This window comes from Talpa europaea, assembly GCF_964194135.1.
Source record: "Talpa europaea genome assembly, chromosome: 15".
Taxonomy (NCBI): Eukaryota; Metazoa; Chordata; class Mammalia; order Eulipotyphla; family Talpidae; genus Talpa; species Talpa europaea.
The window spans coordinates 63,723,523-63,795,611 of NC_140083.1; the positions used below are offsets into that span (position 1 = coordinate 63,723,523).

At 35.4% G+C, this 72,089-nt stretch overlaps 1 protein-coding gene across 1 annotated transcript; it reads left to right on the top strand.

Moving 5' to 3' along the window:
* Positions 1-2,186: 2,186 nt before the first annotated feature.
* LOC311185415 (killer cell lectin-like receptor 5) lies at positions 2,187-44,298 on the top strand (the record flags this gene model as incomplete). The annotated part of the gene is made up of 7 exons (XM_084256041.1): positions 2,187-2,304; positions 4,031-4,120; positions 5,007-5,246; positions 7,177-7,304; positions 8,830-8,936; positions 12,398-12,550; positions 44,220-44,298. 7 exons carry the CDS (start codon positions 2,187-2,189, stop codon positions 44,296-44,298), a joined length of 915 nt encoding a protein of 304 aa, XP_084112167.1.
* Between the last annotated feature and the right edge of the window lie 27,791 nt (positions 44,299-72,089).

Below are 72,089 nucleotides of genomic sequence, written 5' to 3' on the forward strand. Positions count from 1 at the left end.
CATTTGTTTTTACTGGTAGTTTCTTTAAAGTATACTAGTTTTTTTCATTTTCAAACTCATTTTTCCCTTTATTCTAAGTATAATTTGTTCTTTAACTTTTATATTTAGACTATACTATTTTTTTTTTGAGGTAATGATGGTTTACAAAGTGGTATAGGTTCACACCTCTTCGGATATATGTTATCACACTACACCCACTCCCAAAACACCACTACTCCTCCATCAGGGTCTCTTGGGTGCCCTCCCTCATGGCTTCTCTGCTGTCGTAACAATCTGGTGGCCCAATTCTGCAGTCAGATTTCTGGGGTTTATTTTTATCTATCTATCTATCTATCTATCTATCTATCTATCTATCTATCTATCTATCTATCTATCTATTTATTATGTTCCTTTGTTTTGTATCTCTACATTCCACGTGAGTGAAATCATCTGGTATTTGTCGTTATTCTTCTGATTTTATTAAGTATGCTATTTTTTTGTGAAAAATTAGTTCTTGTTTTCCCCAAGTCTTTTCAGTTCTCAAAAAATGGATTTGAACACTTATTTTGAAAGAGCACCAAGTGATTGGTTACTGGAAATGGAAGAAGATAGAGCATGTGATTATCAGTCTTTATTGTGCAATTTCCTTTTATCACTTTGGTCAAGAGGAGGGGCAGAAAATTTTGAGTTGTAGTTCCTTTGAGAGACAGTTTATTTCTGCCTTCCATCTTACAGACCGTCATACACCCAAGGGATCCAGGATTGAAAGGTCAAATTCTTCCACCTAATTTTTGGGTCAACCTGCATCACTGCATGACACAGATACAGGTAATATCTGCTTTTTTCCATCAGGTCTTGGCACCTGAGTATTTTATTGGTCCTAATTACAAAGATTCTAGGAAAGAAGGATGGCAAGAAGATGGCATTTTATTACAAATGACATGAATAATGGATTGATAGGAAAGCCTTCTATATTGATTTCATTGCAGTTGCATTAACTCAGAGAGATGTGAAAGCAAGAACAGCATTCACAGAAGGCTATTTCCTTCTATTCAGTGTGCTACCATTTTCACTTTGTAGTCTCAAAATAAGAGAGATTTGGGTAATAAAAATTACTTTTTATTTGTGTCTAGTATTTACATACTGTTTTATCAATCTTGAAGGATTTTGTAATAGCAAAGATTACTTTTCCTTAGGAAATTAGGGAAAGTGTGAATAAGTTTGGAAAAATTTATAAATTAAAAAAAAACTAAAAGAGTTTAGTTATATGTGCAATTGTTTTTCATACTCCCTGTTTCTGGGATATCATGTTTTCATACTGATAATTATAAGAAGCAAGATACATTTTAAATATTTTATGATTTCTCTTTATATTGATATCCATTAATAGGTTGAATCATTTATGGATATTAACTAACAACAATCTATTGACAACATTTTATTTTCACATAGGCTTCTATTGGCAATATTATACTCTAGATTATTTTTAAACTTTTAATAATTATGGGATCATTTGAGATTAAAAATAACAAGTTTCTGGGCTTGAACATAAGAGATTTTTACTAAGCACCTCTTACACTTCTTGGAATCCCGAATGTTAACCAATATGCAATGCTAGCCCTCAGTTCTTTTGCAGGTGGTGTATGGGGTATGCTTTAGGAAACATTGTGGTAGAATTGTGTTATAATTGAAAAGAATGCAAGGAGTTTAAATATTTGCTGTAGGTAATTTTTTAAAACCACGATGTATGTATTTTCATAAGTTTAGAATCAATATTTGGTTTTTGAATACTTTTAAAAGTATCACAGTGTTTGAGTTAGTATCACTTTTACTTCACATTTGTTTACGTATTTTAAGCATTTTGAGCTAAATTGAGCCTTTTGAGCTAAATGAATAGGATCCAGCCTCTCCAATCATAGATTTCATTCTTTCCATATTTTCCTGTAATCATGGCTATGATTACTTGGAGTATAAATGATTTTTGCAGAAATATTGAAAATTTTTCCATTTTGCATATAGATCAGACTCAGAATACATGCTTTAGACACTTAGAGGAGTTAATAGAAACAAATTCACATACTTGTAAAGATACACACTCATCTCTTAATCCTGCTGTGTACTTATAGGCTGCCATTTAGATTTTCTTTTGGACATAAATTATCCTGTTGCTGGATTTTAATGCAAAATATATTTCTCTTACTCTAGCAATGAGTGATCAGGAAGTGATTTATTCAACTGTGAGAGTACTTCAGTCTCCGTCAGGATCACAAAATCACAGGTTAAGTCCTGATGGTGCTCAGAGGCCTGGGAAAGCTGGTGACAAAGGTATTTATTTTAAGTAGGTTCACCTGTTCTCATATGGCTTGTCAGCACTTGATGTTTGAAATAAAAGTTCACATTTTGCATATAGATCAACTCATGCTTTAGACACTTAGAGGAGTTAACAGAAACAAATTCACATACTCGTAAAGATATACACTCATCTCTTAATCCTGCTGTGTACTTATAGGCTGCCATTTAGATTTTCTTTTGGACATAAATTATCCTGTTGCTGGATTTTAATGCAAAATATATTTCTCTTACTCTAGAAATGAATGATCAGGAAATGATTTATTCAACTGTGAGAGTACTTCAGTCTCCGTCAGGATCACAGAGTCACAGGCTAAGTCCTGAGGGTGCTCAGAGGCCTGGGAAAGCTGGTGACAAAGGTATTTATTTTAAGTAGGTTCACCTGTCTTGTATGGCTTGTCAGCACTTGATGTTTGAAATAAAAGTTCACATTTGTACTTCAGGTTATCAGGTGGTAATCTGATACCAGGGTGGGGCAGAATATTAGAACAAGCCCATTTTTTGAAGTTTGTGAGAATGGAGAAGAGAATAAATTCTTATAAATTTGAGAAGCTGGGCATCCCTGGTGGTGCAAGGGGTTAAGTTTCAGCACTATCAGCCTACTGGCAGCCACGGCAGAATGAGTTCAATCCCTGGCCAGAGAGGTAACCCACATGGAACAGCAGACCTCTCCTGTCTCTCCTGCTGCTCCCCTCAGCAGTGTATTTCAGTACATCTGCCTATTCTGCTACCCACACTGTCTCTGGTGAATCACCTCACCCCCTGCACCTCTGGTCTTCACCCCGTTCTTGTATGTGTAAATAAATAAATCTTTAAATTTTAAAAGCTATTACAATATTTTCATTCAGATTTGGTTAAAAGGAGCTCATGGAGCCTTTAAAAGGAAAGGACCACCTGTAATCTCAAGAAAAAATACATTTATTACAGAATTCAATTTTAGAGAATATTTAAGAAATGAAAAATCTATGTTAAAAACAATGTTTTTATTCAGACAAAAGATTTTTTTTAGATGTCTCAAGCATTTGCCAGTATTTAATGGCAGCGAGGTAGCAAAGTTATTCAAATCAAAGGGACATTCTAATTTTTTCCTGTTCTTTTTCCATCTTCAAATATTGTCAAAAACTCTAAATTGAGAATAACATACTGTTTTAATTTAGTGATAATCGGAGATGCAACTTACAGTGTTAAGGACTATAAAAGTAGGAGGATAGATACAGCTTTGTCCAGAGAAAAACAGAATTAATGAAAAGGGAAGAAAAGTTGATTTCTAGAAAATACATTAAGGAGTGATCTTAATCACATTTGTAGCTTCAGAATATCCACTATTGGCTACCAGTTTCTCACCAATATTGACTGCTTTTTCCTTCCTCTTCATGATTAGTAGCGATCACAGCAAGATGTTCATGTCAGTATGGATTTCCATAAATATGTGTTGTGTCTATTGCCATCTGTGCTTTTGTAGGAGAGATACTTTTAAATCCTATAGAGCTATTCTTTGTGTAGGATTTTAAAAATAGATGTATTTCAGTCAGAAATCTGAAACTTTCAGAGAGTAATCACTGGATTACAAATTTAAATCTATTACTATAATATATTTTCATAAAAATTTTAGAGATTATTCCTTTGTTTCACATGTTGTCCTAGGTTGGTAGTAGGCCAGGGTCTACGCTGGATGCTTATTTTCTTCCTTCTTTATTTAAAGAGTGTTCAGTGTCCTGGCATCTTACTGCAGTAACTCTTGGGATCCTTTGTTTACTTCTGTTGATGACAGTCATGGTGCTGGGGACCAAGGGTAAGTAATTGAAATACATCCTAAGCAATGACCAGTAATTTTGCAGATATTAACCATGGTTCCCTGGAGATGCTCAGGAAGTGTCCCAGGTGACTTGGTGATTTTGCCCCTGATATTGTCATTTTCATTTTACTTACCTCTGTGGTTATGACCAGCACCATTGTGTGTAATTCATGGTAGCAATCCTTCTGACATGGAACTAAAATTTTCTACCTTCTGAGTTTAGATAATTTGTGAATCTCAGAGGTAAACATTCTTTGAGAAACAGCATTTCAAAAGAAATATGTCTTTTCTTTGATTTTTTAAAAAAAGTATGTAATGATGAAATGGTTTAATAGAAAAGAGGGATTCTATACATGGATATTAGATGATTTTGAATTCAACCTTTATTTTTATTTGAATTCTTTGACATCTGTAATATATTACACTCCGATAAAATTATATATTTGGATCATCCTGTCTTTTTTCCTGTGGGTATTCCATTTACTGCACTAATAATTGTGCTGTTTCTTCATATTTCTTAGTGTAGATTTGACTCAGAAAATGTGTTGCTAAATGTTGACTAACTGATATTTACAAATAGATATTTGTAAATGCCGTGCTGTTAAAAAGAAAAAAAAAACATACCAAATGGTAAGGGTTTTCTATAATAATTTTATTCAGATATCTTATTTTGTATATCCTAAATTAATTTGCTAATGATGAGAAATTTAGTGTTTCCATTTCTATGATTAATCTGTTAAGGTGTTACTTTCTAAATGTCAAATTACTAATTGAAGTAATGAAATGGGTTGGTTGTCAAAGTGAAGCTTTTTCTTGCCTTCAACATGAACATTTTAGTAATATGAATACATTTTTGGCATTATATCTATGTTATCAATTTTAGTTTTTCAGTATATTCAAGAAAAACATCAATGGGAAGAAATTCGACGAAACCTAAGTCTAAAGTATGACCTTATGAAAAATGACAGCTACTTAAAGGAGCAACATTTGATAAATAAGACTTTAGAATATGAAATTCTGAAAAATGAAACCCTTCATCAGAAAAAGAAATTGGAATTATGCTTTATAGAAAATAAGCTATGTCATGGAAAAAGGAATCTTTCAGAGTCTTTGCAAAATACAGGTATGAAGGAAATTTTGAATCAACGGTTACATGATTTTTCATTATTTCTTCCTTCTTTAGAATCTTTGAAGCCTAATATTGGCTTATAATATATGCTAGTGATCTTGGCTACAGGACAACTTTTAATATGTGCCTCTTTGATGTGACATGGATATTTGGGTTTGCTTGTTTAACATGTGAGACTGAGACCCTGGGGTCATGTGTGCATTAGTGGAGTTCTATTTTTTCCCCCCAAATCAGTGGTAGTTCTTGCATTCTTACTATTCCCATAAGGTGAATTAATGTCAGCTTCCTTGAAAATATGGGTCATTTTGGATCAGGGCAAATTAGACACTTGCACTCTGGTACTGGCATGAAATATTTAGGTGATCAGTAAAAATATACATAGACTAGCATGGGCACTGCCCTTTTGCATGGACGCTGGTCTAAAGATCATTGTATCTATGTGTGTGAGACTTTTTCTCTGGTCTTAAATTTCAACTTTTAAGCTTTATGAGTACTTTTTAAAGTGGTATATCTATGCTGTTTCCATTCTGTTTTGATGTAAGATACTTGTCTGTTGTGATCACTATAGACTCGCTGCAGTACATCTGCAAGGTCTACTGTGATGATACCAATTAAAATATCCAAGAGATAAGAATACTAAATCTCATACAATAAAATCTGTTATCATGTATAACAATGGAATAACTTACCAGGTTCATTAACAACTACTAAGTGTTTTCTTAGGATTCAGAGTTTACAAATATTTTTTTGCATATTCAGTATCATTTAGGTATGGGTATACATTTCTATTTTTTTCTATTATTAAAAAACATGGCATACTTGGGCCTCCCTGGTGGCACAAAGGGTTAAGACACAACCTATGAAGCTGTCCGCAACCTCTGCAGCACAAGCAGACCTTTCCTGACTCACCCGCAGCTCCCCTCAGCAGTGTACTTCGGTCAATGTGCCTGTCTGCCTGTCTGCCTGTTCAGTTCCCCACTTTGTCTCTGGTGAATCCTTTCACCCCCTGCACCTCTGCCTGTACCCCTGCTCTTATATGCATAAATAAATGAATCTTTAAAAAAAAAAAGGCATACCATAAAAGATATCAGGAAAAAAAACTTCCAAAGGAGAATTTTTTTTTTATTCAGACTATATTCTGGAATTAAAAAAATATTATCTTAAAAGCTACTTTATTGTAGTATTAATATGAAAAAGCAACACATTTATTGTATACAATTTGATATTTGGACATAAGCATATATCCATAAAACCATCCATAGTTAGGCTAACAGACATAACCATCACCTGCAAAAGTTTCCTCAAGTCCTATTTTTGTTGTGGTAATTACACTTGACATGAGATCTACCCTTTCAATAAGTTTCTAAAGTGCACAATTCAATATCATTAGCTATATAGCCTCTGTGTTATACTGCAGATCTCTAGAACATAATAATATGGTGTCACGTAATCTGTATAGCATTTGGACAACTGAATCCCTTCCCCTGGCAACCCTGGTAACCACCATTCTACTTTCTGTTTCATTGAGTGTGACTATTTTTCATATCTCATGTATGTGGAATCCTGCTGTATTAATCCTTCTGTGACTGGTTTATTTAACTAAACGTACTGTCTTCAAGGTTTATCTATGTCATGGTAGATGGCAGATTTCCTTCTTTTTAAAACTGAATAATACCCCATTATATATATCTATCACATCTTCTCTATTAGTTCATCTGTTGATAGATACTTGAGTTGTTTCAATATCTTGGCTTTTGTGAATAATGTTACAGTGAAGATGGGGGTGCAGGTATCGCTTAACATTCTAGATTCTTGATGTGAACCTTGTGTTATCATTATTGGTAGCTGTTAAGATTTTACTTAGCTATTCTGTTTAACAGGGTACCAGATGAGAAGTTGAATGTTTTGCCTTTTTATGTTGTAGGGCGCTGGTCTTGTTGTGGAATTAGCTGTTACTATTTTACCAATGAGAGTAAAACCTGGAGAAAGTGTAAAGAGACTTGTCAAAATTATGGATCATCTCTTTTGAAGATAGATGATGGTGATGAACTGGTATCATGACTATTATGTTCATTTTTATTCTATTAAACTCTCTACCATCTTTGGATTCAAGGTATTGAGGATCGAGGTGGGGGTGGAGGAGTCCAGAAAGAGGGACATTTAATTATTTTTTGTATCATGTCTGTTGAGTGAACAAGACTTTTATAGTTAAGAGTCTCCCAGGAGATTCCTGCCTGTTAGTAGGAATATAATCTTGCTACTTCCTGACCATTCAATACCTACTTATTTATCATGATGATCATTATTAGTTCAAAATGGAAATCTCCTTGAAGATACAGTTTGGTTCTTGTAATCATCTCCCTTTCTACGAAGTCTGTAGGAAAACCACTCACAGAGAAATATGACTTTCTTTTGGAAATACTTAATGCTTTGGTAAATTGCAGCCTGAAACCAGCATTCCTTCCTAGGGTGGCATCTCAGGACCTTGAGGCAACATAGTTTAGTAAATACTGTTAGGAATCTAGGAATCAGACTGCCTGGGATCAAACCAGTTTTGCCACTTATTAGCTGTGTGAACATGGATAAGTTATTTCTCTTTCTAGGCCTCAGTTTCCTCATATGAAAAATGGAAATAATAATGGAAAATAAAATCAATAACAGTTTTACCAACTGGCTAAATGGTGATTTCCATTGCATCTGTAGGTAACAATACATCATCAAAAATTTTATATGCTATATTAAGATACTACCTATCTTTTAAAACGAACTTTAAAAACTGAAAATACAGTGACAACATCAAAATTATTTTTATTACTTAAAAAAATACACACACACACACGCAAACACAATGTGTTTTTACATGGAAATGGTTGCAAAACTCAGCCTGAAACATCTATTTATCAGTTAGGAAAACAACACAAAATTTATATGCAAATCTAATAGATGTTTTATATCACAACATAAAAGAATTTACGTTGTTTTAATAAAACAGCTAAATCTAAACCTGTATTTTAAAATGCATTCCATCGTTTAATCAAACATTATGTAAAATGTCCTTTGACCTATTACATTTTAGACATAGTAAGTATTTCCAAGTGCTACTACTTTTCTCTTCATCCCTTTCAGCTGCTGAACTGCAGCAAGACTTTCTCTAATGGGTGAAAACTCTATAGACTGTATACCTCCCTTTGTTATTTAAATTTGTTTTGAAGACTCCTTTTTTCACTTAAGAATATGTAATGATAATTTTTCTATGAGTTTAAATATTTTTCTGGAACATGACTTTGAATGGTTTCCTAAAGTGTCAAATTATTTCACAGATCTATTGTTAGATACTTTAAAATTTTTTCATGTTTTAAATAATCTATATGGCAGGCAGTCATTTTTAACATGAATAAATGATCAAGGAGAATGCAGATGCAGGGGTTGAGGGGAAAAGGGTTTATAGGACAGGGGGATGAAGGAAGATGTGGAGAGTAGAAGAGGCTGGTCATAGAAACTGCTGGCCCCTTCCCCTGTCCTCTTCATTCATTTAACAGATGGGTATTTAGTCACGTATGCTTTGTTTCCTTTGTAGGTCTTTATTCGATCCCAGATTTCTCCAGATACTTACTGGATTGGATTATCATATAATTCCCAGGAATGTAAATGGAAATGGACTGACAATGACACATCTTCTGGATAGTAAGTCTCTGGAGTATTTTCAAACACTCACATTGGTGTTGGGGTTGGAAAGATTGTATCTGAAAAGCCTCTTATTTAAAATAGCTTAACTCATTTTGAAACATCTATTTATAGTTAGGAAAACAATACAAAATTTATATGCAAATCTAGTGTTTTATATCACAACATAAAAGAATTTATGTTATTGTAATAAAACAGTTAAACTGATATTTTAAAATACATTCCATTGTTTAATCAAACATTAGGAAGCACTATAATTAAGAAGGAAAAGAAGTATTATACAAAGTTGATAATATAAAATTGTGATGCTTAACCCATGCTCAGAAGTATGTTTTATGAAGTTCATAAAATGAAACAAAAATCATGATATGAAGCAATTGGCTCATCTTGACTTTACTCTAGTAAACCACAAATGAGAATTTTGAACATTCCAAAAATTACTTTGCATAGTATATAATATTTTAAAGTATAAATACATGTGAGCCCACACACATGTACACACATATCTTCCTTCACTTTCGTCCTATTTTGAAGCATAGTATTTTGTAAACTCTTGGCTTACATTTATTATAATATGCTGTTAAACTATTTAATGACTATTTAAAAATCTTAACCATTATATTTCTATGAATTTTGTTTTGTATTTTCAAATATCTTTCTAGTTAATCATATTTTGAGATGTCTTTTATTTCTATAAAACATTTTGTAATTGATATCTGATAATTTTATTATTTGAAGTTTTGTGGGTTTAATCTATTGTTTCTGCTGGCTTTTGTTCATGATGCCATTTCCTTTATGGTGTTTAGTGATAGTTTTTTCTTTTTGATCTGGTCTTGAAATTGAGGACTGATGAGGGTGACTTCCTCCAGAATCTGCTTTTGCTGGATTCCTTAGGACACTTTATTTATTTATTTTTTAAAGATTTATTCATTTATGCATACAAGAGCTGGAGTACAGGCCAGAGATGCAGGGGATGAGAGGATCCACAGAGACAGAGTGGGGAACAGAACAGGCAGACTGACTGAAATACACTGCTGAGGGGAGCAGCGGGCGAGCCAGGAGTGGTCTGCTGCACCATGTGGGTTGCTCCCTGACTGGCCAGGGGATCGAACTTATGCTGCAGAGGCTGCAGATTGCTCTATAGTGTGGTGCTTAACCCCGTGTGCCACTGGGGAGGCCCGCCTTAGGACACTTTAAATTCTAAATTTGGTCCTTCAAGTTCTGGGCTGTAAACTTCTACAAGTTGTCATGCAGGAAATGACCTTGATATAATTGTAGCCTACAAGTGTACCATAGGCGGATTATCCCAGATGTCATAGGATGGCTTGCAGGCTAAATTTAGATACTCAAATTGCATTGCTAATTAAATCAGTTTTAAACACATAGCACTATGCAAGAAGAAAGAAAAAAGGTAGCTCATCACACTTGGATAGGTTGGGGTAAATTGTTACACTTGGGGTAAGGTAAAGTGGGTAAAGGGTCACTTGAATCTTGGATTACTAAATCTTCATATGGCCTGGTCTGCTGCATAACCCTTTCCTGACGATGAGTTAGTTCTTGGGACCAAACTTGAGTAAATGGACCCAAAAGACAGAGGTTCATATGTCTGTATGCACATTTTCTCTATTTGGGAAATGCAGGAACATTTACACCTGGTCACAATGAGCAGCTGTGGATCTGACTGGTGTTTCTTGGGCAGAGACCTCCAGAATGTTGAGTGCACACATCATGTATATTTTGAGTATGGCATTTAGTGCCTCTCGGTTCTTTTTTCCTTTCCTGTGTTCAGCACATATATGCTCTCCTTAACTGCATCTTTACCTAACACCTCTCCTAGGTTACACACATAAATTTTCTGCCAAAGGCTTACAAGCTATTTAGTTTAATATATTTCCCTTATTTGTTTATTTCTTTTTTCTCCTAGTAGATTTAAATATTCCTAAATATTCTGCAAATGCAAATTACTTGAGGGATGATTTGTATTTTTGTATTCTTCAGTGGGATTATTCTTTTTCTCTCTTGCTTAACCTCAAAGTTCAAGACACTTCTGGTGGGTCCTACTGAAGATGCATCCCTTTGCCCTCAACCTTGTGTCTCTTGGCTCCTATTTAGAATCCCAGTCTTGGGTAGAATTCCTTACTCAGCCAATGATGGCAATTAAGAAAGAAACTGACATTTGTGCTTCACTTAATCTTCTAGGTTGCCCTTTTCCTTAACCCTCTCTATGAATAAGATCTGCTTCTTGTCATTTTGCAAATTTATTCAGGAAGATTTGAAATCTTTTTAAAACCAGCATTAAATTTGTTTTCTATGGGGCCTCCCTGGTGTAACAGGGCTTAAAATCTCAGTGCTATCAAGCTATATTGCCAGCCAGTGAGGCATGAGTTTGATCCCCAGCCAGGAAGTTAACCCACATAGCACATCAAACCTCTCCTGTCTCACCTACTGCTCGTCTCAGCAGTGTATTTCAGTATTTTTCTCTGTTCTGTTCCCCACTCTGTCTCTAGTGAATCCTCTTAGCCCCCACACCTCTGGCCTATACTCTACTTTGTCTGCACAAAAATAAATAAAAAATAAATCTAAATAAATAAAAAATAAATCTTAGAAAAAAAATTGTTTTCTGGGGCCTTCCTGTGGGTACAAGGGGTTAAGTGTCAGCACTATGAAGCTATCAGCAGCCACTGCAGCACGAGTTCGATCCCTGGCCAGGGAGTTAACCCACATGGTGTACAGACCTCTCTTGTCTCGCCCACTGCTCCCCTCAGCAGTGTATTTCAATCAGTCTGCCTATTCTGCTCTCCAATCTGTCTTTGGTGAATCCTCTCATCCCCTGTATCTCTGGCCTGTACCCCAGCTCTTGTATGCATAAATAAATAAATCTTTAAAAAATTGTTTTCTTTAGGAAATAATTCTGGCACCTAATCTACTACTTTGATGAAATGGAAGTACTGCTTATAGATATTTTTTAATGGATTGTTTTATTTTAGTTAATAGCTACTATTTTTGGGTGGGGAAGGAAAGGAAACAAAATAAAAGTATCAATTAGGCAACCTCACTTTAGACTATATTACAATTATGCTTTTTTCTGTTAAGGTATATGCATACAAACTAGTTCTCTGCCATAGACATATAGTTTCTTTTCCTTTTTAAATCTCTCACTTTTTGTGAAAAAAAATACAAGAAAACACTTACCTGTATCATGATCTCATAGCAATACTAAAATTAATTTTGCCTTTGACCAAAATTCCCAATGTGGAATAAAAGAGGTGAAAGTGAATTTGATCAAAAGGTTATAATTCTATTTAATGGACTAAGCACAAAAGAAAATCTTTATATTAATGTTATTAATATTAACATTTCCATATTCCAGACTGTTAGGCAACAGACTTAAAAAATTAATTACAATTATAATGTAAGCTTCAGAATTAAACAGTTGACCATGTATGTTTTCTATTCTACAGTCATTTTACAAAATTGACTTCATCTTCTGGGGGAAGAAAATGTGCATTTTTGACTTCAACAAGAATAGAAGCTATTGAGTGCTCTAACACCTACAGTTGTGTCTGTGAGAAGATGATGATTTCTCTGCTTCAAGAAAGTACCACGAGAAAAAGGTGAAAATGGAATTTTGTCACTTTTTTGTTTCCCTGGTCTAGCTTGTGGTCACGTACCAGTGAATGTTTTTCACTGCAGGACTAAGTCCATTGTAGAAACAGATGGGCTGGAAGAGTAAGGAAATGCTCTTTGAAACTGTGATTTAAGAGATTAGATATTACCTGTCTTCTTGGGAAGAAGAAGATTTTGTCTTTGGAGAGCAGTCACCCTTCTCTTTCCCTGAACCATCCCCAACGCAATAACACTGAAAAATAGCTTAGGTCTTTTTCTTATCGGTAGGATAAATTATGTTAATATCTTCTGACTCTTAGAACTAAAAAAAAATAACAGTTATATTCCCCTTTTCCCATTTAAGTGTTTACCTCTCATCTTTAAAATCATGATTTTGCATGATATTAAACTTACTGAGTAGTTGATACAACAGTTCAAGGAACGTTCTCTCATGTCATCTTTACCTACACTTGCAGTTTGTTTATATTTTGCTGTATACTATCCTTCTTGCTGATCCATTCGATAATAAATTGGGACCATTATGTCCCTTTGTGTAAATAATTTACAAGAAGTAGATCTTTGTCTTGCTTAAACAAGGTACAGCGATCAAAATGAAGACATTTAGGTTTTATCTGGTGCTGTGATATCACATACAGTCCACATTCAAATTTTGTTAGCTGTCACATGATGTCTTATAGGTGTTTTCTCCACTTTTAGGATCATGCACTGCATTTATTTGTGATACCTGTTTATAGTCTCCTTTAATTTGATCATAACATTTTAAAATTTGCCTTTATTGAATTATGCTTTGCATGCAATAAAATGCATCTTTTTAAAAGATAAACACATGCAATTTGCAGCAACATGGATGGCGCTGGAAGGGATCATGCTCAGCGAAATAAGCCAGAAAGAAAAAGAAAAATACTGGATGGTCTCACTCATAGCAGGAATCTAGAAAACTTAAATAAGGGACCAGGAAAATGAATAACTATAAGAAATTGAAAATCAAAATCAACAAAAAACTATGAACCAGAGACACTTTTAGGGGGGCGGGGGCGGGAGGGGAGGGATTGGGATCAGAATGGGGGGGGCTGCAATTGTATGGGGAATATAAAAATAAAATTTATTATTTAAAAAAATAAAATGCATCTTTTTAAGTCATGAAGTCGATTGTTTTTTTTTTTAAGATTTATTTATACAAGCACTGGGTACAGTCAGAAGCGCAGGAGGGTGAGAGAATTCACCAGAGCCAGAGTGGGGAGCAGCGGGAGGCAAGAGAGGTCTGCACGCCATGTGGGACCCTCCTCTGGTGGTCAGGGAGCAGCTGGGGATCGAACTGGCGCTGCAGAGGCCGCAGGCAGCTTCACAACCCAGCGCTCAACCGATACGCCACTGGGGAGGCCCTGAAGTCGATTGGTTTTTAACAAATGTATTCACCTCTTAAACATCAGCACATAAAGGCTTAGGCCGTTTCGAAAACTTCCTTTCTGTCCTTCTCCACCCACCTGGACCCAGACAGCCAGTGATATTTTTTCTGTCCCTTTGAATGAGTTTTACCCATTACAGGGTTTTATACCTCTTATGCTTTTTGTTTCAGCTTCATTTTCTCAGCATAGTTTTGAAATTAATTCATGGTTTTTCATATCTCACTAATTCATTCTTTTTGTTATTGAATAGTATTCCGTTGCTCAGGTATATTATGATTTGTCCATTCACCTTTAGATATTTGATATGTTTCCAGTTTTTGGCTGTTATAATAAACCTGCCATAAACATTTGTGTACACATATCTGTGTGGATGTGTGTTTTCATTTCTTTTTATTAAAAAGCTAAGAGCTTGATTGCTGACATCTATGGTAAGTGCCAATTTAATTTTATGAGAAACTTTTAGATTGTTTTCCAATCTGTTTGATCATTTTACTTTCCCAGTAAGAGCATATGAGTTTCAGTTGCTGCACCTTATTATTATTATTTTTTTAAAGATTTATTTATTTGTTTGTTTGTTTGTTTGTTTGTTTATTTATTTATTTATTTATTTATTTATTTATGTATACAAGCCACTGGGTACAGTCAGAAGCGTGGGAGGGTCAGAGAATTCACCAGAGCCAGAGCAGGGAACAGAACAGGCAGACTGACGAAATATACTGCTGAGGGGAACAGCGGGTGGCAGGAGAGGTCTGCGCACCATGTGGAACCCTCGCCGGCAGCCAGGGATTGAACTGGCGCTGCAGAGGCTGCAGGCTCAACCGCTCAACCACTGCGCCACCAGGGGAGGCCCAGCTGCACCTTATTGTCGGTACTTAATTTTGTCAATCTTTTTAATTTTAGCCATTTTATTGACTGTGTCGTATTATCTCATTTTAAATTTGCATTTCCCTGAAGACTTGTGACATTGAGTATCTTTTCATTTGTTTTTTGAGCCATTTGTATATTTTCTTTCATGAAATGTCTGTTTAATCTTTTGCCTACTAATCTTTTGGGTTTTTCTATTTTCTTATGGAGTTGAAATAGTTCTTTATATAACTTTGATATGAATATTTTGTTGTTAATACATACATAAATACACACACACACACACACCCCTCAAATATTGTCTTCCAGTCTCTTTTGTGCCTTTTCATTTTTTTTGTATTTTCATTTTCTTAGTAGTGTCTTTCAAAAAGCAAAATTTAGAATTTGCATGAAGCCAAATTTATCTTTTCTTTGGTGCTTTGCTTTTTATGGTATATATGGTATATCTAAGAAATCGTTGCTTACATTAAAACTACAGAGATTTTCCCCTCTGTGCTAGAAGTTATTATAATTTAAATTATGTGTTCAGCATATAACCATTTCAAGTTAATTTTTATGTATAATTTAAGAGTTGAGGCTCACTGTTATTCTGTAGATATCTAGTTGTTTTTGAACTATTTGTTGAAGAGATTTTCCTTTCTTTCACTGGATCACTTTGATGTCTTTGTAAAAGAAAATTCATTGGCCATATCTGTTTTTGGATTCTCTGTTTTAACTCTGTATTGTGTCTATTGTTTATTCTTGGAGTAATTCCATATCGTCTCAGTTACTGTAATCCTTGGAATTTGGGAAAATTCCTGTCTTAACGATATTGAGATTTTGAATTCATGCACATGATTTATGTCTCTAGTTAGTTAGATCTTTAATTTCTCCCAACAATCTGATACATTTCATGATATAGGTCCTAGCCATATTTTGATAAATTTATGTTTTTATGCTATTATAAATGCCATTAAAGATTTTTCAAATTATTTGTTTATAGATGTGAAATTGAATTTGTAAATTGACCTCATATTCTATCACCTTGTTCAGTTTACTTATTTCCAGTAGGTTTTTTAGTATTTGTAGATTCCTTAGGATTGTTCCTTTTTATATATATAGTCATGTCCTGTGAGAATAGAGAAAGTCTTCTTTCTTTCTGTCATTTTTCCTCTGCCTTTGTGGTACCGGCTAGGCCCAGTGATACAACGTTGAGAAAAGTGATGATATCAAGCATCCCTGTCTTGTTTCCCGATCTTACAAAGAAATGTGTTTTACATGTAAGGTCAGCCGTAGGTTATTTTTGTAGATCCTGTTTATCATGCTGAGGAAATTTCCTTCTCCTCTTGTCTATTGAGAGTTTTATCATGATTGAGAGTTTGATTATGTTATATAATTTTTTTTGTAGCTGTTGAGATCATTATATAGATTTCTTTTAGTGACTAATGTGGTGAATTGTGTTAATTGGCTTTTGAATGTTGAACAAAACTTTCATGTTACTTTGTCAATAATGGATAAATAGTTTAATTTGAGGGGGGCAAACCATAGATGTGAAATCAAAATATTATCATTTTGAAGAGGCCTTCCTCCTGTGTTCAGAAGAAAATGAAAATAACATGATAATGCATAAAAGCATAGCTGTCAGGAAAAAGGCAAGCTGAGAAGCTGTGGCTTTGATGGGGAGATGTAGACCTCTTTCTTGTTTTGAGCCTTAAACCATCTTATTTCAGAGCATAACACACCCTCCTCTGGATTCTGTAGCGCCAGATTTGAAGAACAGAATTTATAGCTACACGATTTGAACTTTTATGTAGAGGTCCTCCCTCCCTTTTCCCCATCTTTTATCAATGTTCCTCTACTTTGCAGAAATGACTAAGGATATATACACAGAGGTGAAAGCTCATGACAATAGGAAGAGAATACAATCCAGAATTTCTGACAGGAAATAGGATTATGGTAAGCATCTATTTTTGCAGATCAGAAAAACCTTAGTTTTGAACAGGATCTTCTATGTCCGACAAGCCAATGAATTTATAAATTTCTCTTTGTGCTTCCCTCTCAAGTGATTCTCTACCATGCTTGAACATGACCTGGAAAATGTGATTCTTTCCCCCAACTCCTTCACCCGCGAGGTAGTCAATCACATACTAACTACTTTAGAATATTTCTCTTTATTCTGAATAAAGATATTTTCTTTGCTTCTCATATGCACAAACACTATTTATACCTTTTTAATGATGAAAAAGATTAATTCTGAGGACATGCTAATGACTTCTGAGACTGGGTCCAACTACTGAGAGCAGCAGGTTGTCATCTCTGCCTATATCTGTGAGATAATTACAGTGCAGAAGATACAGGAAGAGCATCTTGTTTTATTTGACATAGTGTCAATGTAGGTTTCCTATTGTAGCGTCTTCGTTATTTTTGGAGCTAAATATTTACGTCAGGATATTGTGTGTCAGCATTACCCAGTAATGTTTTGGCCCAAACCTGCCATTTTAGTGATTGTCTTTCTGATTATTGATTCTCAATAATCCTTGCTGGGCATTGTTTCCTCCATCAACAGCTGGCCAGACAAGTGGAAGAGCTATAAGAAATAATTTGGTTTTAATGACTTTTGGAGAGCCACTGGAAACTCTTTGTATGTAAAAAGTCTGATTTGTATTTATTTGTGCTCTTTTAGTTAGAGCAACTATTAAAATAAAAGAAAATAAAAGCACATGCTGATATTTGTTGACGAAGACCTGGAAGTGGGGCTTAGAATGATCATGAACCATGTTATTCCACGGTAATGATTTATCAGATGGTGAGTTTGCACCCAACTATTCTCAGATATTGTAGGAAATAATTTTTTATTGATACATATTTACATATGTAAAAATTAAGTTCAGACATGTCATTGAAGTAGCTTGAGGCAGATACTGCAGTATGCTTACCACATCTAGCACATGAAGGGATTTTATTAAACTTTTTTTTTGGGCAGTGCTCCACAGCACACTTCAGCCATATCCAATAGTGTGTGTGTGTGTGTGTGTGTGTGTGTGTGTGTTTCTGTGTGTTTACCCACATCTTTTCTACTTGCCTGGGTAGAAAAGTAATCTCCATAGATCAAAAAACAAAATAATTTAGCGAATAGTTTATCAAAATTGATTTTTAATCAGAGTTTGTCACCTGGTTGCTTTTCACACTAATTCAACTTAAGTGTATACACACACACATACACATATATACATATGTCTGTATGTACATATATCATTTGTTTCATCTGGATTGTCACCCCAGTATGCTCTTTAATTTAATAGCAAATTGTTTACTGTGGTTAACCATGTTCCAGGTACTGTGCTAGGTGCTAATGATACCAAGAAGATAAGGTGCTTTTGTTGTTTATTACAGTGGTTCTTTTGTTAGACTTAAAAATAGGAATCATGACCAAATGTCTATTGTGGTGCCTTTGATATCTGGAAGGAGGTCAGTGTGGGAGGAGGTTATAGGTAGAGCGTTGGGTGACAGGAAATGAAGATGGAGAAGTGGTCAGAAGCCTGAGAAGGAGGTAATTTCATCTCAGTTTCAAAGGGAAGTCTAAAAGCTTTTAGTGGAGGAAAGAACCAGGCTTCTGGAATTCAGCTGACTTTCTATCTTAAGAAGGGAAAAATTAAGATTGTACGAGGAATATCTTTTATCATCAAATAAGGAGGCATTTAAGAGAAACAACACAGTAGTCAGCTTGAAGGAGCTTTTTTTTGGGCACAGTGTGACACTTTGAGTATTAATAATAATAAAATAAATTTACAAGGCCATCTGTTCACAATAATATTTAAAAGAAAAAAAATTATCGACATAGGTATTTGTAATTTGAAAGGAGGAATATAATCAATTATATTTTTAAAATATATTTCAGTAAGTTATTAGTTTTGTTAAGTGTGTTAATGTGTCTAAATGATTGCTTCCTCCTTTAAAATATATGTGTGTTTCTAAGTACACGGAAGTATTTGTTTTAATTGTGTAAGAAAGTAAAATATTTGTAAATCAAATAATTTAGAAAAAGCAGAACCAGAGCCAGGAGGATCATATATAATAAGAAAGTAGGAAAGGGAAAAGAGTTCAGTACCATGGTTTAAAAATGATGATTTAGTCAAATGCCGTAAAGGAAGCTCATAGCACAACTTTTTGAGTATAGAGAATTTTTAAATGGTCCTAATTATTTAATCATCCTAAATAATACTATAAAAATAAAGAATAGTACTAATGATAATATCAGTGTAGAATGATTGGATAACAATGGAATGTTGGCTAAGCAAGGCTTAAAATGTTTGTCATTTGTAGTGGAGATTTTAGGTTATAAAAATCAAAAACTCATGTGAAAGGGGAGAATTTAAAATGTCCCGTTTTTCAAGAAACAAAAAATGTGGAGGACGTAGAGAAAGGACACCCTCATATCCTATTGGTGGAATGTAAACTTGTGCAGCCATTATGGGAAACAGTATGGAAATTCCTCAAAATAATTAAAAGTAGAACTGCTATATGATCCAGTTATTCTACTTCTGGGCATTTATTTGAAGAATATGAAAAAACTAATTTGAAGAGATACATTCATAGTCATGTTCATCACAGCATTACTCACAGTTTGCCAAGAGCTGGAAACACATACCTATGTTAAGGGAGATGTGGTATATGTACACAAAGGAATTGTACCTAGCTATAAAGAAGACGAAATCCTGTCACTTAAAATGACATGGATGGACCTTGGAGGGTGAAATAAGTGAGACTTGGAACTGTATGATTTTACGTAAAATGGAAGATGAAACAAATGAAAAACAAAAATAAAACCAAAATAAACTTATGCTATAAAAATATAGTGGTTATCAGAAGGGAAGGGGTAAATCAGGTAAAAAGGCCTAATTGGATGGTGATGGATGAAAATTAGATTTTTGGTGGTAAACACAATGTCATCTACACAGATGTTGATTTATAAGACTTCACATGAAACCTATTTAAAAGTTAAAAAAATTACTTCAAAAAATCTATAAGAAATGAAGTTTAACTCTATATCAAGTTAATGGTCTGCAATTTGAATTCAATTAGTATGAAAAACAAATGACAAACTTTGACTACAAGTCAATTTTGATAAGCCATTTCCTTAATTATTTTGCCTTTTGATCTAGGGAGATCATCACAAAGCCAGGAAAGTGGCAAAAGATGTGGCAATGTGACTACTGGAAGTACAAGAATAATTACATGTTTAGAGATGTACGGGTTTAGGTGTAAGAATAGCAATAGTTCTTTTAATTATTTTATTCGTTAAATTGAGGTGTTGAAAAGAGTTAGCTAAACTGACTTCACTTATAGTTTAAATTTTATATAAACTTAATTTGAATAAGTTGAAAGGAATCAGTATTCATATGTTTAAATAGGTTTAGTGTTCTCTATTTGCGATTCATTATTTCTGTGTAATAACGTGCTATGCATATGATTTTTGAGAATTTTTTTGAAATACAAGTAGAATAATTTTTGAAAACATATGATACTAGTGATATTTGCTGCTACTTCGTGAATTTAATTTAGTTAGGGCAGTTTGTAAGGGGTCTTTTTCATTGGATTTTGTAACATTGCACTATTGCCACCAGATGGCACCACCACACAAACCAAGTTCTTAAACGAAGGCTCTTAAATTTGAAGTTTCACTTCTAAGAACAAGGGAATAAGTATTTTGTCATAAATCTATTAGGAATGTTATTTAGTAGACTACCACAAGAAAGTAGGCAAAATGTATTTTTGTCTTAAAAATGGTAGTGCTTTTTGATGTAATGATTATACCTTTAGAAATTTACCATAAAATATGTGAACAAAATGCTATAGACTTAGATTTTTACTGTAGCGTTATTTGAATTGCCAGATACTAGGAAAAATCTTGTGTCCAACAATATTGAAAGGCTTAAATATATATGATAGTACCATAATCGAAAACCATGCAAACTTTAAAATTATGGTGTAGGGCCTCCCTGGTGGCACAAGGGGTTAAGAGGCACCCTATGAAGCTCACCATAGCCACTGCAGCATGAGTTTGATCCCTGGACAGGGAGATACCTACATTGCGCAGCAAACCTCTCCTAATTCGCCCACTGCTACCCTCAGCAGTGTGTTTCAGTAGATCTGCCTGTTCTGTTCCCCACTCTGTCTCTGGTGAATCCTCCCACCACCCAGGACTCTGACCCATACCCCAGTTCTTGTATGTATGAATAAATAAATCTTAAAAAAAATTATGGTGTATACACTTTGTGGTATCACTTAAATATGGAATACAAACAAGAAATCAAACTCACATAAACAGAGTGGATAAGTGGTTGCTAAGGATGGGGGCCAAGGGGTGGCAAATAGGGAGAGACTGATAAACTAGTACAAATGTTCAGTAATGAGATGAATAAGTTCTGAGGATCTAAAGTTCAACATAGCAACTGTAGTCACTAACACTGTATTGCATTCTTGAAATTCACTGAGAGTAGAAAAAGTTACCATTAAAATAAATAAATGAGAAAAAAATAAAATTATGGTGCATACAATAGATGACAAAGTCTTCAACATAAATTGAAAAGTGGATATAGGCTTGCAAAAATCAAGATTTTTGAAGCAACCTCTGCTCAATGACAGATGTGTGGTTACAAAAAATGTGGTCTATATGCACAATGGGATATAACCTCGCTATAAAGAAAGATTAAATCTTCCCATTTGTAACAACATAGCTGGAACTTGAACAAATTATGCTAAGTAAAATATGTCAGACAGAGAAAGACAAAATTGTATGATTTCTTTCATTGCAATATAAAGAAACAAGCAAACCAAACCAAACCAAACCTATATACATATATAGAAAACACTGTGGTTACTAGAGAGGAAGGGGTTGGAGGTGTTTGAATAGGGTTAAGTGGTTAGATTCAGTAAAGAACATTGCTACTAAAAAGGCTTAGTATTTGAATTTACCAAAATTTGGATTGTGAGATAAATACATTTTACTGATATGAATTTCTACAAGATTCTTTCCTCTTCCCTGGAATTTAGTGTTTTAACACAACATGTGAAGAGATGATGTGTGGGCAGCTCTGTTTGGAGAGTTTCTCTTCAAAATGCTGCCTTGGCATGGTTTTCACTTTTCTTGAAGCAGATGATTAAATTAGTAAGACCAAACCCTAAGCTTAAAGAGTTCTGAGCCCACAGCCAGCTAAGGTGGTGTTAGGACTCTGCACCCGGGCTTACAGTTGTGTTGCAATTAGGAGATCTCCCTTCCTGTGAGTTAACAGAGATGTGCTTACTGGAGGTCTGGTCTAGAGCCCTTGGCCTGCTCAACATTTAGTCTGCAATCCTGAGGTGGAAGAGACATGGAGCAATCATTTTGAAATCTGAAAGCTGAGGGCAAATGCTTTCAATGAGGTCACTTCAATGAACTATCATGAGCCTCATTTCCTTATTGAAGCTGCATATAGTGTTGGAGCTCAGAAACTCCCTCCTCATTCCCCACAGTTCTCTGGAAACCGCCCCCAATCTGCCTTCTGAAACTGTTAACTGACCACTTCTCATTAATTTCCTGTCGTTGTGAACTGATACTGTCTATCTGGAAGGAAAATATCTAACTTGCCCCAGTTTTGTTCCTATCTCATTGTTAAATTGTTGCACAACAATTCCTGAATGTAAAGAAGAAACTGATTTAATGGAAAAGCCATTTTGGGGAAGAATTTGACAAAACAGTTTCTGTTACTAATAATGGAAAGGAGAATGAGAATGGACGCATAATTCACTTTCAGTTTTTATACAGGTATTAAAATAAATTACATAAAATCATTTATGAACATTTATCAATTCAGTGCTCAGTGTGAGTCACCTAACGTTACTAAATCTGAGTTTCTTCTCTGGTAAAATAAGGGTCGCAGCCCTATTATCCAGTTTGTTGAGTATGAGGTGAGTGATATATATGGGAGAGTAATAGTAACAAGGACATTTCTAAATTGAAAAAAACTGTGCACCTTAATGGATTTCCTAAATGTTAACTTGCTTCAACTAGTAAAGAATTAGCCTATGCTTACTCATCTTTAAAGAGAGTCAAAAAATATTAAAAATCAAACAAACAAACAATATTCTGGTTCCAAATGCTGTATTTTCATTCATCAGACATTTTAACACAAAATCAGATTTTCATGTGAAAATGAAAATGTTTCGTATACATAGTGGAAGACTCCATACCCCAGAGGCCAACTTTAAGGTACATCAGGGGTTTAAAGGTAAATAGTGAATCAAAAAAAATTTTAAAAAATTATTTTTAAATTTTTAAAAAATTATCCTTTTCCTCGTTCTAGACTTTGCATGAAAGTGTCTCCAAAGAGCCCTTGAATCAGTCACCCTGTCGCACACAATAAAACATCCTCTGCTCTGGACCCTGTGGTGTACAGTAAGTGAGCTCTTTGAGACTTCTCATGTGGTTTTAGCTCAAATACCTCAGAGAGTGCCAGCTGCTTCTCCTCCTCTGCTGTGCTAGATGTACTGATAACCTGTCAGGGAGTATCTGGTCTAATTTTGTATTTTATTTTCATAGTATGTTTCACAGTGTTATTTATAATGAACTTTCACTTAACCTCACAATGGTGGAGAGTTGAGTTGGCATAGACTAATAGGAGATGATCTAAAACCCAGATTTATATTAATTATATTTAAAATTTTATTATTGATTTGTGCTTTGACAAAGCATTGTCAAATGATGACATTTTAACCAAGTGATGACCAGTGAAGGTGGAGCAAGAACTGTGAGGTGCTTGTAGGGGGGCATGAAAAATGCACATGTATGCCCACTAACAGGGAACCACTGAAATGTGTTGAAGGTGAGTTTAGAGCTGTGTCCCTATCTAGGCTCGTGTAGACCCCCACAGGCACTGTAGCTGCTCTTGGGCCTGGAGATTACCTTTTTAAGGATCAAAAATTGAAATGAAAACAGAAACATGAAGCTTAATTCAGTCAAATATTTTTCTATAAAAATAAAGAGATGCTACATAAATGATTCAGCGTATGCCTATTTTATATATAGATTAATTTTTATAGTCAGGTATACTCTTCCTTGAGAACCATGATCAACTTCTGATTATTTAACTTTAGTTTGTCAGTTTGTATTTATGCCACCCATGGGGTTAGTGTAAGGGACTTTTCACAACTGTGACTCATTTGCTTCCCGTGCTAGTAGCAATGGATTTCAAACTTTAGTTTACATCTGACTCATCTGGAGAGCTTGTTGAAATACAGTTTATTGGGCCCCACCTGAGAATTTCTGATTCAGTGACTGGGGGGAGGCTCACAAATTTGTATTTTTTAGGCTTCAGTTCCCTGGACAATGCTTAAAATACTGCTCTTGATTACTTTTTTCTGAAAATTTATTTTTATTGAAGTCAACATTGGATTATAGCATTACTACTTTAAGTTCACCATTAAATATCCAAGTCTATCTTTCATCATACCATTATCCCAATATTCCCAGTTTCTCTATCCCTCTTACCCCTTCCCTTCTTGTAACACTTATTGGCATTATGTCCAAAAATTTATTTTTATTTAGTTCATCTGTTTGCGTCTCTCTCTGTATATACCACATATGAATGAAATCATATGGTTTTATCTTTCCCTGTTTCATCATCTTCAATAAACATAATTCCTTCTAGATTGAGCCATGTTTTTGCAAATGGCATGATTTCATCTGTTTATTTATTTATTTAAATGTATTTTTTACATCATTATTCATTTTTAAACAACATTTGCTCCCCCCCACCAGGATGTAGTCCCCATAGTATTTCCTTCACCGATGCAGCCGTGCACCATCACCACAACAAATGTTGGCGAGGATGTGGTGAAAAAAGGAACTCCCCTACATTGCTAGTGGGGGTGCAAACTGGTCCAGCCACTATGGAAAGCTGTCTGGAGGTTCCTCAGTCTACTAAAAATGGGGCTACCATATGAGCCAGAAATTCTACTCCTAGGGATCGACCCAAAGAACACAAAAACATTGATTCAAAAGAACACCTGTACACCTATGTTTATTGCAGCACTATTTACAATAGGTAAAACCTGGAAACAACCCAAATGCCCAAAAATAGATGACTGGATCAAGAAGATGTGGTATATATACACAAAGGAATACTATTCAGCAATCAAAAAAGATAAACTCATGCCATTTGCAGCAATGTGGATGGAGCTAGAAGGAATTATGCTCAATGAAATAAGTCAGGAGGAAAAAGAAAAATATCGGATAGTTTCACTTATAGGAGGAATATAGGGGTTCAAATAAGACATCCGGGAAAAAAATAATAACAATACAAAACAACAAAACAAAACAGAAACAGACAGACAATTATAACCCAGAGACATCCTGCAGGGGAGGAGGAGGGAGAGGGAATGGAGGGAGGAGCACAGGGGACTATGGTGATTGTGCACAGGTGCATAGGTGAAGATTTCATCTTTTTAATAGCAGACTCTTATCCCATTGTGTATATATACCACATCTTTTCTGTTCACTGTTAGTGGGTGCTTGGGATTGTTTCCAGTTATTGGCTGTTCTTGGGATGCAGTAAACATAGGGGTGCATATATCTCTTTCAATTTGAATTAATGTTTTTATATTGGCAAATACCCAGAATGTTTTCTTTGAAGTGTGTCTATTTAGATTTTCTGCCCCACCCTTCTTTTTTCAAGTTTTGTGAGCTCTTTTAGATTTGAACATTAACCCCTTGTTGGACATATGATTTGTAAATATCTTCTCCCATTCGGTATGATGTCTTTACATATTTCTATTGCTGTACAGAAACTTTTTTTAGTTTGATAGAGTCACATTAATTTATTTTTGTTTTTGTTTCCCTTTACTGTTAGAATCCAGTCCCCAAACATCCTCTAAGGCTAGTGTTAAGGAACATATTGCTTGTGTTTTATTCTATGTATTTTTTAAAAAAAAAATTATTTATTTATACAAGCACTGGGTACAGTCAGAAGCGCGGGAGGGTGAGAGAATTCACCAGAGCCAGAGCGGGTAACAGAACGGGCAGACTGATGAAATACACTGCTGAGGGGAGCAGTGGGCACAGCAGGAGGCCGGGGATCAAACCAGCACTGCAGAGGCTGCGGACAGCTTCGCAATCCAGCACTCAACCACTGCGCCACCAGGGGAGGCCCTGTATTTTATGATTTTAAGCCTTGTCTTTAATTCATTTTAAAATTAATTTTTATGTTGAGTGTTAGATTATCATCTTCGTTCATTCTTTGTGTGCAGCTCTTAGTTTTCCCAGCCCCATTTATTGAAGAGACATTCTCTGCTCCATTGTAAGCGTTTGACTCATTTGCCATTTGTTAGTTGTCTTTCAAGTGATTTTATTTATGGTCTCAGTTCTGTCCCATTGATCTGTGTATCTGTTTTTATATTCCCCTCCCCCACTTTTTTTTAGTTTTGTGAGTTCTTTTAGATTTTGGACATGAACCCCTTGTTGGACATATGATTTGTAAATATCTTCTCCCCTTCAGTAAGATGGGATTGTTTCCCTGAATCCCTTTCTGCTAGTTATTTAGTGGTATGTAAAAATGCAACGCATTTTTATATATTAATTTTGCAGCATGTCACTTTACTGTATTTGTTTATTTTTTATAATAACTTTTCACTGGAATCTTTGAAATTTCTATGTATATTATGTTACTGCAAATAATACTTTTCCTTTTTCCTTTCCAATGCTCTTGCTAGGACTTCTAACATGACATCTAATAATAGTTGTGAGAGTGGACATTCTTGTCTCATTCCTGATCTTAGAGGAAAAGCTTTCAGTTTTTCATCATTGTGTATGAGGTCACCTGTGGGTTTGTCATATATAGACTTTGTTATGTTGAGGTATGATCCTTCAGTACCTATCTACTGAGTGTTTTATCATAAAAGTATGTTGAATCTTGTCAAATGTTTTTCCTGTGTTAATTGAGGTGATCATATCATTTTTGTTTTTTCTCTAGTGAAATGGTGTCCCCTGATTATTGATTTGCATCTGCTTAACTATCCTTGCATCCTGTAATAAATCCCTCTTAATCATGATGTGTGATTCTGTTAATGTAGTGCCAGATTGAATTTGTGAAGATTTGTTGAGGATATTTGCATCTGTTTATCAGAGACATTGACTTATAGTTTTATTTTTTTTCTGTGATGTCCTTTCCTGGTTTTGGAATCAGGGTGCTACTGGCTTCATAGAATATATTTTGAAATTTTCCCTCTTTGTTAATTTTATGGAGGAATTTGACTGGGATAAGTATGAACTCTCCTTTGAAAGTTTGGTAGGATTGGTTTATGAAGCCATCTGGCTCTGGGATTTGTTTTGGGGGAGCTTTTAATTATTTTCATTTTCTTTACTTATGATGGGTCATTTTTTTTAAAGATTTATTTCTGCATACAAGAACTGGGGTACAGGCCAGAGGTATGGGGCGTGGAGGGAAGTGAGAGGATTCACCAAAGACAGAGTGGGGAGCAGAACAGGCAGAATGACTGAAATACACTGCTGAGGGGAGCAGCAGGTGAGACAAGAGAGGTCTGCTGTACCATGTGGGTAGCTCCCTGGCTGACCAAGATTGAACTCATGCTGCAGTGGCTGTGGACAGCTTCACAGTGCTGAGCTTATTAACCCCTTGTGCCACCAGGGAGGCCCATGATGAGTCTTTTCAGATTTTCTATTTCTTAATGATGCAGTCCTGGAATTTTGTATATTTTAAAGAATTTTCCTATTTTCTCTAGGTTGTCCAAATTATTATCATATATTATTTATAATTCTCTCTTATGATCCTTTACATTTCTGTATTATCTGTTTGTTTTACACCAGCTTATAGCTTGCCCAGCTATGATGTTGGCAGATAATAGAACAGGTTGGAAAGTCCTGGCAGGGGAACAACAAGTTCCTAGTATCAGGAGAGAAGATATAGACAATGGCAACATTTAGAGCTTTTGGGCCCCCTGGTGGGTGTGGATTCCCCCAGGGGAGGGCCCTTGTGTCCCATTGGACAGCTTCAAGCCCCCTGGCATCTCTCAGCAACAGCATCAGTAATATCAGCAATGGCAGTGGCAGCAGCAGTGTGTGGCCCCTGTAGGCTCCAGACAAGGCAGTGAGCGGCCCCCTCCCACAGCCCTCTCCCACAGCCCTATTAACTTTTTTGTATGACTCATTGACAAAGCCAGCACAGGGTCAACTTTATGCCTAGGTTACGGAAGTATTTTATGTGCATGCGGGCTATATATATATTATTTACTGCTTTCCACACATGTAGACTACATTTCAAGGCTACTTGTTATCTACTAGGCCACCTGTGCTAAATCACAGTGAAAAATAGTCTGAGAAACTCTGAGAAAGCTTTGTTTTTTCACGAGCAACTTCTCTTTTGTTTCTGACTTTATTTATTTGTGTTTCCTCTCCCTTCTTTGTGATCTGGCTAAAGTTTTGTCTTTTTTTTTTTTTTTTTTTTTTAAGAATTAGCTGTTGGTTTCAATGATCTTTTGTATATATTTTTAAATCTGTTTTATTAACTTCTGTTCTAAATTTCATTATTTCTTTCATTTATTGATCTTTGGTTTTTCTTTTTCTGCTTCCTTTGTGATTGTCCTTATTTTCTAAGGTAAGTCTGTATTGGTATAAACTTCCCTCTTAGCAAGCTTTCACTGTATTCCATAAGTTCTGATAAGTCATGTCTTCATTTTCACATATTTTTTATTCCCCTTTGATTTCCTCATTCACTCTAGTTGTTCAGTAGTGTCTTGTTTTTTCAGCATCAATTGTGTTTTCCTTTTCCTTCATTTGGTTGATTTCTGTATGTAAGTACCAGTGCTGATGAAGTGGGGAGGTGAAGTGCCGTCTAGAGCAGCTTTTCTGTTGTTTTCCTTACTGGGAACCTGACATGTTTGGGCAATCCATCTCCTCTGTCTGTGTTTCACCTGGATCAGGGGTGTGGATTTCTACATCATTTCTGCTCTCTTGCCTCAGGGCCCCTGGCTAAGCTAGCAGCCTTGCTGTCTTCCACTCCCCCTCCCTGCTGTGGGCCACAGTCTCCAGTCATTTCTCTTTACCCACCTCCAGCCCAATAAAGTCTGAATCTCTTTTCTTTCCTACTGGCATAGTCTGTGCTGGTCTCTGATTTGTGACGCGTGCACAGTCACATCCAAGCTACTACAGACTTCCTTGGTGTAGTGTCCCTCTGGTCAATTGTTAAATTTTCACTTTGGAGCAAAACAAGGGACCACCTCTGTGGCCATCATGGTGTGTCATCCTTCTAATTTTTTTTTTTTTTATTTTTAACATTTAAAAAAATATATATGTATATATGTTTTTTTTTTTACATCATTGTTCATTTTTGTACAATGTATGCTTGTATGCTTTCTCCTTTTAGGTTTATTCCCCATATATTCCCACCACCGATTCACCTGTGAACCATCACCATAATCCCTTGTGCTCCTGTCAGCCCTGTTTTGATGCTTCTCACTCCTCCTCCCTTGCAGAATATCTCTAATTTTTAGTTGCCTGCCTTTTTTTTTTTTTAAAATCATTATTGTTATTTTTTTCCTGATCCCTTATTTGGTTCCCCTACATTCCTCCTTTTTCCTTCTGACTTATTTCACTGAGCATAATCCCTTCCAGCTCCATCCATGTTGCTGTGAATGGCATGAGTTTATCTTTTTTTGATTGCTGAATAGTATTCCATTGTGTATATATAATACAACTTCTTTTTTAATTAATATTTTATTTTTTATAATTCTTACATCAATTTTCATTTTTGCACAATGTATGCATTATCATTTTGGTTATATTCCCCATACAATTGCACCCCCCCTTATTTTGACCCTAGTCCTTCCTCTCCCCTGCTCTCCCCCCCACCCCCCGTGGTGTGTCTTTGGTTTATAGTTGCTTGTTGATTTTGATTTTTACTTTGTATTAATTTTTTTCCTGGTTCCTTATTTAGGTTTTCTAAATTCCTGCTATCAGTGAGACCATTCAGATTTTTATTTTTCTTTCTGACTTATTTTGCTGAGCATGATCCCTTCTAGTTCCATCCCTGTTGCTGCAAACTGCATGTGTTTATCTTTTTTGATTGCTGAGTAATATTCCATTGTAACACAACTTCTTGATCCAGTCATTTATTTTTGGGCATTTGGGTTGTTTCCATACCTTACCTATTGTAAATAATGCTGCAGTAAACATAGGGGTGCATTAATCCTTTTGAATTGATGTTTTGTGTCCTTTGCATAGATTCCTAGGAGTGGCATTGGTGGGTCATATGGTAGCTCCATTTATAGTAGTTTGAGGAAACTACACACAACTTTCCATAGTAGGTGGACCAGTTTGTACTCCCACCATCAGTGTAGGAGAGTTCCTTTTTCTCCACATCCTTGCCAACATTTGTTTTTTCCTGTTTTTTAATATGTGCCTTTCTCATTGGTATAAGGTAGTATCTCATTGTGGTTTTGATTTGCATTTTCCCTAATTATAAGTGATGTTGAACATTTTTTCCTGTTGTCCATTTGCATTTCCTCTTTGAAGAAGTGTCTTTTTAACTCATACCATGCACAAAAGCTAACTCAAAATGCATAAAAGAATTGAACATAAGAACTGAAACCGTAAAATATATCGAAGAAAATATAGGCAAAACACTACATGACATACATCTCAGTAACATCTTTAAAGACACATCCTCCAAAGCAAAGAAAGTGAAGGAAAAGATGAACAACTGGGATTACATCAAACTAAAAAGCTTCTGTACAGCAAAAGAGATACATTAAGCAAAACAAAGAGACACCCTACCTATTGGGAGAGAATTTTTGCACACAATACAACTGATAAGGGACTGATTACAAAGACCTACAAAGAGCTCATAGGATTCAACAAAAATAAACAATCCAGTTAAATAATTGGCAGAAGAGCTAAAAATACACTTTTAATTTTTTATTATACCAATGTGTCTGTTGTACTAAACTTCAGACTCTTCGTTTTCTTTGCAGCTAAGAAAAATGCCAGTAAAGACAATAATACTTTATTTTTCACTTGCTGTACAAGTAAAAAAAAAGAAAAACATATGGTTTGCTATATCTTTGGAATCTCTTATTTGTATTTTAATTTTGATAAACCTGGAAGCTTATTAAGAGGTCTGAAAAACTAAAATTACCAATATATATTTTTTCATTGGTGGTTTGTCCCGAATTTTCAGGACACCAGCTTACATACATATGTTTGTTGATCTGTTAATGTTGAGTAATGATAGACATAAGTCATAGTACAACTTTTAAAAAGAGGAGAGGTAACACATTACTATAAGTACATGTGAATTTGAGAGTCAATTTTCACTTAGTTCCTAACATGTAGAATTATTATTTAATACTCAATTAATAGATTTTGGTCCTAAAGCCTGTTCTCTCAAACAGGCTCCATTTACACAGGAAGTCTCTCCATCCTGCTGACAATGGTGGGACTGCCAAAGTCAATCAGTTCACTCACTTCAGCTTGTGATGAAGACAAGGTATAAACTTCAGTCATCCCTTAACTCTCTCACCACTTGATGACCACACTGTTTTGAGAGTTGAGAAATCACATACAGAGTACATGTTCAGGTCTATTTACTTTTTTTTTTTTTTAAAGATTTATTTATTTATGCACACAAGAGCTGGAGTGTAGGCCAGAGGTAGAGGTAGAGAGATGAGTGGATTCACTAGAGACAGAGAGTGGGGAACAGAACAGGCAGCATCTACTGAGGTGACACTCTTGAGGGCAGCAGCGGGCGAGACAGAAGATGTCTGCTGTGCCATATGTGGGTTAGCTCCCTGACCGGGGATCAAACTTGTGCTGCAATGGCTGCCTATACCTTCATAGTGTTGAGACTTAACGCCTTGCGCCACCAGGGAGGTCCTTTATTTACTTAATTACACTTTAAAAATAAAGTCTATGCTATTTTTTTTTTAAAGATTGATTTATTTATTTATACAAGCACTGGGTACAGTCAGAAGTGCGGGAGAGTGAGTCAGAAGTGCGGGAGGGTGAGAGAATTCACCTGAGCCAGAGCAGGGAACAGAACAGGCAGAGGGGAGCTGCGGGCGCGGCTAGTTTAGCAAATAGTTTATCAAAATTGATTTTTAATCAGAGTTTGTCACCTGGTTGCTTTTCACACTAATTCAACTTAAGTGTACACACACACTCACACAAACACACATATTCATATGTGTGTTATATATACATAATTTATTTCATCTGGTTTGTCACCTCAGTATGCTCTTTAATTGCAAAATGTTTACTGTGGTTAACCATGTTCCAGGTACTGAGGTAGGTGCTGGTGATACCAAGAAGATACTGCGTATTTGTTGTTTATTATAGTGGTTCTTCTATTAGACTTAAAAATAGGAATCATGACCAAACGTCTATTGTGGTGCATTTGATACCTGAAAGGAGGTCAGTGTTGGGGGAGGTTATAGGTAGAGGGTTGGGTGACAGGAAATGAAGATGGAGAAGTGGTCAGAAGCCTGATAAGGAGAAAATTTCATCTCAATTTCAAAGGGAGTCTAAAACCTTTTAGTGGAGGAAAGAACCAGGACTCTTGGGAATTCAGCTGACTTCATATCTTAAGGAGGGAAAAATTAAGACTGGATTAGGAATATCTTTTATCATCAAATAAGGAGGCATTTAAGAGAAAGAACACAGGAGTCAGCCTGAAGGAGCTTTTTTTTTGGGCACATTGTGACACTTTGAGTATTAATAATAATAAAATAAATTTACAAGGCCATCTGTTCACAATAATATTTAAAAGAAAAAGATCAACATAGGTAGTTGTAATTTGAGGAATATGTAGTAGTTGAAAGGAGGAATATCATCAATTATATTTAAAAAATATATTTCAGTAAGTTCATAATTTTATTTAAGTATTTTAATGTATCTAAATTTTGTTTCCTCCTTTAAAATATATGCATGTTTATGAAGTACACAGATATATTTGTTTTAATTATGTAAGAAAAGAAAATGTCAGGAAATGTAAGTCAACTAAACCAGAAAAAGCAGAACCAAAACCAGGAGGATCGTATATAATAAGAAAGTAGAGAGGGCTAAACAGAGTTCAATACCATGGTTTAAAATGATGATTTAGTCAAATTTTGTAAAAGGAAGTTCATTGCACAACTTTTTTTCAGTATAGGGAATTTTTTAAATGGTCCTAATTAATTGTCCAAAATAATACTACAAAACATATATAGAATAGTACTAATGCTATCAGTATACAAGGATGAATAACAATAGATTGTTGGCTAAGCAAGATTTTAAATGTCATTTATAATGAAGATTTTAGGTTATAAAAATCAAAAACTTATGTGAAATGGGAGAATTTAAAATGTCCTATTTTTCAAGAAACAGCAAGCATTGGGAGGACGTAGAAAAAGGACACCCTCATATCCTAGTGGTGGGAAATTCCTCAAAAAAATTAAAAGTAAAACTGCCATATAATCCAGCTATTCTACTTCTGGGCATTTATTTGAAGAATATGAAAAAACTAATTTGAAGAGATGTGTGTGTCACAGCCTTACTCACAATTGCCAAGAATTGGAAACACCCTAGGTTAAGGAAGATGTGGTATATGTTTACAAAAGAATCGTAACCTAGCTATAAAAAGATGAAATCCTGTCATTTACAATAACATGGATGGACTTTAAAAGGTGAAGTAAGTGAGAAGGAAAACCATATGATTTTACTTATATAATGGAAGCTAAAGAAACAAATGAACAAGCAAAATAAAGCAAAAATAAACTTTTAAACTTTAAAAATATAGCGGTTACCAGAAGGGAAGGGGTAAATCAGTTAATAGGCCTTATCGATCCCTTCTCTGCCTTTTGGCTAAGATCAAGTGTAAGAAGGCCTATTCGGATGATGATGGATGAAAACTAGATTTTTGGTGGTGAACACAATGTCATCTACACAGGCATTGATTTATAAGACTTCACCTAAAGCCTATATAATTTTTTAAAACAATTTTACTTCAAAAATAAAATTATTTTTATAAGAAGTGACGTTTAACTCTATAACAGAGTTAATGAATGGTCTGCAACTTGAATTAAGTTAGTGTGAGAAACAAGTGACAAACTCTGACTAAAAGTCAATTTTGATAAGCCTTTTCCTAAATTATTTTGCCTTTGATCTAGGGAGATCATCTTTTGCCAGGAAAGTAGCAAAAGATGTGGTGCTGTGACTACTCGAAAGTACAATTACATGTTTAGAGAAGTAAAGGTTTAGGTATAAGAATAGCAATGGTTCTTCTAATTATTTTATTCATTAAATTGAGGTGTCAAAAAGAGTTAGCTAACCTAACTTCACTAATAGCTTAAATTTTATATAAACTTAATTTGAGTAAGTTGAAATCAATATTCAAATGTTTAAATAAGTTTCAAGTTCTCTTTATTAGCGATTCATTATTCTGTGTAATGAATTGTGCGCTGTGTATGATTTTTGAGAATTTTTAGGGATACAAATAGTAAGAATGATTTTTGAAAACATGCAAACTAGTGATATTTGCTGCCACTTCGTGAATTTAATTTTGCTTACTGTAGTTTGCAAGGGATATTTTTCATTTGATTTTGTAAAATTGCACTATTGCCGCCAGATGGCAGCACCACACAAACCAAGTTCTAAAATGAAAGCTCTTAAATTTGAAAAGAAGTTTCACTTCTAAGAATAAGGGAATAAGTATTTTGTCATAAATTGCTATTAGGAATGTTATTTAATAGACTATCACAGGAAATAAATTAGGTAAAATATATTTTTGTCTTAAAAATGATAGTGCTTTTTGATCTAGTGAGATTACACCTTTAGAAATTTATCTTAAGAAAAGAAAATAATATATATGGGGCCTCTCAGGTGGTGCAGTGGATTGAGCACAGTGCTGTGAAGCTGTCCGCAGCCTCTGCGGCGAGGGTTCAATTCCTGGCCAGCCGGGGGATGCCCACATGGAGCAGCAGACCTTTCCTGTATAGCCCGTTGCTCCCCTCAGCAGTGTTTATGGTTGTCTGCCTGTTCTGCAAACCGCTGTCTCTGGTGGATTCTCTCACCCTCCCGTGCCTCTGTCCTGTTCTCCATTTCTTGTATAAATAAATAAATCTAAAAAAAAAGAAAAAAGAAAATAATGTATGTGAACAAAATACTGTACACTTAGCTTTTTACTGCGGCATTATTTGAATTGCCAGATACAAGGAAAATATTGTGTCCAACAATATTGAAAGGCTTAAATATATATGATATTACCATAAAATCGAAAAGCATGAACACTTTAAAATTATTTTTATGGTGTATTCAGTAGTTGAGAAAGTCTTCAAATTAATTGAAAAGTGGATTTTGGCTTGGAAAAATCAAGATTTTTGAAGCAACCTCAGTGCCCAATGACAGACATGTAGGTGAAGAAAAATGTGATACACGCACACACACACACACTGGAAGATTAAATCTTCCCATTTGTAACAATATGGCTGGGACTTGAACAAATTAATCTAAGTAAAACAAGTCAGATAGAGAAAGACAAAATTGTATGATTTTTTTTCATGTGCACTATAAAGAAACAAGCAAACCAAACCAAACCAAATACATATATAGAAAACACTGTGGTTATTAGAGAGGAAGGGTTTGGAGGTGTTTGATTTGGGTAAAGTGGTTAGATTCAGTAAAGAACATTGCTACTAAAAAGTCTTGCTGTTTGAATTTACCAAAATTTGGATTGTGAGACAGACATGTGTATTAATATGAATTTCCCCAAAAAACCTCCCTCTTCCCTGGAATTTAGTGTTTTAGCACAACAGAATGTCTACGTGTGAAGGAAATCACGTATGGGCAGCTCTCTCTGGAAAATTTCTCTTCAAAATGCTGCCTTTGGGATGGTCTTCATTTTTCTTGAAGCAGATGATTAAATTAGTAAGGCCAAGCCTTACGCTTGAAGAGTTCACAGCCCACAGCCAGCTAAGGTGTTGTTAGGATCCTGCACCAGGGCTTATGGTTGTGTTGCGGAAATAAGGAGATCTCCGTTCCTGTGAGTTGACAGAGAAGTTCTTACTGGAGGCCTGGTCTAGGGCCCTTGGCCTGCTCAACATTTAGTCTGCAATCCTGAGGTGGAAGAGACATGGAACAATCATTTTTAAAGCTGAAAGCTGAGGGCAAATGCTTTCTATTAGGTCATTTCAATGAACAGTCATGAGCCTCATTTCCTTATTGAGGCTGCAAATAGAGTTGGAGCTCAGACACTCCTTCCTCATCTCCCACAGATCTCTGGAAAACCCCCACTCTGCCTTCTGAAACTCTTGTCTTGCCAAATCTCATTCATTTCCTGTCATTGTGAACTGATATTGTCTATCTGGAAGCAAAATATCTAACTTAATCCAGTTTGGGCAGCAAAATATCCCAGCAAAATATCTAATTTGTCCCAAAAGCCATTTGGGGGAAGTACTTGACAAAAGAGTTTCTGTTACTAATAGTGGAAAAGGAGGATGAGATAGACACATAATCATTGTCTTTATAAAGTTATTAAAATAAATTACATAAAATCATTTATGAGCATTTATCAATTAAGTGCCCAATGTGAGTCACCTCATGTTACTGAATCTGAATTTCTTCTCCTATAAAATAAGAGTAACAGCCCTACTATGCAGTTTGTGTAAGATGAGATGAGTGATATGTACGGGAGAGTAATAATAACAAGGAAATTTCTAAATTGAAAGAAACTCTGCATGTCACATGGATTTCCCAAATGTTAACTTGCTTCAGCTAGAAAATTGAAGAGTTAGCCTATGCTTACTCATCTTTAAAGAGGATAAAGAATACTAAGAATCAAACCAAAAAAATCTGGTTCCAAATGCTGTATATTCATTCATCAGACATTTTAACATAAAATCAGATTCTCATGTGAATGTTTGCTTTGTAAACATACTGGGAGACCCGATACCCAAGAGGCCAACTTTAAGGTAAATAAAGGATTTAAAGGTAAATTTTGAATCAATAATATTTAAAAAATTATCTTTGCCTTGTTCTAGACTTTGCATAAAACTGAGGCCAGAGAGGATGGCTTTGAAGTGATCACCCTGTCTCACACAATAAAACATCCTCTGCTTTGGACACTGTGGTGTACAGTAAGTGAGCTCTTTGAGCTTGAGACTTCTCGTGTGGTTTTAGCTCAGTTACCGCAAGGGAGCACCAGCTGCTGCTTCTCAGCTGTGTTAGATGTACTGATAACCTATCAGGAAGTATCTGGTCTAATTTCATATTTTATTTTTATAGCATGTTCCATAGTGTCAATTAAAATGAACTTTCAGTTAATCTCATGATAGTGGAGAGTTGAGTTGTCATAGACAAGTAGGAGATGATCTAAAACCCAGTTTTATATTAATATTTAAAACTTTGTTATTGGTTTGTGATTTGACAAAGCATTGTCAAGTGATGACACTTTAACCAAGTGATGACCAGTGAAGGTGGACCAAGAACTGTGAGGTGCAGGTAGGGGGGGCATGAAAAATGCACGTGTATGCCACTAACAGGGAACCACTGAAATGTGTTAAAAGTGAGTTTAGAGCTATGTCCCTATCTAGGCTCTGTGTAGACCCCCACAGGCACTGTGGCTGCTCTTGGACTTGGAGATTACCTTCTTAAGGATCAAAAATTGGAATGAAAGCAGAAACATGAAGTATAATTCAGTCAAATTCTTATTCTACAAAAATATAATGAGCTGCCACACAAATGATTCATCATATCCCTGTTTTGTATATAGACTAAATTTTATAGTCAGGTACACCCTTCCTTGAGAACCGTGATCAACCTCTGATTATTTAACTTTTTAGTTTGTCACTTTGTATTTATGCCACCCATGGGGTTAGTGTAAGGGACTTTTCACAACTATGACTCATTTGCTTCCTGTAAGGGCAGGAATGGACACAGTGCAGGTTTTCTATGATCCAGCAGACCGGGGTAAAGGAGGAGTCAGAGTCCTCAGAGGTTTTGCAGGTTTTTATTGGGATTACCAGGTACAACGCAGGCAGGGGGCTGGGGGGCCCGGTAGGCTGGCAGGCCTCCCAGCCCCCAGCAGGTCTTCTCTCTGGGCTCTCTGGCCTTCTCTTGGCTTCTGCTTCTCTTGCTTCTCTGAGTTTCTGCTGGTGTCCCCGTGACGCTGCCCTTAAAAGCCCAGTCGAATCCCATCTACCTATGCCCACACCCTACTCCAGGTGCCCGCCATCAGGCATGCATTCAGGACCGCAGTGTTCTGTCATCTATCCTAATGGTGGGAGGGCAGAAAAGCCAGATACCTTTTACCTTACCCTATACTTCCCGTGCTAGTAGCAATGGATTTCAAACTTTAGTTTGCATCTGACTCATCTGGAGAGGTTGTTGAAATACAGTGTGTTGGGCCCCACCTCAGAATTTCTGATTTAGTGGTTGGAGGAGTCACACAAATTTTCATTTTTTAATGCTGCAGGTCCACAGACAATGCTTAGAATACTGCTTTTAATTACTTTTTTCTGAAAATTTATTTTTATGGAGTAACACTGCATTGCAGCATTATATAAATTTCAGGTGTTCATTGTTGAGAATCAACACATGTATAGACTACATTAAGTTCACCACTAAATGCCCAAGTCTATCCTTGATCATACCATTATCCCATTTTTCCCAGTCTGTCTATACCTTTTATCCCTGCCCTTCTGGTAATCACTTACTGGGATTATATTCCAACATTTATTCTTGTTTTATTTAGTTCATCTGTTTGTTTCTCTATATAATATATGTGAATGAGATCATACAGTGTTTTATCTTTCTCTGTTTCATTATTTTCAATAAATGTAATTACGCCTAGGCTGAGCCATGTTTTTGCAAATGGCATGATCTGATCGTTATAATAACAGAATCTTGTCCCATTGTATATCAATACCACACTTTTTTTTCCATTCACCACCAGTGGGCACTTGGGGTTGTTTCCAGTTGTTGGCTGCTCTTGGGCTGCAATAAACATAGGGGTGCATATATGTCTTTGAATTAATGTTTTTGTATTGGCAAATACCCAGAATGTTTTCTTTGAAGAGTGTCTATTTAGATTTTCTGCTCCCTCCCCGCCCCTGCCTTTTTTTTTTTTTTTTTTTTAGCTTTTTGAGTTCTTTCTACATTTAGGACATTATCCCCTTGTTGGACATATGATTTGCAAATGTCTTCTCCCATTCAGTAAGATGTCTTTACATGTTTCTTTTGCTGTACAGATACTTTTTTTAGTTTGATAGTCACATTTATTTTTGTTTTTGTTTCCCTTTACTGTTAGATTCCAGTCCCCAAACATCCTCTAAGGCTAGTGTCAAGGAACATATTTCCTGTGTTTTAGTCTGTGTATTTTATGATTTCAAGCCTTATCTTTAATCTATTTTAAATAAATTTTTATGTAGAGTGTTAGATAATCATCTAGGTTCATTCTTTGTGCATGGTTGTCAGTTTTCCCAGCACCATTTATTGAAGAAACTTTCTCTGCTCCATTGTAAGCTCTTGACTCATTTGGCATTTATTAGTTGTTAGTGATTTTACTCCTGGTCTCAATTTTGTTCCACTGATGTGTGTATCTGTTTTTATTTTGTACAATGCTGATTTAATTGCTATAATTTTATAGAATAGTTTGAGGTCAGAGAGTGTATCTCCATTTTTGTTCTTTATTCTCAGGAATGTTTTTGTTATTTGGAGTCTTTTATTGCAAATAAATATTATTTTTTACCTATTTATGTGAAGAATATTATTGGTATTTTGATAGGGTTTGCATTGAGTCTGTATATTGCATTAGGTAATAGAGGCATTTTAACAATGTTAATTCTTCCAATCCATGAGCACGCAATAACTTTTCATCATTTTGTGTCTTCTTTTTTATTTCAACAATGTTTTATAACTTTGCTTAAGTCTGTCAACTTCTTTGGTTAAATTTATTCCAAGGCATTTAATTCCTTTTGATGTGAATGGTATTGTTTTCCTGATTTCTCTTTCTGCTAGTTCATTATTGGTATGTAAAAATGCAACACATTTTTCTATATTAATTTTTCAGAATGTCACTTTACTGTATTTATTTTTTCTAATAATTTTCACTGGAGTCTTTGTGATTTCTATGTATATTATCATGTTATCTGCAAATAATGAAGCTTTTCCTTTTTCCTTTTCAATTTGGATAGTTTCTATATCCCTTTCTTGTATAATTGCCCTTGATAGAACTTCCAACATAACATCTAATGTTAGTTGTGAGAGTGGACATTCTTGACTTTCTTCTGATCCTGGAGGAAAATCTTTTAATTTTTCACCATTGAAGATATGTCAGATGTGGATTTGTCATATACAGGCTTTGTTGCGGTACAATCCTGTAGTATGTATTCTGTTGAGCCTTTTGTCATATAAGTATTTTATGACAATGCTTTTCCTGTGTCTATTGAAATGATCATATGATTTTTGTTGTTTCTTTAGTTGATATGGTGCTTCCTGATTATTGATTTGCATATATTTTAATTATCTTTTAATATTTTTAAATATATTTGCATATATTTTAATTATCTTTGGAATAAATCCCTCTTTATCATGATTTGTGCTCCTACTATGTAGCGCCAGGTTGAATTTGTGAAGACTTTGCTGAGGATATTTGCATCTGTTTATCAGAGACATTGGCTTGTAGTTTTTCTTTTTTGATGTCCTTGCCTGGTTTTGGAATTAGGGTGCTACTGGCTTCATAGAATGTATTTGCAAGTTTCCCCCTTGTTAATTTTATGGAAGAATTTGCCAAGGGTAAGTATTAATTCTCCTTTGAAAGTTTGGTAGAATTTGTTTATGAAGCCACCTGGTCCTGGGGTTTTGTTTTTTGGGGAGACTTTTAATTACTGTTTCATTTTCCTTACTTCTGGTGGATCTTTTCAGATTTTCTATTTCTTTATGATTCAGTCCTGGAATTTTGCATGTTTTAAAGAATTTTCCCATTTCCTCTAGGTTATCCAAATTATCATATATTCTTTATAATACTCTCTTACGATCCTTTGCATTTCTTTATTATCTGTTTGTTGGACACCAACTCGTAGCTTGCCCAGATTCATGATGTTGGCAAATGAGAGAACAGGTCTCAAAGTCCCATCAGGGGAACAAGTCTTTTTTCTTTTTTTACAAAAAATATTAAAAAAAAATTTTTTTTTATATTCCCCATACAATTGCAACCCCCTTATTTTGACCCCAATCCCTCCCTTCCCCGCCCCCCACCCCCCATAGAGTGTCTCTGGTTCATAGTTGTTTGTTGATTTTGATTTTTACTTTCTTATAGTTATTCTTTTTCCTGGTCCCTTATTTAAGTTTTCTAGATTCCTGTTATGAGTGAGACCATCCGGTATTTTTCTTTTTCTTTCTGACTTATTTCGCTGAGCATGATCCCTTCCAGCACCATCCATGTTGCTGCAAATTGCATGTGTTTATCTTTTTTGAATGCTGAGTAATATTCCATGGTGTATATGTCCCACATCTTCTTGATCCAGTCATCTATTTTTTGGGCATTTGGGTTGTTTCCAAAGCTTAGCTATTGTAAACAGTGCTGCTATAAACATAGGGGTGCAGGTGCTCTTTGGAATTGATGTTTCTGTGTCCTTTGGGTAAATACCTAGGAGTGGAATTGCTGGATCATGTGGAAGCTCTATGTTTAGTAGGTCAAGAAATCTCCACACAGCTCTCCATAGTGGTTGGACCAGTTTGCACTCCCACCAACAGTGCAGGAGAGTTCCTTTTTCTCCACAACCTTGCCAACATTTGTTGTTGCTAGTTTTTTTAATATGTGCCATTCTCACTGGTGTGAGATGGTATCTCATTGTAGTTTTGATTTGTATTTTCCTGATTACAAGTGGTGTTGAACATTTTTTCATATGGCTGTTGGCCATTTGCATTTCCTCTTCAGAGAAGTTTCTTTTTAGCTCTTCTGCCCATTTTTTGACTGGATTATTTTCTTTGTGTTGAGTCTCATCAGCTCTTTGCAGATTTTTGTGATCAGTCCTTTATCATTAGTGTTGTGTGCAAAAATGTTCTCCCAGTCAGTGGGGTTTCTCTTTGTTTTTGTTATTGTCTCTTTTGCTGTGCAGAAGCTCTTTAATTTGATGTAGTCCCAGCTATTTATCTTTGCCTTCACTATCACTGCTTTGGGTGATGTGTCTATAAAGATGTCTTTGATGTGCATGTCATGTAGTGTTTCGCCTATATTTTCCTTCTATGTATTTTATGGTTTCAGGTCTTATGTCTAGTTCTTTAATCCATTTTGAGTTGGTTTTTGTGCATGGTGTGAGGTAGTGGTCAAGCTTCATTCTTTTGCCTGTAGCGACCCAGTTTTCCCAGCACCATTTATTGAACAAACTTTCTTTGCTCCAATGCATATTCTTTGCTCCTTTGTCAAAGATTAGTTGACCATAAATCTGTGGGTTTATTTCTGGATTTTCTATTCGATTCCATTGGTCTGTGTGTCTGTTCTTGTGAACAAGTCTTTATTGAACCATCAGGAGAGAAGATACAGGCAGCAGCAAAATTTAAAGCATTTGCGGCCCCAGGTAGCGGGCAGCTCCTCCCTCCCCCAGGGCCTTCAAGCTCTGTTTGGCAGCCTCAGGTCCCTCTGGCATCTGTAAGCAGCAGTAGCAGCAGCAGCAATAGCAATGGCAGGGGCGGCAGCAGCTGTGGCAGCTCCCCTGGGCTCCAGCCACAGCAGTGGGTGGCCTCCTCCAGGCACCCTGTTAGCTTTTACATGACTCATAGACAAAGCCAGCACAGCATCAACTTTATGCCTAGGACACAGAAATTTGTTTTTACGACTGTGAATTATACATCAAGGTTCTGTTACAGGGCAAACCCCGATATAAAATGGGGTAGCCTGACTGTGGGTCCTCACCCGCGCGATTAGAGGGGACTTATTAATGCTAAACTGCAGACACACACAAAAGGTTGGTAAAAGGTTTATTTACAAGGAAAGGGGAAATGGGAAATGAATAACTCTGGGAGAAAAAGAGGGAGATAAGTTCGTAAATGTGTCCTAACCGTTCTGCTGACCTGGAATCCCAAAGAACAGCAGAGCTGGTGAAAACTTAGCACGCCTGGTGGCCAAGCCCCCCCACCACAAGGCCAGTTAAATACCCAAACCGAGAGCCTAGTTGCTTAACTCCGCCCTCAGGTCTTCTCAATCTTCCCTTTGGTGATCATGGGATTTGTAGTTCCCAGTGTCGTGTCGTGGGGGTGGAGTCCACAAAGCCTGTATGGAGTTTGCTCAGGACATCCTTTCCCCCTATCAGTTCCACATTGTTTACTGCTTTCTACATATGCAGACTACACATCAAGGGTACTTGTTCTCTACTAGGCCACCTGTGCTAGAAGATAATGGTGAAAGACAGCCTGGAAACTCTGAGAAAGCTGTTTTTTCATAATCCCAGCACTGTTGTAACTTCTCTTTTGTTTCTGATTTTATTTATCTGTGTTTTCTTTTTCTTTGTGATTCTGGCTAAAGGTTTGTCTATGTTGTTATTTTAAGAATTAGCTCTTGGTTTCAATGATTTTTTTTTTTTAAATCTCTGTTTCATTAATTTCTGCTCTAATTTTCACTGTTTCTTTCATCAACTGATTTTTGGTTTTTCTTTTTCTGGTTCCTTTGTCATTATTCTTGTTTCCTGAGGTAAGCCTATTTTGGTGTAAACTTCCCTGCTGGTATGCTTTCACTTTATCCCACAGGTTCTGATAAGTCATGGCTTCATTTTCAGGTATTTTTTTATTTCACCTTTGATTTCCTCATTCGCCCTGTAGTTCTTCAGTAGCATCTTGTTTCTGTCCCATCAATTCATGTTTTTCTTTTCCTTCCTTTGGTTGATTTCTGGTTTTATATCATTATGTAAGTACCTGTGGCTGATGGAGTGGGGAGGCAAAGTGCCGTCTAGAACAGCTTCTCTGTTTTTTTCCTTACTGGGAACCTGACTTGTTTGGGCAATCCATCTACTCGGTCTGTGTTTCACCTGGATCAGGGTGTGGATTTCTACATCATTTTTGCTCTCTCACCTCAGGGCCCCTGGCTAAGCTAGCAGCCTTGCCGTCGTCCACTCCCCCGCCCTGCTGTGGGCCACAGTCTCCAAACATTTCTCTTCACCCATCTCCAGTCCAATAAAGCATGAATCTTTTTTCTTTCCTCTCTGGCGCAGTCTGTGCTGGTCTGATTTGTAATGGGTGCACAGTCACATCCGATCTACTATGGACTTTCTTGGAATAGCGTTCCTCTGGTCAACTGTTAAATTTTTCACCTGGGAGCAAAGCAATGGACTACCTTTGTGGCCATCATGGTGTTCATTCTCTGATTTTTTATTATACCTCTGTTTCTTTTTTCAGATTTACTAAAGACTCTTCTTTAGAAGCTAAGAAAAATGCCAATAAAGACAGTGACTGGAGAACGGAAATCAAGGCCTAAATCTTTAGTTATGAGAGGCAAAACTATAACAAAAATTGCCCCCAAATAAAAATTTACTATATCAATATTTTAATTTTAAACAAAAATCACACATGAAAACTAGAATTCTAAGAATCACAAATAAATCAAACTATTTCTCTTCCATTGTTTATATTCCTGTGCACGCAAATAACTATTTCTTAATTAAACTACTTGTTTATTCCTTACATTAATATAATCATGGATTTTGGACTCAAAATTTGTCCATTTTTATTTCACATTTACCAAATTTAAAATAAAAATCAAATTGGTAAAAATAATGTCTAAGAAACATATAATATATAAAAATCAACACCTATATTCTCTCAGGCTTTTGTGTTGGAGTAGTTATTTCAAAATTTTATGTACTTTTTTTTATGAAGTTCACACTAAAATAATTACAACTTACTATTTTTCTGTTTAGTTGTGTTTACCTGAGTTATTTTAGGCATTTTTCTTTCTCACTTTGAATTTATTTACTTATTCATTTATATCATCATGGGGTTAAATTTAGGTTTCTACTCTTCTATCATTTTTTTCACTCAGTATGATTTTGGTTTTTTCTTTTCTGTAATAACTGACTACACTTAGTGGATGTAACAATAGTAACATCAGTGATATAAATATAAATGGGACCTTAAATATAAATAAAGATTGGGATGGAAAAGAAGAATACGAATCACAAAAAGCACTAAAAATACATTGAAATTTTGAGTGCAAGGTGTTTGGGTATCTTAAAGATAGGAAAGAACTTTGGGGGAGATGTCTTTTATGTTAACCAGTTAGTAATAGCCTCATTCTTTATCTTAGTGGTGGCTGTGCTGTGGTAACACCTGAGGGGGAAAGCCTATACTTCTGATGCACAAACGTTTATCTAAACCATTGTTACCTCAGTAAAAAAAATTAAGAAATTGAAAAAAAATCATCAAAAATGATACTGTATATCTATACTACAACAATATTTTTTTACTTGCTGTACTCTCAATAAAATATTCAAAGCCATATATTTTTCTACATCTTTGGAATCTATTTTATTTTAATTGTGATAAACCCAGAAGCTTATTAAGAAGTCTGAAGAACTAAAATTACCAATAATTACTTTTCAATGGTGGTCTGTCCTAAATTTTCAGGACACCAGCTAACATATACATGTTAGTTGATCTGTTAATGTTAAGTAACAGTTGATCCGTTAATGTTAAGTAACAGTTTGTATAATTTTTAAAAAGAGCAGGGGGAAAAATTACTATATGTTAATTTAGAGTCAATTTCACTTAGTTTCTAACATGTAGAATTAATATTTCATACCCAATTAATAGATTCTGGTCCTGAAGTTACTCTTCCAAATAGGCTCTATTTATACATCCTGCTGACAAGGTTAGGACTTCCAGTCAGTTCACTCTCTTCAGCTTCTGATGAAGACAAGATATATTCTGCAGTCATCCCTTAATTCTCCCACCACTTGATGACAACACTGTTTTGAGAGTTTAGAAATCACATATAGAGTACATGTTCAGGTCTATTTACTGTCTTAATTATACTTTAACAATGAAGTCTGTAGTATTGTGTAGCAAAAATAATCTTCATCAAATATATTTCTGTTCAATGACACATTTTGGAATTGTGGAATCTGACACAGAAGGCACTAATAGATGTATGCAGCCAAGCAGAGTAATTACACCTGTTACCTGGAAGACCTCAGTTCACGGGCTTGCTTAAAGCTAGTGGGGAATTTCTAGAACACTTTCCCCATCATCCTAAATTATTACAGAAACTTGCTCCATGAAAGCAACCACTTAGATCCTAAAAAGAAACAAAAGAAGCCAAAGGCAAACCTCGAAGAGAAAAAGTTAGAGAGTCCCAAATGTGTTCCCATTATTCAGAAAGGGGATATGATAGAAATGCTTTGGGAGTGATAGGCAAATCCTGGAGACCCGCTCCAGCAGAATGTCGTGTCAGGAGTCCCTGAAAGGAGAGGACGGCTTTGGTGAAACTGAGGCCTCAGGGCTGAGGGGAAGAGGGATGAGGCAGACACAGACACTCTTTCTCTGGTGCAAGTATCTCCTGCTGAGGGTCTCAGCCGGTCTTTATTTATACAGTAAGGCGAGTGAGATTACATCAGCATAAGCATTGAAGCAAAACAAAGACAATCATTACATATTTTCTCATGAACATATAGAGACCCTCTTGGTACCAAAAGGGCACTTCTTTGATCACCCTAAGAAAAACATCAGGGATAATTAGTTTTCTTGGTGCAACTCATTTCCCATCATGATCATTTATCTAAGACAGCACACTATTTGGTAACAATTAATCATCCTATTAAACTTTCCTAATTTTGGAGTGGGCGTGAAAGTCCTATCCTATATTCTATTACTAAAATCAACCTATCTCCCTAGCACACAATTAACTTAGCTAATTTATCAATTACTTCAAAGTGGCCTGAAGTAACTCATCAAATCTATGTTAATTCTACCGAAGTCTAACTCTTAACTAGAAATACCTAACCTCCACACAGCATACACCAGGAAATGTACTATTGCCACAAGCATGTACCCCCGCCCCCGCCCCTTAGGCTATGGTTTCCAAGCACAGCTGGTTCAAGGCAGCTTGTTCTCCATAGTTCTCAGGGCCAAAACATTTCTTTCCTGGCTATGCCTTTAGCAATTTTACTTTCTTTAGGAATGATTCAAGCATAAGAACAATAGGCCAATTAATGCCTAGGTCCAAATTAGGTTTTCACAAGCGAATTTATAATTAACTTACTTATGCATTATTAACCAAGAACAAACAGGAGAGCATTAGCAGGCATTGCCATGGAAACTCCCTTATTCAGATCTTCTGGGAAGTGCAGGATTCCCCTCCTCTCAGGAGTCTCCCCCAATTCCCGGACCTTGTCAAGAGACAGCATGAATGGGTGTTGCACTTTGTCGAAAGATTTCTCAGCATCTATTGATATTATCATATGGTTTTTATATTTCTTTTTGTTGATGTGTTGGATAATGTTGATTGATTTTCGGATGTTGAACCATCCTTGTGTCCCTGGCATGAATCCTACTTGGTCGTGGTGAATTATCTTATGGATACATTGTTGGATTCTGATAGCTAAAATTTTATTGAGGATTTTTGCATCAGTGTTCATTAGGGAGATTGGCCTGTAGTTTTCCTTTTTTGTGTTGTCCTTGTTCGGTTTTGGTATTAGTGTAATGTTGGCTTCATAGAACGTGTTTGGTATTGTCCCTTCCTTCTCAATTTTTTGGAAGAGTTTGTGAAGGATAGGCACTAATTCGTCTCTGAATGTTTGGTAGAATTCATTTGTAAATCCATCAGGTCCTGGGCTTTTGTTTTTGGGGAGGTTTTTGATTACCATTTCAATTTTGCTGCTTGTAATTGGTCTGTTTAGGTGTTCTATTTCTTCTTTATCTAGCTTTGGGTGATTGTAGAGTTGTAGGAATTTGTCCATCTCCTCTAGATTGTTGAACTTGTTTCCATGTAACTGTTCATAGTAGTTACTGATTATTCTTTTGATTCCAGCTGTGTCCATTGTGATTTCTCCTCTTTCATTTATGATCCTGTTTATTTGTGCTTTCTCCCTTTCTTCCTTTGTGAGCCTGGCTAGGGGTTTGTCTATTTTATTGATTTTTTCGAAGAACCAGCTCTTGGTTTCATTGATCTTTTGGATTGTTTTTTTTAGTTTCGATTTCATTTATCTCTGCTTTGGTTTTTATTATTTCCTTTCTTCTACTGGATCAAGAAGATATGGTACATATACACCATGGAATATTACTCAGCATTCAAAAAAGATAAACACATGCAATTTGCAGCAACATGGATGGCGCTGGAAGGGATCATGCTCAGCGAAATAAGCCAGAAAGAAAAAGAAAAATACCGGATGGTCTCACTCATAGCAGGAATCTAGAAAACTTAAATAAGGGACCAGGAAAATGAATAACTATAAGAAAGTGAAAATCAAAATCAACAAACAGCTATGAACCAGAGACATTCTATAGGTGGTGGGGGCCGGGGAGGGGAGGGATGGGGGTCAAAATAAGGGGATTGCAATTGTATGGGGAATATAAAAATAAAATTTATTTAAAAAAAAAAGAGACAGCATGGGTAGCGCCACCTACCACAGGCAAAGGAATTTCAAACTATGAAAAAAATGCTTTAAAAATGCTTGAAGTAGTATAACTGCTATAGAGGTGAATTTCAATTGTTATCACAATTTCTAAGAAGAATTTTAAAGCATCAGAGAATTGGGGGCCCTTTAATTGCACAAATCAGTGTACTTTAAGTGAAAAAAAGAAAAAAAAGTTTGCTTTTGTCCCTGTGTGACATCTAATGCTAGGCTTAGACAGGGCTGAGAGCAGCTTATTAAATTAAGTGGATACTAATTTTTAAAAAGTGCTCTGATAGTTTTGGTTACAACTAGTAGAGCTGATGTTTTGATGCTTTCAAAGGACTACATTCTTTGTGTTTCTGTTTAATTTTATTATTTTAAGAGAAGGTGTTTCTTCAAACGTGTAAAGATAGCCTAAGAAAGAAGTGGAAATCTACTCTTTTAATTGTATGTTTTATATTTATTGCATTATTGTATGTTTTTATATTGTATGTATTTTTATAGTATTGTATGTGTTTATATTTTGTAATCTATCAAGAAATCTGAATATCCTTAATATGTTTGTTAAAATATAGCCAATTTTGTGCATTTTGATAATTAGTATTTTACCATAAACATATATGTATCTGTATATTTAAAACTGGGGATTTACTTTCATTGTATAACAAAGAAAAATGTATAAATCATGCCAGGCAGAATATGGATGTTTAATTTTTTTAAATATTTTTAAAATTTTGTTATTAACCATTTACTAATATGAGTTTCTGAGATGACTGTTTCCCCCCAAACTTATGGTAAGGTTAAAGCTCAGGTTTGGATTGATCCATTGTCCATAACATGTAGCATTCTAGTTCTCTATACTTTTACTGACACAGTGTGGAGTAAATGAGATACAGTCAGCAGTGGAAACTTTCTGTGTGGGAATGTTGAATGTGGTATGGTCATTGGCTCTCTTTCTTCTGACACAGTCTCTGAGGCCAGTCACACATCAAGGGACTCCTCATCTCAGAGCAGAGGGCAAGGCCAGCAGAGGCAGCACATGCTCGCTGAGTTCCTGCCGAAGCCCGTCCTCCAGCTGGTGAAACCCCAAGGCAAACACAGAGGTATGATCAGCCAGTGTGGGTGTGTGACCCTAGCCCTGCTGTCAGGCTGCTGGGCAGGGAGAGACCAAATAGAATGTGCTCTAGGGAAGTTCTGTAGAAAATTGGGAGGGATTTGGATTGTAGTTGGAAATAATTGACCTTGGGATCCATGGTAATTTATATTGAATGTTAACTTTATTCTATAGGCGGGAGAGGAATGATTCAGAATGATAGTGGGTCAAAATATTTGCCATACAGAAAATGATTGTTTTAAATCCTCAAATGTTATGTTTTGGTGAGTTTTTAATTCTTTTTAGACAAGTATAAATCTTTATTTCTTTCTCTTATTTCTGTGGATGCTGCCTACTGATTAGCCAGAAATTATCCAAATTAAATATCACCCTAAAGTTAGTAGAAATAGAAATGTTCAAGTATTTTGATAATGTGACTATCAAAGCAATCCAGTTTTATATTTTTGAATTTGTTTTCTTGTTATTTAGGCTTATAGATATTCAATTAAAAAGGTAGTAACCAGATAGCTGGGAAATATATTCCTTTAAAACACTGTGGTGGAGAGAATACTTACTGAAAAAAAAATGGAAGTATATTTTTACATTTTATCATTGCTTCATGGTTGTTAAAAATCAAGTTTCCTCAATTTGCAAGGTAATTAAGGGGCATTATAAATATATTTTATGGACTCAAGATTCAGATCTATTTAAGAATAACAGTTATCTGGGCCTTACTACAAAGTTACCAAAAAGCTATTTTAGAAACATCTTTTTTTCTCCCTTATCACTATTTATTATATTTCTAAGTGAGAAAATTTATTATGATTTTTGTGGAATTGCTATTTATATAAGACTAATATAAGTGAAGATGACATTTTTGCTTAAATATAAATAAAATAGATCTGAACTAAATATTTATTGCATATCTGTATATAGTTTCTTTTAATATTTTTATCTATATACATATAATATGTATCTATTTCTGAGAGACCCAGATCAAGTTACTTTAACTTACTTGTTTCAGATGATCATGCTTTCATTCCCTCAGCTGTCTATATACTTCAGGATGAATGTTTCCATTTTTTAATGTTTTTAACTATGCCATATGAAACATTGCAGAAAATTCCTGCTGTGCACTTTGCTAGAAACTCTCAGAAATGAGTGAAGAGAGAGTGACGTATGTGGAGCTCAAATTGCCCAAGTCAAAGAAACACGGCAGAGGACATACAGCTCAAAAAAGGAAAGGTAGTTGCTTTTCTGCTTTCTTGATTTCTTCTGTAAGAAGAAATGAAGTAAGAAAACATGAAATCACAATTGTATCTAGATATTATATATCTGATTGTTTATATTGAGGATTAAATTTAAATATAGTATTTGATGAGGTGTGTGATCATAGGAAATACTGATATTAATTTGAAACACCAGAAGAAATTTCCATTTTATATTAATTCTGAGGACTCTGCTCTGCACAGCACTTACTTTTTTTTTTTTTTTTGCTTTTGCACAGAATTTTTATGGCGTATCATAGCAATAAGTCTGGGAATTTTATGTTTTTTACTCCTGCTCGCAACCTCAAGCTTAGGAATTATGTGTGAGTATCAGGAACATGCATTTCTTCTGGGAGCAATGGGACAGGATGAAAAAATGAGATAATTAAATTACTGATCCTCTGCTGAATCTTTGTTAACGACAAAGTCCTATAGAAATGTTAGTAACCATGATGGTATGGATGATAATATTGACAAGAATAATAATTTTATTAATTTGCTATTAGTTGTTTTTTTTTTTGCCACACAAAATGGTGTGACAACTTTAAAATTTATAAAAATTTTACTAATATGTACAATGTGGTTGACATATACATTAGAACATTTTTTATTTTTTAATAAATTTCCATATAACAATAAAATTGAGAGAATAGTTGAATATTATATTCTTTACTATGCATATTACAATAATGCTTAAATCACAAAGGAAAGTAAATTTATTTTCATGTGATTAAATGTTTACCCATCGGTGTTAACATATTTTCTATAAGTTAAAAGCCTTTTACACACAACCCTTGCTTTTTATCTCTTTTTCCCTGTTGAAAAAGGGAAAGTATTAATTCTTTAGTTTATTTGTTTAGCAAAAAATTTTGAATTATTTTGCAGGGACTATATATGGCAGCAAAGACAGAAATGAAAATGTCATCTCTTAATGACTCAGCATAAAGGGAAAGTTTTTCTTTAATGGAACATTTTTAAAAATAAAATATCATTAGTGCTGGAATAATGATGTGGAAAAGTCAGAAGAATAACATACCATGCTGAGGTCAAGAAAGCATTCCTTTAGGAGACAGTATTGTTCTGATGTTAAGGACAAGTAGGAATTAATCAGGAGCCTCAGGATAGAGAAGACTCATCAGATAGAAAACAACATGAATAAGGGACAGGTTTATGATAGTTTTTGGTCAAATAGAAGAAGTACCTAAGAAATAGGTTTGACTAGGTATGCAACCTCATGAAAACCTTTTATATCATATTAAGAGATATTAGATTTACCCTAAAAATTAAGGGAACTGTTTGCAGATTTATATGAGTGAACAACTTGACAAGTCATATGGAATTTGGAAAGTTTGAGTAGACTGGAAAGTGTTGGAGGGATAAAATAGGGAATTCTTTAGGGAGTCAGAGTTCATGATGATGGCTATGTGAGTTAGTGTGATAAAAGAAATAATGGAGGGTAGGGAACATAACTGCAAAAGATTTAAGATGCAGAATTGTTAGGATATGCTTTTGATTGCATGGGTGAAGGAATCAGTAATACAATGTGGTATCAAGCTTATACACTGTGGTGAATATGTTCCATTGAATATTATAGAAAACACAAGAAAAACATTCCTTGTTTTTGATGTATCTGTGTGCAATAATAGTGAAGTCTGAGGTACTTGTGGCCTCTCAGTGTAAACGACCAGAGAGAGTAGGATAGATCTTTGTTTTCAAAATGTGCTGAGACTTAAAAGCCTGCGCCACATGGATTCTCATGGTATCTCCTGTATTGCTAAAGGGAGTATAAATTAATACAATCACTTTCTAAAACTGTGTGGTATTATCTCCTATAGCTGAACTATGTTCAGCAATTCTAGTTCTGAGTATATATCCAACAGAAATACTTGCTCATGTGCAGCAACACATATCTTCATGAATGTTCATAGCTATGCTGTTCATAATATCAAACATCTCAGAACTATCCAAATGACTATTAATGAACAGTAAATGAAAAAAATGCGATTTTTCACAAAACAGCATTTATGTAGCAATCAAAACAGTGGACTACTGACATGCATCAATGTGGATGAATCTTAATAAGATAATATGAAATGAAAAAATGTTCCAAAAATTTTTGCATACCATGATATTTTTAAAGTAAATTTTACTGGGCCTCCCTGGTGGCGCAGGCGGTTGAGCACCACTTTGTGACTCCGTCTGCAGCCTCTGCAGCGTGAGTTCCATCTGGCCAGCTGGGGAGAATCCCACAAGGCGCGGCAGACCTCTCCTGTCTAGCCCGCTGCCACCCTCAGCAGTGTATTTCATCAGTCTGCCTGTCGTGTTCCCCACTCTGTCTCGGGTCCTCCTCTCACCCTCCTGCACATCTGGTCTGTACCCCGGTTCTTGTATAAATAAATAAATCGTAAAAAAAGAGTAAATTTTATTGAGGTGATATTAGTTTATAACATTGTGTAATTTTCAGGTGCTCAGCATAATAATTTGACATCTGTATATTATACATCATGACCACCATCAAATGTCCAGTTTCTACCAATTTACCCACACACTAACCCACCTTCCCTTCTGAGTTTGTTTTTATTTTGTTTGCTTTGCTTTGTTTCTTTATATTCCACACATGAGTGAAATGATAAGGTGTTTAACTATCTTTGATTTATTTCACTTACTATCATACCCTTAACCCATTAGCATGTTACCACCATACCATGATATTTGTAAATAAGGTTAAAAACAAAATAAAAATCAGAATGTCAGTAAATAGATAAAGAAGCAATAAAATTATATAAAAAATGCATCTAAAGAGTGATTGCAGACAATTACACTGAGAGAGGTAGGAAGATGGGAAGGAGTGAAAAATAAAAATTGATAAACATAATGATTTTATTTGGGTCAGTAGGAAACAGGATACTTGAGTAAATCAAAAGTTCTAAGAGCAGTGTTTAGTCTCTCATGAGTAAAGCACATTATAAATAATTTTATACTGGCACCCAATATCTAATAATAAAAAAAAAAACAACCACAACACCTCTTTTATAAAGGACATGAAAAAGAAAGAACAGGGATTTTTGTGAAAAGGTGTCTTTAGATAATGGTGTGCAAGAGAAGAGAAGAGGGAAATGAGGATTCAGAGAGAAATGGAATAGTAGGACATCATGCTTTCTCAAGATGCGATAGACGATGACATCTAGTCTATGAGTTAGAGTTCCAAAATTGTTTAGTAGGAAGAAAATTTATTTCTGAGAGAGATGAATAAATACCTGTATATTTTTAGGAGGAGAAGCAAATAGGTCAGGATCACTTATGCTTAATGTCGACTAATTCTGTATGAAGTAGCAGATGAGACCTTCTTCTGAGAAGAGTTCAAGGAGATGCAGTAGATAATTTTAGGCAAGATTAAATATTTGAAATAGTTGTTCAGTTTTGAAAAGTATACCATGGAGATTGAGGAGTATTAAAACCATAAATCTTGATCAGCATTAATATGTATCTACATAGTTTTGTGAATTTTATATCTTTTAGAAGCTAGTGAGGAGATGAGGGAGAGGTGAGTGATAGAGTGTGTGGGAGTTAGCTACTTTTAGATGTGCATAAAGACAGCTGCAAGATTGTTGGACATCCTCCCCAAATTAGTTCTCTGCTATGTGGCCCTGGGTAGACAAGAAAGGAAAGGAGATGGGAACTGAGTAATTACAAGATGTGGTAGTATTTAGGACAGGGTCTTGATGTGTCTTTTTAAATCAGGTCCAGAATATGAACATTGGAATGGATTGTTGAATTGGAGCAATAGTAATACTTATTGTAATTAAGGAGATTAAGAAAATGCACAATTGATGATGTTAAATATTTATAAGCAGGAATTGAATAGGTGAATTAGCAGAATTCGAAGTAATCATTGACTTTAAAAAAAAGTCTATATCCCTAAAGAGTCATATACCTCATGTTTTTAAAGTTTTAGTGATTTTTTTTACAAGTGCTATTTTTGTGAGATTTTAAACTTCTTTTAGTACATTATAAATAGCCAAATGAGTTCTTTCCTCATTTATATTCACTGAAACCATTATAAACTTATACTAAACACAGAGTCAAATTTCTTTGTCTAGCTTTGAATGTAAATACTAAAAGATACTTAGCACTGTTTCACAAACTTTGAAAACCGATGAATAGATGAATTAGAAACCAGTTAATGTTTTTTCCCAGTTTTATTTTCTGTTATGTATGTATAACTTACTGTTTTACATAGTTTTAAAAATGTATAACAAATTACAGTTTAATTTAAAAATTGATTTTTTGGGCCTCCCCTGTGGTGCAGTGGTTGAGCACTGGGCTGCGAAGCTGCCCGCAGCCTCTGCAGCGATGGTTCGATCCCCGGCCATCGGGCGAGTGTCCCACATGGTGTGCAGACCTCTCCTATTGTGCCCGCAACTCCCTTCAGCAATGTATTTTGTCAGTCTACCTGTTCTGCTACCCACTCTGGCTCTGGTGAATTCTCCCACCCTCCCACGCTTCTGACTATACCCAGTGCTTGTATAAATAAATAAATAAATCTTAAAAAAAAAGATTTATTAAAAATTGACTTTTGTTCTTAATATTTTAAGCTCATATTTAATCCAAATGTAGTTAACCAACATTACTTACTTATCTACTTTGCTAGATAATGAACACAGAAACAAAAAAAATTCCTCCTCATCTGAGGGTTTATCACCTAGTGCAGGTATGTACTGAATACTTAAGCTGACAGTTTGCTGACTTTTCTTTTTGGAATCACTTCCTTCTGTTCCATTTCAATATGTCACTTAAAAATGTTATGTTAGGGCCTCCCCGGTGGTGCAGCGGTTGAGCGCTGGGTTGTGAAGCTGCCCGCAGCCTCTGCTGCGCCGGTTCGATCCCCGGCTGCTCCCCAGCCACCAGAGGAAGGTCCCACATGGCACGCAGACCTCTCCTGCCGCCTGCTGCTCCCCTCAGCAGTGAGCTTCGGTCCTTCTCCCTGCTCTGGCTCTGGTGAATTCTCTCACCCTCCCACGCTTCTGACTTGACCCAGTGCTTGTATATATAAATAAATAAATAAATAAATAAATGAATCTTTTTAAAAAAATGTATGTTAAACTTTGTTAGGACTTTTAACTTTTTCTTATTTTTCTCTTAATTTTATTTTCTTTATGACAGCTAATTGAAACTTGACTTTCTCAAAGTAAGAAGCCTCTATTACTATTTTGATTTAGTTATTTGGGTAATTTTGTTAGTAGACATATGATCTCAAGTACAGATTCCTTGGAATAAGCACCATTTCCATATATTCACTTGATCCATTTTTTCCCTTGAGGGAGAAATGCTCCATATCACTGCAGTTTATTTGTACTTGGAGAAGTCAAGTTTTCCAGTGCTGTCTTAACAATGACCATCGGTCTGTCAGAAACAGTCTCAGGATCCACAGTATTCTAAACTCCAGAATTTGGAGAAGACCTATTCTTAACTTGTAGATTTTGGAATACAAGGAAATCATTTATTCTCTGGTCATTCAGACTATAGTAAGCAATGAAATATATATAAAGACAATCTCTAACTGGTCATGGGGTTAAAGGTGATGGTTTTTGTTTTCAAGATATAGGATGTGATACATGTTCTGGAAAATGGTCCTGCTGTGGAAAAATGTGTTATTATTTTTCCAAAGAAGTGAAAACATGGGATGAGAGTAAGAAGTCATGTGAAGGCCGTGGTGCTAGTCTCATTAAGATAGATGATGAAGGGGAGCAGGTATGTTTATTTTATTCAGTCTGATTAAATTCTTTATGAGACCTTTTGTTTTGAATTAGATAGTTATTTAGACTTTTTTTCCAATATTATTTGAGTGATTGGTTTGCCTCTGGAACATTCTAGTGCAGATTTACCTGCAAAAAAGGGACCCATGTAGAATGAGAGCTGGAAGAGCTTGTGAACTTGTACTAAGTTCTGTTCTTCCACCATCCATATTTGGCAGGGATCACACTTATAAGGGAAGATGAGCCATCACTTTCATCACTAAGGAAAAAAAGGATGAAAAATTAGGAAAGTGAATGTAATTAGAATGATTTCTTCAGAAGTGAATTTTGCTTTTCTCATTACCCAAAATGACAGAGGAAGCTTCTCTTTTCTAGAAGATGGTTCCTGATCTATTTGCAGTTAGTTGTAAGGTTTGGGAGTATAAAGTGGACACCTAACATACTCTGTAGATTTTCTTCTGTTTAATGATTCCATTTAGGCACTGAATTCCATTTATGATATTTAGCCCTAGCAATCTTATTTCTCTTTTTTTTTGTTTAAAGATAATTTTTTTTAAAGATTTATTTATTTATTTATACAAGCACTGGGTACAATCAGAAGCACGGGAGGGTGAGAGAATTCATCAGAGCCAGAGCGGGGAACAGAACAGGCAGACTGACAAAATACACTGCTGAGGGGAGCAGTGGGCATGGCAGGAGAGGTCTGTCGAACCATGTGGGACCCTCACCAGCGGCCGGGGATCATACCGGCGCTGCAGAGGCTGCAGGCAGCTTTGCAGCCCAGCGCTCAACCCCTGCGCCACCAGGGGAGGCCCAGCAATCTTATTTCTGTTTGTGTCTTAAGAGTAGCTAAAAATCCTATGCTCTCTTGTTTATAAAATTCTTACTTTAGATTTTAGAAAAAAAAATCTTACTTTATCAAAATATTATGGATGATTTTTTACTATAAGAAATGAATGAACAAAGTAAGAGAATATGGAGTCAAAGAAATATAAAAATTCATATGCAATTCTATCATTTGTACTTCATTTAGCAATTAATTCCTAAATAATTTATATTATTCTCCCTCAGGTTATTATTCTTATTTATAATTAATATTTTTCCTTGTAAGTTCCAATTCTGTTGTCTAGTTTTATTGTTGCGATTGAAGTTTCTAGACTTCAGAGTTCAATGAAACTGCTTATTAACTGTCAACTCTATATTTCTATTCTAGCTTCTTTGAAATTTCTTGAAACTTCTACTCTTCATTAAGGCAAAGCTAGGCTGCACACTCTCAACTTCATTTGATGATAACTTTGCTGTTAGAATCTAAAACTGGAATACTGATATGCTTTATAAACCCCTCACTGACTGTTAAGACAGAACATTACACTAATAGCTTAGGGTTTTCATCCTTTTTCTACTTTACAAAGTCAGAGAGTGCAGTTAAAGCAGTGACTTCAAATCAGTTACATTTGAAAACATAGATTGGCTCATACATTCATGCATACTCTTAACATCTACCAAAGGAATGTGAATAAATGTATTAATGGATATTTAATTGTAGCTATTTTCAGAGACATGAAATGATCAGGTGTATTTTTAACATGCCTTTCCCCCCTGGATATTAGAAGAAAAAGTATTACAATTTTTCTTTTAAGCAATTTAATTTTAGTGGTAAAATATTAGACTGTTTGAGTAGTGTGTATATGTATGAAGGAGAGAGGAGAAAAGGTGAGAAATATATTGCTTTTAGGAAAGAAGATTTATTTTACATTAAATCTATAGGAATACATCTATAATGAATTCAGAATATCGATTCAAATAATGATTGTAGATAATTAACAGATTTTCTGTTAAAGCTGTTTGACAGATTCCATGCATTATGTTAGTCCCCAAAATGTTCACTACAGTATGATTTCAAACATATATGTTAGGAAAATTCTCAAAGAGGTAAATTTACCTAAGTTTACATAGCCAACACATCACTTAACCTGTTTTAAAACTTGCAGCTGTAGCTTTCTTCCTGTATATAAGTCATCATATCCCTTTCTTAGCTCTCATCCAGTCATAAAGACTTGAGTGATTGATTCATTAGGTCTTTCCATTTCTATTTCTTGTCATCATGATAGAAAAATTAGTGGCAGATCTATTTACCTTAAGAGTTTTGAAGATAAATGTGTCAGTATATTAGAGAGTTTTTGTAGTAAAGCGTTGTCATCAATATTGACAATAATGATAGATTCCAATTTTCTCACAGAAATTCATTCAAGCCAAAATAAAATATAATCATTGGATTGGATTATATGCAGAAGGAGCTACCTGGTGGTGGCTGGACAGCTTAAAACTTTCTCAGAAATCGTAAGTTTTCATTTAATATCTTCCCCTCTGTTTTTCAATAACTGATTTATAAATTATAGGTCAAGAACAGATGAGATACTTAGGGACTTAGGGCACATTTTTAATTCCATTTAATGGCGCTTCCTAGACAGGTAACAAGATGCTAGTCTCAGAGCCCCACACACTCAGACCTGAAGAACCTTCTTTCTTCCTGTGTTGTTTAATGGAGGGTGCTTTCAAATACAGTGAAACAACATTTTGCTTCTATTACCTTCTCTTGCATGTGCAATGATACTAGCTGTGTTGACAGTTGTGGTCAGAGAAAAGGTAAAAATAAATGTGAAAGAAAAAAATCAGCCCTTCCTCTAAATGAAATTAGTAGCTGTTTGTTTGAAATCATTTAAGAACTAGGAGAAGATCTATTTCTAAAGAAATCATTTAGTGATCTTGAATCACTATTATTATGATTAATATTTTTCATGCCATTGTTTAATACAACTGCACATAATAAATGGCAGTCTTCTTTTACTGTAAGAGTTAACAGATATTTGTTAGTTGATGGTCCAGGAAGCTGGTGAAAAAGAAGAAAAAATTTCTAATTATAGTTAAACCTAAGTAGCATGGGGTGAAAATGCATACCATGGGCTAGTTCACATGATTTCTCCTGAGTGCTTACATGCCAACACCACTCTGAAGATACAGTGATGAATAAGCATGAACTGCATCCTGCTATTCTGGATGTTATATTCTAATGCAGGGGTGTAGTCACTGTGGGGGATGAATGATGATAAACCAAAAATGCCATGTAAACTACCTAGCATATTAGAAATCAATCAGTGCTGTTTGTGTGATGTGTAGCTCTTCTTGCTAAATCACAAGTACTTTTATTGTGTGTGGATGGAAGATGAAGAGATTTAGCTTTTTTAAATGAAGTTTCAGGGACACTGAGGCAGTGACTTTGCACAAAGACTTGATGAACATGCTGTGTGGCTATTAAATGAATAACATCCTAGCAGGAAAATCAGACATAAAGACACAGAAGGGGGAGCATATCTAATAGCTTGAGGAAGGTAGGACTGAGATGCTGGAGCAAAGTGAGCAGGGAGGGAAGTGGGTCAGGGAGGTAAGAGCTTGAGAGCTTGTAGGCCATCACAGGTCACTGTAAGAACTTAGTGTTTTTTCATATGTAATTAGAATCTTTTAATGAGTTTTGAACAGAGGTTTTAAGTCCAAAAATTGTAGGAATGTTGTTGCCATGAACTTTGATGTGGAATTTCTGGATTTTGGTTTTAGATCAGTTTGGTTTATCTTTTCAACATTTAGATTTCTATGGGTCTGTCCCCTGGGTATTTTGGTACATGATTATTAAGTTTCAATGAGAGTCTGTGTGGGATGCAAATGGTTTCATCTCAGTGTGTAGACTGTGTTATTACTACAAGGCTGGAAATGATCATCAGGAAATGTAAGTTCTGAACTCTTGGGCACCCAGATATTTAAGACAACGTGAAGATAATGGGAGTATTAGGATGCCATGGAAACATGAATGAGAGCAGTGGTTAAGCAGATAGGTGGAGAACCATGGGAGAACATGTAGGAAAATGAGAAACCTGAAAAAGGAGTACTTCTGAAATAAATAGCAGAGTTGAAAAGGTTGTTGACGTCTTACTGTTTTATTTTTTGAAATCATTACTTGCTACCTATTAGTTTCATTAACATATGAAGCAACATTAATTTTCCCTGTGTATCTTACCTAGTCCTAAAATTTAAAATCCATGTTCCCTAACCTCATTGATAAATATCACAGAATTTTAATCCTGTGGTTTCCAAGACAGTAGGTTTCATGGGAAAAATATTACTCTCTCTTTCTAAATATGTGCAAGCATCTTCTCTGCTCAAAGTAAGGCTAAAATTGGAGATTTTTCTTGTGCATATTAATCTGATTCACAGGAAACTGGAAATATTTTTATATTATTACCTTGTATTAGATAATGAATTTCTTTTATTTAACCATTTGAGAATTTTCACATTAATTTTTGAAGGGTGCACACTAATCCAGGTAAACCTCCTATACTATACCATCTTGGCTACTTCTTCCTCACCTCTAATTGCCATTGGCTATGTTCCTATTTTTTTAACAGTGATTACATTTCATGAACTTAGAGCTTTATATCTGTCACAGATTTTATAGCCATTGAAATAATTGCAAACTAATATTTTGTATTGATCAAATTTTTGCTTCAGAAATGACTTTTTATAATAAATCTGCTCTCTGATGCAGGAAGTTTCAACTGCCCATACGTGATGGAAAATGTGGACTACTCAAGTTAACAAATATTGTTCCTGCTGTTTGTACTTTTGAATTTCGTTACATTTGTGAAAAGAATTTTGACATTCTTGATAATTAAAACAATTACTATACTCATAGTATTTTCATTCTTTATTTCGAAACTTAAAACAAAACATCTGATATTCACTCAAGCTATTCAACTATGAGTGAAGTTTGAAGGATAATGATGTCTTTTATTTTTTTAAGATTTATTTATTCATTTATACAAGCACTGGGTACAGTCAGAAGCTCGGGAGGGTAAGAGAATTCATCAGAGCCAGAGCAGGGCGTAGAACAGGCAGACTGACAGAATACACTGCTGAGGGGAGCAGTGGGCGGCAGGAGAGGTCTGCGCGTCAGTGGGCGGCAGGAGAGGTCTGCGCGTCATGTGGGACCCTTGCCTGGTGGCCGGGGATGGAACCCGTGCTGCAGAGGCTGCGGGCAGCTTCGCAACCCAGCACTCAACCGCTGCGCCACCAGGGGAGGCCTGGATAATGATCTCTTAATCAAGGAGGAACAAGATATTTTATATATAATGAAATCACTATTCCCCAAACTACATTCACTTTTCTGAAATTTCAAGAACTAATTAATCATAGAACATGAGATAATTTCATTTTGATAAAAATTATTTTCCCTTAAACATTTTATTAATATTTTTGGTCAGGTAATTAATACATTTACATTACATTAATACATTTACAAAATTTAAACGAATTCTCTTTATCCCTCTTGTCCTCTTGACCTAGTTTCCACCTGGGGGCAGATATATACCTAGTGTTCTATATACTAATCCAGACATAATCTGTGAAAGTGTTACCATGTATGCATTACCTATTTAAGCACATGTTACTAAATAATAAATCATAGCCCTGCTTCTTCAGATTTTTTAATTAATTAATTAATATATATTTTGCATCATTTTAAACAATGCTGCTTCCCCTTTCCCCTCCAGGTGCAGTCCCCATAGAATTTCCTCCACTAGTTCCCCTGTGCACTATCACCACAGTCCCCTGTGCTCCTTCCTCCCTCCCACCAAGCCCTCCCTCTCCTCCTCCCCTGCAGGATGTGTCTGGCTTTGTAAACCATATTTTATTTAAAAAGACATGTTGAAAATTATTTCATCAGTATATTGTTTCATCAGTACATAAGGAGCTGCCTTACTTTTTATAGGTAGCTGCGGGTTGTACACAAATGGATATGCTAACATTTATTCTACCAGTTTTATTTCAAACATTATTTAGGTTTCTTCCAGAATTTTGCAATTAGAGAAAAATGCTGCAATGAATAGCACTTACTACAGTATCATTTTCTATAAGGTAAAGCTCCAGTGGTATAAATTCTGTGTCAAATGTATATACATTCTGTGTCAAATGACTAATATACATTCACACTTTGATACCTATTTGGTAATTACTCTTGTTGAGTCTGCACACTGTTCACCTTGATGCAACCCTCAAGAGCTTCTGCTCCTCCCATTGTTACCACCACAGTGTGTTATCAATCTGTTTGAGTTAGGCAATAAAATTTTCACCAGTAAGAAAGGGTGGACTGAGCATGTCATTATGGTATTTCTTTTATTTACATGTGTGTGTGGATTAATATCACTAACAATTTTGAGAGAAAAATCAAACACAAAATAGTTCATCCTGTAAACTACATTGATTTATAGACTCAAAACTAGGTAAATCTCATCTCTGGTGTAAGCAATTAGCATCATACTTACTGATAATAGTTACCATGGTGAAGACTTCTTCCTGGAGGCAATGTCCAAGGGGTCTTTCTCATTGCTGGGGCAATGCTAACTGGTCCATGCCTTACGAAAAGCTGTTATGGCAGTGTCTCAAAATATTAAGCATGGATCTGTCATTTGGCACAGTAAATCTGCTCCTAGGCATTTACCCCCCAAATTGAAAAACATGAATTGAAAGGAAGCTTGAATTCCCATGTTTATTGCAACACAATTCACTATAGGTAAACTATACATACAACCTAAGTGCCCCCAAATTGATGAGTGGATCAAGATGATGTGGTATATATACACAATGAAATAGTACTCAATGATCAGAACAGATACACTCATGCCATTTGTTGCAACATGGATATAACTTGAAAGGATGATGCTTAATGAAATAAAGAAGGAGAAAGAGAAATACTGGATGGTGTCACTAATATGTGGAATATAAAGTAACTTAATCAATCGTCAGATAAAAGACAAACTGAAAAAATATCCCTTTTCAGCTGACTGAGGAACTGAAACACCAAGTGGGGAAGAAATGGGGTGGAGAAGAACAAAGAAAGAAGCACAATGGTCTATGGTGTGGGATATGGGGGTGTTGGTGGTAGGTGCACTATGGTGGTAATATCTGATGTGGGTACCCTAGTATTACCTCAGTTAAAAATAAAACAAAATTGTGACTGAATGATTATCAAAAATATTGTTTAGAAGTAAAAGTGGAATAAATGACTCAAATATATTGAAAAAGAGATTAATAAAAATATACATGGTATAGAGTTTTAGTTTACAAGAAGGAGTTGTGGAAATGGACTATGGTGATGCCTGCACAACAATATGACTCTATTGAGTACCACTGCAACGTAATCTACAGATTCAGTGCAACCCCTATGAAATTTCCAATGGCATCTTCAAGTAAATAGAACAGATATTACTAGAATTTGCATGGAACCTCAAAAGAACCTAAATAACCAAAGTATTCCTCGAGAAAAGGAAGAATGAAGGTATTATGCTCTCAAATAAGACTACTACCAAACTATAGTAATCAAGACAGTATATAGTATTAGAATAAAAATTAGCACCCATCAATAGAATGGAATTGAGAGCCCAGAATAAGTCCATATATGTATGGACATTTAACTTACAATAAAAGATGTGAGAATATCCAATGAAGACGAGTCTCTTCAACAATTGGTGGAAAAACTGGACAGCAACATGCAAAAGAATGAAAGTAGACTACTATCTCAAACCATGCATGAAAATTAATTCAAAATGCATTAACGATTTGGATATATGACCAAAGCCATAAACTACACAAAAGAAAACATAGTCACTATATGCCACAATATTAGCTCTAGTGTTATGTTTGGGAACTTGACTCCAGTGATAAGGCAACAAAACCAAAAATAAGCAAATGGGACTACATCATATTAAGTGTTCTATACAGAACACTTCCCTGGTGGCATAGCAGTTGAGCACTGGGCTGCAAATTTACCCACAGCCTCTGCAGCACGGCAAGGGTTTGATCCCCAGCCACGGGCAAGGGTCCCACATGGCAGGACAGACCTCTCCTGCCACGCCTGCTGGTCCCCTCAGCAGTGTATTTCGTCAGTCTGCCTGTTCTGTTCCCCTTTCTGGCTCTGGTGAATTCTCTCACCCTCCTGTGCTTCTGACTGTACCCAGTGCTTGTATAAATAAATAAATAAATCTTTAAAAAAAATAAAGGGCTCTACACAGCACAAAACCTTCCATTAAAAGTAAGAACCTTCCTAACAAATGGGATGCAGACATCCAACAGGTCGTTAATCCAATGAAAATTGGGAAAATGATATAAATAGACACTTCTAAGAAGTCATTCATGGCCAACAGCTACTTGAAAAAAATGCTCAAATTATTTATTGTCAGGGAAATGCAAATCATAACCACAAGAGATATCCTCTCACACCTATGTAACTGGTCTTTATCAAAAAGACATATTGGTGAAACATGTTGATTAGAGTGTATAGAAAAAGGAAACCTCACACACTATTAGGAGACTATAAGCTGCTGCAGTCTCTATGGAAAACAGTATGGCAGTTCCTCAAAAAATAAAATTCATCTACCATGTGATCCAGCAATTTCACTTGTAGGTATCTACTTAGAGAATGCAAAAATCGGAAGGGATATATGCACACCGGTATTCACTGGGGCACTATTTACAACAGCCACGTTATGGAAACAAATGAAATGCCCAGTCATAATGATGGATACATACCACAGTAGTGGTGGAGGTATGTATTCTCCCTCCACATGGGGGCTGTTATGTCTTAAATCCATAGTAATACTACAGTCTCCCTGATCTATTGAATTCCTTCCTCTGTATTAAACAAGGCCACTGTTATTTCTAGTTTTCTCTCTACTGACCACTATTCTTTCAGGTTATAGTTAATCACACACCCAACTAAACAAACAAACAAACAAACAAACAAATTATTAAATCCTTTCATAGCTCTGTGTGCTTAAAAATAAAGTGTGGAATACCAGCTTCATGAGCCCAAATCAACGTATTCAATTTCATCCAAATTTATGTTCCTCCCACCTTTATCTCATGCTTTTAACACCGATTTCCACACAAATTCTTTCAATTTATGTGTGTGTATGTACAAAAACTCAAGTATTCTTTTGGAGTGTAGCTCATTTTCTCTTATGTCACATCTTTAAGGACATGCTAGGGCCTGAGTCTAGTTGTATGTGTGAAAACAAAGACATGGGTGTTGGAAATGTGTGGTGATAAGTCTCTTGCATGGTTGAGTGTTCCATGTGTTCTGATTCAACTAGTAGCAGATAGTGCATTTCAATTTCAGCCCTCTTAGCCCTGTGGTTATAGCAGATAAGGGTCTCCTTCAGCGTACACATAGAGGCTTTCAGGATAATTATGAGGAGCTTAAGTGGATCACCTTTATACATTCCCTCCAGCAGAGCAAAGGAATTCCAATTTTTCCATGTTCTTGTTAACACTTATTGTCGTTATTTTTTAATTGTCTTGTCATAAAAACCATACTTTTTATAGATGGTAGCTTTATTTTTTAATAATGTCTTTCTGGATTTGTTGTGATTGTTGAGTATGCTGAGTTCATGGAATACACTGGGAAGCAATTTCTTATTTTATAATTTTCTGGTAGATTTTGTGCAGTATTGTTCATGTTTCTTCCTTTAATATTTAGTAATATTCTCCAGTAAAACTGAGGATTTGGAATCCCTTTTTTTTTTGTTTTTATGGAGATGATTTGAACTACAATATTGATATGTTTAATAAACATAGGGCTAATCTAGGTGATCTATTTTGTAAATAAACCTTTTTATTTTGTGACTTTTATATATTTAGACCATTTCATCTAAGTTGTCAAATTTGCTGTTTTCACTAAAATGCCATTAAAAATATGAAAGGTGAAAACCCAGAAATAAAGTCACATATATATGGGCAACTAATTTTTGAAAAAGTAGCAAAGAATATGCAATGAAACAAGAACAGTTTGTTTAATAAATGGTGCTGGGAAAACTGGACCACCACATGCAAATGAATGAAACTAGAGAATGAAACTAGAGTACTACCTTACACCATGCACAGAAACCAACTCAAAATGGGTAAAAGAATTGAACATAAGGCCTGAAACCATAAACTATATAGAAGAAAATATAGGAAAAACACTACATGGCATACATTTCACTAACATCTCTAAAGACTCAGCCCCCAAAGCAAAGAAAGTGAACGGAAAGATAAACAGCTGGGATTACATCAAACTAAAAGTTTTCTGTATAGCAAGAGACATTAACCAAAACAAAGAGATATCCCACTGATTGGGAGAAAATTTTTGCACTCCATGCAACTGATAAGGGTCTGATCAGAAAGATCTATGAAGAGCTCACACAGTTCAACAACAACAATAAAAAGTAAAAATACAGTCAAAATGTGGGCAGAATAGCTAAAAAGACACTTCTCCAAGGAGAAAAATGCAAATGGCCAACAGATATATGAAAAAATGTTCAGCATCACTTGTAATGAGGAAAGTGCAAAACCACAATGAGATACTACCTTACACCAGTGAGAATGGCAGATATTATAAAAAGCTGGCAATAGCAAATGTTGGCTAGGATGTGGAGAAAAAAGACTCCTGCATTGCTGGTGGGAGTGCAAACTTGTTCAACCACTATGGAAAGCTGTGTGGAGGTTCCTCAGTCTACTAAAAATGGGGCTACCATATGGGAGTGCAAACTGGTCCAACCACTATGGAGAGCTGTGTGGAGATAGCTTGACCTACTAAACATAGAGCTTCCATATGATCTAGCAATTCCACTCCTAGGTATTTACCCAAATGACACAGAAACATTAATTCCAAAGGGCACCGGCACCTCTATGTTTATTGCAGCACTATTTACAATGGCTAAGCTATGGAAACAACCCAAATGCCCAAAAATAGATGACTGGATCAAGAAGATGTGGTACATATACACAATGGAATATTACTCAGCAATCAAAAAAGATAAACACATGCAGTTTGCAGCAACATGGATGGAGCTAGAAGGGATCATGCTCAGGGAAATAAGTCAGAAAGAAAAAGAAAAATACCGATGGTCTCACTCATAGCAGGAATTTAGAAAACCTAAATAAGGGACCAGGAAAAAGACTAATTAATACAAAGTAAAAATCAAAATCAACAAGCAACTATGGACCAGAGACACACTGTGGGGTGGGGGTGGGGGCAGGGAGAGGAAGGATTAGGGTCAAAATAAGGGGGGGTGCAATTTTATGGGGAATATAACCAAAATGAAAATGCATACATTGTGCAAAAATGAAAAATGATGTAAGAATTATATAAAATAAAATCTTAAAAAAATGGTGCTACCATATGACCCTGCAATTCCACTCCTAGATATCTCCCCAAAGGACACAAAACCACTAATCCAAATGGATACCTGCACCCCTTTGTTTATTGCAGGACTATTTACGATAGGTAAGATATGGAAACTACCCAAATGCCCAAAAACTGATGACTGGATCAAGAAGATGTGGTATATATATACACAATGAATACTATTCAACAATCAAAAAAGATAAACTCATGCCATTTTGTAGCTACATGAATGGAGCTAGAAGGGATTATGCTCAGTGAAATAAGTTTCAGAAGGAAAAAGAAAAATATTGTATGGTTTCACTTGTAGGAGGAATATAGGAGAATCAAATAACAGATCAGTAGAAAATAATAATAAAAAAATTAAAAAAACCCCACAAAACTAGAAGGCAACCATATATCAGAGACATTCTGCAGGGGAGGAGAAGGGGGAATGATAAAAGAAGGGAGGGAAGAGCACAGGGAGCTATGGTGATGGTTCACAGGTGAATTGGTGGTGGGAATTTTACCAGCACTACACCTGAGAGGAGAAAGCAAACTTGTGTAAAAATGAACAATGGTATGAAAACTGGTACATGTGATACATTGTAATGATATATGTAAATAAATATTAAAAAATATGAAAGGTACAGTATTGCAAATCAAATTACCTCAATGATGAAATAGATTACTAGAGCACAAAGGGATCTATTTTGATATCTTCCAAATAAAACATAACCAAGTATTATTTCATATTTTTCTGTTTGATATGGGGTTGATGATTAAGCCAGTAAAAATGCAAAATATGAGAAGAAACAAGCTTTTAAAAAAATTTAGCTCTGTTTCTGCTGCCATATTTACTCAGTGCAAGTTCTTCCTTTCCTTCAGAAGCTTGGTGAGAAAAATGCCAGTAGAGGAAGTGACTGGAAAAGGTAAATCAAGGCCTAAATCTTTTGTTATTAAGGCAAAACTGTAACAAAAACAATCCCAAATAATTTCATTTGCTTGTTTATTTATTTTTATTAAAGATTAGTGACAGTACACCATGAAGACCAGAGAGCCTGGAACCAGATACCCTGGTTGCTAATCAAGTCTCATTATAAAACCAAACAAACAAGCAAAGAACAGGAGAGGAATGAACCCAAGGGAAATGGATACAGTTCACCAGTGATAAGGTGACAGGAGAATCATGGAGACAATGAGGTAAGAAGAAATAATTTATTAAAAATTTGATATTTAATATATCAGTATGTTAGTTATTTAACAAATCTTACACATGGACATATTCTAGGACAAGAAAAAAGCAAAATTCACCTTCATTACTTCTATTCCTGTTCTCACAAATGCCTATTTTCCAGTTAAAGTGTTTGTTTCCATTACTTCCATTTTAGCATAACCAACAATTTTAGACTCATGATTTCTCCACACTCAACTTTTTCCAATTAAAAAAAATAGTTCAACTAATACAGAAACAATATGTTATAAAAATAAACATTGAGAACCAGTTTTTCTATTGGACTTTTGTTTTGAAATTTATTTCAAAATATTATGAATGCTGTTTTAGTGGGACCTTAAAGGATAAATAGAATTGAAATACAGAAGAACAATAGGAAACATTATAAGAAGCCCTAAAAATACATATTTTTGGTACAAAGGTGTGTGAGTATCCTATGGACAGAAAAGAGTTTGGAGGAAATAGGTTATATAATCAACTAATTAATAATAGCCCTATATACTCAAAATTGAAAATTAAAAGAAAATACTCACAAATGGAGAGGTGATATATCCATATTCTGAAAGTAACACTTTTTATATTTACTTGTAGATACTGTTATGAAAACATTCAAAGGTGTATAGTTCACTAGATCTTCCAGAACCTATTGTGTTTTTTAATTATGATAGATATAAGTCTATACAGCTTGTAATAAGAGCAGAGGCAACACATTACTCTAAATATATGCTAATATTAGAATCAATTTTCCAGTTGGATCCTAATATATAAAACTGCTTATAAATAACAACTAACAGATTCTGATCCTAAAACCTTCTCTCCTGAACAGGCTCCATTCTCAGGGAGGTTGTTCATTCTGCTGACGAGATTGGGTCTTCCACAGCCAGTGGCCTCACTCACTACATCTTCATAGCAAGAGGAGGAACCAACTGCAGCCAGCCCTTCACTCTCCACCACGGGTGACACACTGCTCTGAGAGCTTAGAGATCACCCCGCTCACCCTCCAGAGCACATGGTCAAGGTCAGCTTACTGTCTTCATTATATTTTATTAATGAAGTGCATACTACTTTGTAGCAATAATTAGTTTTATGTCAGTGTTCTTTGAAATATTTTGGAATTGGGGAATCTGACACTGAGGGCACAGATGTACAGCAGCCCAGCAGTTTTCACACCTGTGATTTTGAAGACCTTGGTTCATAGTCTTCCTTAAAAGAGCCTCTATGAGAAAAACTTGTCTGGATAGCTTGTAGAACACTTTCCTAATTATCTTCATTTATGTCAGAAACTGCCTGAAAGCAATCAGCTAGATTCTCACCAAGAAACAGAATAAGCCAAAGGCAAACCTACCAAAAAAAAATGCTAACAAATCTCAAATGTGCTATTTTTATTTAGAGGGGATGAGACCTTTTTTGCTTTGGTAGTGATGGGGAAGGCATCTTGAACTATAGAAACATGCTTTGAAACAGACTTTCAGTGGTGTCTGCCATAGAGGTGGATTTCAATCATCATTATTGCATGCTTCTAGAAGAATTTCAAAGTATCTGAAAACTGAGGTCTTTAGGTGTGCAGATCAGTGTGGTTGATATGAGAAAAGAAAACCTGCTTTTGTTCCTGTATGACTTCTAGGATAAATTAGGACATAGAACTTCTCATTGAGTTAAACATGTAATTGTTAAATTGTGCTGTGATAGTATTCCTTACAAATTTCGCTAGAGATGATTTTGATTTTGATGATTTGAAATGACTATACTTAAGTCCACACATTATTTTAAAGATCTTTTTCTCAATTTTAGCTTTTATTATTTAATGAGTAAGTCTGTTTCTCAGACAATTTAAAGGTAGCACAAGAAAGAAGTAGAATCTGCTAATATATGTCACCCAATATTATATGTATTCATGTAAACTCTAATTTATGAAGCAATCTGGGTGTCCTTGGGTGTTTGGTAAATATCTGGGCCAAAACTTATGTACATTTTGAAACTTACCTATTTTCACCGTGCATCTATATAATGTAATATATATATATATGTTATCATATTTATAAAACAATTGTGAGTTTACCTTTATTTGATAAATAGAAAAAATCATGAATCATGCAAAGTAGATTATGGGTATTTCCAAATTATTTTTCTACATTTAAAATTTTTTTGTCAACCGTTTCCTAATCTCATGAATTCTTCCATGGCCTTTTATTTTTCAAGCTTTTTGGGAACAGTGTTAAAGCTCATGTCCATAATTTTAGCATTTTAGTTCTCTATACTCTTACTGACACAGCTTGGAGTAATGAGATACAGTCAGCAGTGGAAACTTTCTGTGTGGGAATGTTGAGTGTCATCTGGTCACTGGCTCTCTTTCTCTGATACAATCTCTGCGGCCAGTGACACATCAAGAGTCTCCTCACCTCAGAGCAGAGGAGCAAGGCCAGCAGATCTGGCCATGTTTCTGTCCTAGCTCATCCTCCAGCTGGTGAAACCCCAAGGCAAACACACAGGTATGGTCAGCCAGGGTGGGTGCGTGTCCCCAGCCCTGCTGTCAGGCTGCTGACCAAATGGAATGTGCTCTAGGGAAGTTCTGTAGAAAGTTGGGAGGGATTTTGATTGTAGGTGGAAAGAATTGATCTTGGGATCCAGGTTAATTTATTTTGCATGTTAACTTTATTCTATAGGTAGAGGAATGGATCAGAATGAATGTTGGTAAAAATAGTTGCTATGCAGAAACTGAGCTTTTAATACTCTGATGTTATGTTTTGGTGAATATATTAATTCTCCTTTACACAGTGTAAGTCTGTATTTCTTTTTCTTATCTATAAGGGCTGCCTACAGATTAGCCATAAATAATCCAAAACTAAATATCATTCTAAAGTTAAGTGTAATAAAAAAGTTCAAGTATTTTGATAATGTAGTTATGATAACAAATCCAATTTTATATTTACAAATTTGTTTTCTTGTATTAGGCATATAAATATTCAATTAAAAAACCTAAATTACAATCTATTAGCTGGCAAATATATGACTTAAAATGTGGTGGAGGGGATACTTACTGAAAAACAAATTTATTTT